The sequence below is a fragment of the Aquarana catesbeiana genome, linkage group LG06 (assembly GCF_042186555.1).
Source record: "Aquarana catesbeiana isolate 2022-GZ linkage group LG06, ASM4218655v1, whole genome shotgun sequence".
Lineage (NCBI taxonomy): Eukaryota > Metazoa > Chordata > Amphibia > Anura > Ranidae > Aquarana > Aquarana catesbeiana.
The window spans coordinates 40,246,794-40,318,882 of record NC_133329.1 but is presented as its reverse complement, the minus strand read 5'-3'; the positions used below and the strand labels follow the sequence as shown (position 1 = coordinate 40,318,882).

The window sequence follows — 72,089 nt, the reverse complement described above, 5'->3', positions numbered from 1 at the left end:
GCAAGGGCTGTAAGATCCCTGTATACTTCACATAACAAACATTCCTCATCACATTTCTATATCCCATCCCTCAGGTCCCTGTATACTTCACATAACAAACATTCCTCATCACATTTCTATATACCATCCCTCAGGTCCCTGTATACTTCACATAACAAACATTCCTCATCACATTTCTATATCCCATCCCTCAGGTCCCTGTATACTTCACACAACAAACATTCCTCATCACATTTCTATATCCCATCCCTCAGGTCCCTGTATACTTCACACAACAAACATTCCTCATCACATTTCTATATACATCCCTAAGATTCCTGTATACTTCACATAACAAACATTCCTCATCACATTTCTATATCCCATCCCTCAGGTCCCTGTATACTTCACATAACAAACATTCCTCATCACATTTCTATATCCCATCCCTCAGGTCCCTGTATACTTCACACAACAAACATTCCTCATCACATTTCTATATACCATCCCTCAGGTCCCTGTATACTTCACACAACAAACATTCCTCATCACATTTCTATATACATCCCTCAGGTCCCTGTATACTTCACATAACAAACATTCCTCATCACATTTCTATATCCCATCCCTCAGGTCCCTGTATACTTCACACAACAAACATTCCTCATCACATTTCTATATACATCCCTCAGGTCCCTGTATACTTCACATATTAAACATTCCTCATCACATTTCTATATACATCCCTCAGGTCCCTGTATACTTCACATAACAAACATTCCTCATCACATTTCTATATCCCATCCCTCAGGTCCCTGTATACTTCACACAACAAACATTCCTCATCACATTTCTATATCCCATCCCTCAGGTCCCTGTATACTTCACACAACAAACATTCCTCATCACATTTCTATATACATCCCTAAGATTCCTGTATACTTCACATAACAAACATTCCTCATCACATTTCTATATCCCATCCCTCAGGTCCCTGTATACTTCACATAACAAACATTCCTCATCACATTTCTATATCCCATCCCTCAGGTCCCTGTATACTTCACACAACAAACATTCCTCATCACATTTCTATATACCATCCCTCAGGTCCCTGTATACTTCACACAACAAACATTCCTCATCACATTTCTATATACATCCCTCAGGTCCCTGTATACTTCACACAACAAACATTCCTCATCACATTTCTATATACATCCCTAAGATTCCTGTATACTTCACATAACAAACATTCCTCATCACATTTCTATATCCCATCCCTCAGGTCCCTGTATACTTCACATAACAAACATTCCTCATCACATTTCTATATCCCATCCCTCAGGTCCCTGTATACTTCACATAACAAACATTCCTCATCACATTTCTATATCCCATCCCTCAGGTCCCTGTATACTTCACACAACAAACATTCCTCATCACATTTCTATATACATCCCTAAGATTCCTGTATACTTCACATAACAAACATTCCTCATCACATTTCTATATCCCATCCCTCAGGTCCCTGTATACTTCACATAACAAACATTCCTCATCACATTTCTATATCCCATCCCTCAGGTCCCTGTATACTTCACACAACAAACATTCCTCATCACATTTCTATATACCATCCCTCAGGTCCCTGTATACTTCACACAACAAACATTCCTCATCACATTTCTATATACATCCCTCAGGTCCCTGTATACTTCACATAACAAACATTCCTCATCACATTTCTATATCCCATCCCTCAGGTCCCTGTATACTTCACATAACAAACATTCCTCATCACATTTCTATATACATCCCTCAGGTCCCTGTATACTTCACATATTAAACATTCCTCATCACATTTCTATATACATCCCTCAGGTCCCTGTATACTTCACATATTAAACATTCCTCATCACATTTCTATATACCATCCCTCAGGTCCCTGTATACTTCACATATTAAACATTCCTCATCACATTTCTATATCCCATCCCTCAGGTCCCTGTATACTTCACATATTAAACATTCCTCATCACATTTCTATATCCCATCCCTCAGGTCCCTGTATACTTCACACAACAAACATTCCTCATCACATTTCTATATACATCCCTCAGGTCCCTGTATACTTCACATAACAAACATTCCTTATCACATTTCTATATCCCATCCCTCAGGTCCCTGTATACTTCACATAACAAACATTCCTCATCACATTTCTATATACATCCCTCAGGTCCCTGTATACTTCACATAACAAACATTCCTCATCACATTTCTATATCCCATCCCTCAGGTCCCTGTATACTTCACATATTAAACATTCCTCATCACATTTCTATATCCCATCCCTCAGGTCCCTGTATACTTCACATAACAAACATTCCTCATCACATTTCTATATACCATCCCTCAGGTCCCTGTATACTTCACAGAACAAACATTCCTCATCACATTTCTATATACCATCCCTCAGGTCCCTGTATACTTCACATATTAAACATTCCTCATCACATTTCTATATACCATCCCTCAGGTCCCTGTATACTTCACATAACAAACATTCCTCATCACATTTCTATATACCATCCCTCAGGTCCCTGTATACTTCACATATTAAACATTCCTCATCACATTTCTATATACCATCCCTCAGGTCCCTGTATACTTCACATAACAAACATTCCTCATCACATTTCTATATACCAACCCTCAGGTCCCTGTATACTTCACATAACAAACATTCCTCATCACATTTCTATATACATCCCTCAGGTCCCTGTATACTTCACATAACAAACATTCCTCATCACATTTTTATATACATCCCTCAGGTCCCTGTATACTTCACATAACAAACATTCCTCATCACATTTCTTTTTTTTTTAAATTGTTTATTTAAGTGGAGAACACGGCCCACATGGGCCCACAGGTACATAGATATATATTCCTCAGATAGCACACATGGTACAATATCGTGATACACATTCTTGCATAACTCTTTATGACAGAGCAACATCTAACCTGTTATTCCAGAACCAAACATTAGTGCTTGTAAGACTGTAGTGTGTTAGACTGCGGGATCTTAGTGACCATGTGTCAACTTTCAGCAATGACTCCCATTGTGCCGGTTCTCTATTTTCTTTATTTATTGAAAATTAGAAGAAGTTAGAGGTTGTTGAAGACTGAATGACAGGAAAGAAAGGAAGGGAAGGAAAGTGCAGGAGGGAGAAGGGGGTTATAATAGGAAGGCTGGGGGGGGGGGTAAGGGGGGGTGGAGGGGGATAAGGGGAGGGGATGTGTCTCGCGAACATGGAGGGCCAAAACAGACCGTGTTCCTAAATTTCTATGACCCTGCTCATAGGATAATGGTGACATGTAAACCCGTATATTCACCGGGCTTCATCTGCTCCTCTCAAAGATTGACCTGCTGCCGAGTATATGAACATTGACCATAATTGCCATGTCTTAGAGAATGCTTCCTCCCTATGTTGTGCCGTGTGGATAAGGTCTTCCATTTTCCTTATGTCTTCCACCTTTCCTAGCCACATGTCAATGGTCGGTGGTGTGGTGGATTTCCAGCATAGAGGTATGCAGGCTTTGGCTGCATCTAATTGATGTCGTATGACTGATCGTTTGTACGCCTTGTCTGGAATATCAGTGGCATGCAGTAAAAAGAGTGCTGGGTCTTTTGTAATTGTCCTATCGGTGAACAGTTGTACCGTCTCGTGTACTACCTTCCAAAAACGTGAGAGTTTGGGGCATGACCAAAGTATGTGTAACAAGGTTCCCTTGTCTCTTTGACATCTCCAACACTCTTCAGATGTAGTAGGAAATATTTTATGTAGTTGTGCTGGGGTTTTGTACCATCTAGAGAGTATTTTATAATTTCTTTCCTGGGTTTTAGCACAAATGGACGACTTGTGTGTGAATGTTGTCTCTGCATGAGGTTGAAACTGCAGCCTAGTTCCTCTTCCCATTTGGTCAAACCCGGGGGTATATAGTCCGAGGGAGGTGTATTCAGAAGACTGTACATCAGTGAAAGTGTATGTGGTAAAATGCCTGTGTTAGTACAGATTTCTTCTAGGGTCGTGAGTCCTTGGTCTACGTCTGCAGGGGGCGGGATGGAATGAAGGAAGTGTCCTAGTTGAAGTGTCCGCATGAAATCTAAATGGAACATCCCTAGCGGGTTAGAGAGCTCCGCATATGTTTTCCATCGTCCTCCCGAGCTAAAATGGGAGGCCATATGTATGCCCGTTTCCGCCAACGTCTGAAAAATTCTATCCTGTAAGCCAGGTGTGAATAGAGGGTGTCCTATAATTGGATAAAGGGGCAAGTTTCGGGATGAAATGTTTGGTTTAGAGATTAGTTTAGCACAGATTCGAGCTGTGTTGCCTATCAGAGGATGTCGTTTAAGTTCCCTTGGTAGGCTTCGGTAACACCATGGAGTACCACCCAGCGGGACTGTGGTGTGGGATTGCTCTAATTGGGTCCATAATTTGGTCTCTCTATGTCTACGCCAATCTATGAGTCTTCCCAGGTGAACCGCTTGGTGGTAAGCGCGTATGTCGGGAAGAGCCAACCCCCCATAAGACTTGGGAAGGACAAGTAATTTGTTTGGTAGACGGGGTCTTTTCTTAGCCCAGACAAATTCAGTAAATATTGTTTGTATTTGCTTAAAGAATCCGGGGGGGATACGTATTGGAATGGCCTGCATTAGGTATAGTATCTTTGGTAATATAGACATTTTCAGGATGTTACAACGTCCCAACCAGGAATAAAGGCCCAATTGCCATGAATTTAGCAGTGTTTTTATCTTTGTAAGTAGTGGCGGGAAATTAATTTCATAAAGTTTCGACATTGTTTGGGGGATATATGTGCCCAGATATTTTAAGGCTTTGTCTGTCCATTTCAGTCTAAAACTGGCTTTAAGGGATGTGAGTAGCGATGAAGGAATTCCTATACTCATAGCTTCTGATTTGGCCAAATTAATTTTCAGGAAGGCCAGGGACCCGTATACGGAAAATTCTTTTAACAAATTTGGGAGGGAGATAGCTGGGTTTGTTAATGAAAACATCAAGTCGTCTGCATATGCTGATATCTTATATTGAGTATTGTCTATGGTAAGTCCGGTAATGTCCAGGTTCAGTCTGATGTGGCAAAGAAATGGTTCCAGTGATAATGCAAAAAGAAGGGGGGAGAGCGGGCAACCTTGCCGTGTGCCATTCGAAATTTGGAAAGCGTCTGACATTACGCCGTTCACCCTTACTCTAGCAGTCGGTGTGGTGTATATTGCTGAGATCCAATTTAGCATAGAGTTCCCTAGACCAATGTGTCTTAGCGTTGTAAGAATAAATGACCAGTTTACCCGGTCAAATGCTTTTTCAGCATCTGTACTAAGCAAGACCATCGGCGTAGCTGTCATTGTGGCGTTATAGAGCAAGTTCAGGACCTTAGTAGTATTGTCCCTCGCCTCTCTGGTAGGGACGAAGCCCACCTGATCTAGGTGGATCAAACTGGTTATGTGTTGTTGTAGTCTAGTGGCCAGGATTTTTGTGAATAGCTTAAGGTCCGTGTTCAGTAGGGATATAGGACGGTAGCTACCGCACTGGGTCAGGTCTTTGTCTTCTTTATGGATTACTGTTATTTGGGCTTGTAACGTGTTCTTGTGTAGCTGTTTCCCTTTACCTAAATCATTGAATAGTTTGGCCAGGTGTTGTCCTAATGATGGGAGTAGTGTTTTGTAATATTGGATTGTAAGTCCGTCTGGTCCGGGAGCTTTCCCTTGCTTGGTATTTTTTATTGCCATTTGTATATCTGTCAATGTTATGGGTTCGTCTAGTACAGTGATTCTCAACCTTCTAGTACCATGACCCCTTGATAAAATTTCCCAAGTTGTGGGGACCCCTAACAGTAAAATTATTTTCGTATTGTGGGTTGTCAGCACCCAAGGCAAGAGAAGTAATTTGCACCCCTAACCCACAGACATTTAGCGCTCCCTGAGTCCCTTCCACCTGTACAGTATTAAAACCCCTTATGGTAGATTTTAGGGTGTACCACCCTTTCTCTTTGTTCTTCTTTCTTTCCCTTTTATCCCTGTCTATCCTAATTTCTTGTCCCCCCCCCACTCGCTCTAGTTGTCTTTTTCTTATTCGTTCTCTCCCTTTTTCTTTTCCTCCCTCTCTTTTCCTCTCCCTTCCATGTATTCTCTATTTTTATTACTTCTCTTACGGCTTGGGGGATGGGGGGAATGAGATGAGTGGCAGTGCTGGTGAGGGGTGGGATGAGTGGCAGTGCTGGGGGGAGTTCTGATCAGCCAACTTAGGTGCTCTTTAACAAGGTCATCTGCTGATCTGAGAACTGTAGTGGGGGCTTTTAACGGCAAATCTAATCACAGGTAGTGTTACTCACTGTGTCTCCGGCTTCACTGTGTCTCCAGCCTGTGGTGTCTCGCAGCAGTGACACCTATGCCGAAGTCAGGAGATAGGGTCTCCTTCAGCCTCCCACTTCACATTCCTCACCAGTCAGCCGACCTCTAGTTTCTGCCCCCCACCCATGCCGTGAACTGAAAGAGCGACTGGGAAGAGGCTGAGGGGACGGCCGCGGGCTCCAGGGACAGCCCTGCTGGGTGGCCGCAAAAAGGCTGGGATAGTGATGCGAGCTTCAGGAACAGCCCAGGATTTGGTGACCCCTGGCAAATCGTCATTTGACCCCCTCGGGGGTCCCGACCCCCAGGTTGAGAACCACTGGTCTAGTAGGTCTCGCGTCTCAGTCGATAGAGATGGCATTTTGGAGTCTGCTATATATTCTGCTATTTTTCCTTGGGAGGGTTGTGTCTTGTTTAAATTGTATAGGTTTTCGTAGTACGATCTAAACTCTTGTGTGATTTGTAGGGGTAAGGCAGCTCTTTGTCCCGTTGAAGAGTTAATGTGTGGGATATATGATGCCATGTTCTGCGATTTTAAAGATTGGGCCAGTAGTTTGCCACACTTATTGCCGGATTCGTAAATCTTTTTTCGGGAAATATGGAGAGCTGCCTTAGCCTTAAACTGGAGTAGGTCTGTTATTTGCATCCGTATTATATCTAATTCGCTACCCAGGGGTCTAGACGGAGTTGTTTTATGGGCAGATTCTAGTTTATGTAGTTTGTCAAATAGTGATGCTAGTTGTGCTGACTTCTGTTTTTTAAGCCTTGCCCCATGCTTGATAAGCACTCCGCGGATCACCACTTTGTGTGATTCCCATACTAGACCACCATCTCCGTCTTCTGATGTGTTGGTCTAGCCTGCCTGTATACCGTCCTAGCCTGCCTGTATATCGTCCTAGCCTGCCTGTATACTGTTCTAGCCTGCCTGTATATCGTCCTAGCCTGGCTGTATATTGTCCTGGCCTGCCTGTATATCGTCCTAGCCTGTCTGTATACCGTCCTGGCCTGCCTGTATACCGTCCTGGCCTGCCTGTATACCGTCCTAGCCTGCCTGTATACCCTCCTAGCCTGCCTGTATACCGTCCTAGCCTGCCTATATACCGTCCTGGCCTGCCTGTATACCGTCCTAGCCTGCCTGTATACCGTCCTAGCCTGCCTGTATACCGTCCTAGCCTGCCTGTATACCGTCCTAGCCTGTCTGTATACCGTCCTAGCCTGTCTGTATACTGTTCTAGCCTGTCTGTATACCGTCCTAGCCTGCCTGTATACCGTCCTAGCCTGCCTGTATACCGTCCTAGCCTGCCTGTGTACCGTCCTAGCCTGCCTGTGTACCGTCCTAGCCTGTCCGTATACTGTTCTAGCCTGCCTGTATACCGTCCTAGCCTGCCTGTATACTGTTCTAGCCTACCTGTATACCGTCCTAGCCTGCCTGTATATTGTCCTAGCCTGCCTGTATACTGTTCTAGCCTGCCTGTATACCGTTCTAGCCTGCCTGTATACCGTTCTAGCCTGCCTGTATACCGTCCTAGCCTGCCTGTATACCGTCCTAGCCTGCCTGTATACCGTCCTAGCCTGTCTGTATACTGTTCTAGCCTGCCTGTATACCGTTCTAGCCTGCCTGTATACCGTCCTAGCCTGCCTGTATACCGTCCTAGCCTGTCTGTATACTGTTCTAGCCTGCCTGTATACTGTTCTAGCCTGCCTGTATACTGTCCTAGCCTGCCTGTATATTGTCCTAGCCTGCCTGTATACTGTTCTAGCCTGCCTGTATATCGTCCTAGCTTGCCTGTATACCGTTCTAGCCTGCCTGTATATTGTCCTAGCCTGCCTGTATACTGTTATAGCCTGCCTGTATATCGTCCTAGCCTGCCTGTATATCGTCCTAGCCTGCCTGTATACTGTTCTAGCCTGCCTGTATACTGTTCTAGCCTGCCTGTATACCGTCCTAGCCTGCCTGTATATCATCCTAGCCTGCCTGTATACCGTCCTAGCCTGCCTGTATACCGTCCTAGCCTGCCTGTATATCGTCCTAGCCTGCCTGTATACCGTCCTAGCCTGCCTGTATACCGTCCTAGCCTGCCTGTATATTGTCCTGGCCTGCCTGTATAACGTCCTAGCCTGCCTGTATATTGTCCTGGCCTGCCTGTATACCATCCTAGCCTGCCTGTATATTGTTCTGGCCTGCCTGTATACCGTCCTAGCCTGCCTGTATACCATCCTAGCCTGCCTGTATACCGTCCTAGCCTGCCTGTATACTGTCCTAGCCTGCCTGTATACCATCCTAGTCTGCCTGTATATTGTCCTGGCCTGCCTGTATACCGTCCTAGCCTGCCTGTATATTGTCCTAGCCTGCTTGTATACCATCCTAGCCTGCCTGTATATTGTTCTGGCCTGCCTGTATACTGTCCTAGCCTGCCTGTATACCGTCCTAGCCTGCCTGTATACCCTCCTAGCCTGCCTGTATACCCTCCTAGCCTGCCTATATACCATCCTAGCCTGCCTATATACCGTCCTGGCCTGCCTGTATACCCTCCTAGCCTGCCTATATACCATCCTAGCCTGCCTATATACCGTCCTAGCCTGCCTGTATACCGTTCTAGCCTGCCTGTATACCGTCCTAGCCTGCCTGTATACCGTTCTAGCCTGCCTGTATACCGTCCTAGCCTGCCTGTATACCGTCCTAGCCTGCCTGTATACTGTCCTAGCCTGTCTGTATACTGTTCTAGCCTGCCTGTATACCATCCTAGCCTGCCTGTATACTGTTCCAGCCTGCCTGTATACCGTCCTAGCCTGCCTGTATACAGTTCTAGCCTGCCTGTATACCGTCCTAGCCTGCCTGTATATTGTCCTAGCCTGCCTGTATACTGTTCTAGCCTGCCTGTATATCGTCCTAGCCTGCCTGTATACTGTTCTAGCCTGCCTGTATATCGTCCTAGCCTGTCTGTATATCGTCCTAGCCTGCCTGTATACTGTTCTAGCCTGTCTGTATATCGTCCTAGCCTGCCTGTATATTGTCCTGGCCTGCCTGTATATCGTCCTATCCTGCCTGTATACCCTCCTAGCCTGCCTATATACCGTCCTAGCCTGCCTATATACCGTCCTGGCCTGCCTGTATACCGTTCTAGCCTGCCTGTATACCGTCCTAGCCTGCCTGTATACCGTCCTAGCCTGTCTGTATACCGTCCTAGCCTGCCTGTATACCGTCCTAGCCTGTCTGTATACTGTTCTAGCCTGTCTGTATACCGTCCTAGCCTGCCTGTATACCGTCCTAGCCTGCCTGTATACCGTTCTAGCCTGCCTGTGTACCGTCCTAGCCTGTCTGTATACTGTTCTAGCCTGCCTGTATACTGTTCTAGCCTGCCTGTATACTGTTCTAGCCTGCCTGTATATTGTCCTAGCCTGCCTGTATACTGTTCTAGCCTGCCTGTATATTGTCCTAGCCTGCCTGTATACCGTTCTAGCCTGCCTGTATACCGTCCTAGCCTGCCTGTATATCGTCCTAGCCTGCCTGTATACCGTCCTAGCCTGCCTGTATACCGTCCTAGCCTGCCTGTATACCGTTCTAGCCTGCCTGTATACCGTCCTAGCCTGCCTGTATACCGTTCTAGCCTGCCTGTATACCGTCCTAGCCTGCCTGTATACCGTCCTAGCCTGCCTGTGTACCGTCCTAGCCTGTCTGTATACCGTTCTAGCCTGCCTGTATACTGTTCTAGCCTGCCTGTATACCGTCCTAGCCTGCCTGTATATTGTCCTAGCCTGCCTGTATACTGTTTAAGCCTGCCTGTATATCGTCCTAGCTTGCCTGTATACCGTTCTAGCCTGCCTGTATATTGTCCTAGCCTGCCTGTATACTGTTCTAGCCTGCCTGTATATCGTCCTAGCCTGCCTGTATATCGTCCTAGCCTGCCTGTATATCGTCCTAGCCTGCCTGTATACTGTTCTAGCCTGCCTGTATACCGTCCTAGCTTGCCTGTATACTGCCCTGGCCTGCCTGTATACTGTTCTAGCCTGCCTGTATACCGTCCTAGCCTGCCTGTATATCGTCCTAGCCTGCCTGTATACTGTTCAAGCCTGCCTGTATACCGTTCTAGCCTGCCTCTATACTGTCCTAGCCTGCCTGTATATTGTCCTAGCCTGCCTGTATACCATCCTAGCCTGCCTGTATACCATCCTAGCCTGCCTCTATACCGTCCTGGCCTGCCGGTATATCGTCCTGGCCTGCCTGTATACTGTTCTAGCCTGCCTGTATACTGTTCTAGCCTGCCTGTATACTGTTCTAGCCTGCCTGTATATTGTCCTAGCCTGCCTGTATACCGTCCTAGCCTGCCTGTATACCGTCCTAGCCTGCCTGTATATCGTCCTAGCCTGCCTGTATACCGTCCTAGCCTGCCTGTATACCGTCCTAGCCTGCCTGTATATTGTCCTGGCCTGCCTGTATACCATCCTAGCCTGCCTGTATATTGTTCTGGCCTGCCTGTATACCGTCCTAGCCTGCCTGTATACCGTCCTAGCCTGTCTGTATACCGTCCTAGCCTGCCTGTATACTGTCCTAGCCTGCCTGTATACCGTCCTAGTCTGCCTGTATATAGTCCTAGCCTGCCTGTATATCGTACTGGCCTGCTGGTATACCGTCCTAGCCTGCCTGTATATTGTCCTGGCCTGCCTGTATACCGTCCTAGCCTGCCTGTATACCGTCCTAGCCTGTCTGTATACTGTTCTAGCCTGCCTGTATACCGTCCTAGCCTGCTTGTATACCGTTCTAGCCTGCCTGTATACCATCCTAGCCTACCTGTATACTGTCCTAGCCTGTCTGTATACTGTTCTAGCCTGCCTGTATACCGTCCTAGCCTGCCTGTATACTGTTCTAGCCTGCCTGTATACCGTCCTAGCCTGCCTGTATATCGTCCTAGCCTGCCTGTATATCGTCCTAGCCTGCCTGTATATCGTCCTAGCCTGCCTGTATACTGTTCTAGCCTGCCTGTATACCGTCCTAGCTTGCCTGTATACTGCCCTGGCCTGCCTGTATACTGTTCTAGCCTGCCTGTATACCGTCCTAGCCTGCCTGTATATCGTCCTAGCCTGCCTGTATACTGTTCTAGCCTGCCTGTATACCGTTCTAGCCTGCCTCTATACTGTCCTAGCCTGCCTGTATATTGTCCTAGCCTGCCTGTATACCGTCCTAGCCTGCCTGTATACCGTCCTAGCCTGCCTCTATACCGTCCTGGCCTGCCGGTATATCGTCCTGGCCTGCCTGTATACTGTTCTAGCCTGCCTGTATACTGTTCTAGCCTGCCTGTATACTGTTCTAGCCTGCCTGTATATTGTCCTAGCCTGCCTGTATACCGTCCTAGCCTGCCTGTATACCGTCCTAGCCTGCCTGTATATCGTCCTAGCCTGCCTGTATACCGTCCTAGCCTGCCTGTATACCGTCCTAGCCTGCCTGTATATTGTCCTGGCCTGCCTGTATACCATCCTAGCCTGCCTGTATATTGTTCTGGCCTGCCTGTATACCGTCCTAGCCTGCCTGTATACCGTCCTAGCCTGTCTGTATACCGTCCTAGCCTGCCTGTATACTGTCCTAGCCTGCCTGTATACCGTCCTAGTCTGCCTGTATATAGTCCTAGCCTGCCTGTATATCGTACTGGCCTGCCGGTATACCGTCCTAGCCTGCCTGTATATTGTCCTGGCCTGCCTGTATACCGTCCTAGCCTGCCTGTATACCGTCCTAGCCTGTCTGTATACTGTTCTAGCCTGCCTGTATACCGTCCTAGCCTGCTTGTATACCGTTCTAGCCTGCCTGTATACCATCCTAGCCTACCTGTATACTGTCCTAGCCTGTCTGTATACTGTTCTAGCCTGCCTGTATACCGTCCTAGCCTGCCTGTATACTGTTCTAGCCTGCCTGTATACCGTCCTAGCCTGCCTGTATACAGTTCTAGCCTGCCTGTATACCGTCCTAGTCTGCCTGTATATTGTCCTGGCCTGCCTGTATACCGTCCTAGCCTGCCTGTATACCGTCCTAGCCTGCCTGTATACTGTCCTAGCCTGTCTGTATACTGTTCTAGCCTGCCTGTATACTGTCCTAGCCTGTCTGTATACTGTTCTAGCCTGCCTGTATACCGTCCTAGCCTGCCTGTATACTGTTCTAGCCTGCCTGTATACCGTCCTAGCCTGCCTGTATATTGTCCTAGCCTGTCTGTATACTGTTCTAGCCTGCCTGTATATCGTCCTAGCCTGCCTGTATACTGTTCTAGCCTGCCTGTATACCGTCCTGGCCTGCCTGTATACCGTCCTGGCCTGCCTGTATATCGTCCTAGCCTGCCTGTATACCGTCCTAGCCTGCCTGTATATCGTCCTAGCCTGCCTGTATACCGTCCTAGCCTGCCTGTATATTGTTCTGGCCTGCCTGTATACCGTCCTAGCCTGCCTGTATACCATCCTAGCCTGCCTGTATACCGTCCTAGCCTGCCTGTATACCGTCCTAGCCAGCCTGTATACCGTCCTAGTCTGCCTGTATATTGTCCTGGCCTGCCTGTATACCGTCCTAGCCTGCCTGTATACCGTCCTAGCCTGCCTGTATACTGTCCTAGCCTGTCTGTATACTGTTCTAGCCTGCCTGTATACCGTCCTAGCCTGCCTGTATACTGTCCTAGCCTGTCTGTATACTGTTCTAGCCTGCCTGTATACCGTCCTAGCCTGCCTGTATACTGTTCTAGCCTGCCTGTATACCGTCCTAGCCTGCCTGTATATTGTCCTAGCCTGCCTGTATACTGTTCTAGCCTGCCTGTATATCGTCCTAGCCTGCCTGTATACTGTTCTAGCCTGCCTGTATACCGTCCTGGCCTGCCTGTATACCGTCCTGGCCTGCCTGTATATCGTCCTAGCCTGCCTGTATACCGTCCTAGCCTGCCTGTATACCCTCCTAGCCTGCCTATATACCGTCCTAGCCTGCCTATATACCGTCCTGGCCTGCCTGTATACCGTTCTAGCCTGCCTGTATACCGTCCTAGCCTGTCTGTATACCGTCCTAGCCTGTCTGTATACCGTTCTAGCCTGTCTGTATACCATCCTAGCCTGTCTGTATACCGTCCTAGCCTGCCTGTATACCGTCCTAGCCTGTCTGTATACCGTTCTAGCCTGTCTGTATACCGTCCTAGCCTGCCTGTATACCGTCCTAGCCTGCCTGTGTACCGTCCTAGCCTGTCTGTATACCGTTCTAGCCTGCCTGTATACCGTCCTAGCCTGCCTGTATACCGTCCTAGCCTGCCTGTGTACCGTCCTAGCCTGCCTGTATACCGTCCTAGCCTGTCTGTATACTGTTCTAGCCTGCCTGTATACCGTCCTAGCCTGTCTGTATACCGTTCTAGCCTGCCTGTATACCGTCCTAGCCTGCCTGTATATTGTCCTAGCCTGCCTGTATACTGTTCTAGCCTGCCTGTATAACGTCCTAGCCTGCCTGTATACCGTCATAGCCTGCCTGTATACCATCCTAGCCTGTCTGTATACTGTTCTAGCCTGCCTGTATACCGTTCTAGCCTGCCTGTATACTGTCCTAGCCTGCCTGTATACCGTCCTAGCCTGCCTGTATACCATCCTAGCCTGCCTCTATACCGTCCTGGCCTGCCGGTATATCGTCCTGGCCTGCCTGTATACTGTTCTAGCCTGCCTGTATACTGTTCTAGCCTGCCTGTATATTGTCCTAGCCTGCCTGTATACCGTCCTAGCCTGCCTGTATACCATCCTAGCCTGCCTGTATACCGTCCTAGCCTGCCTGTATACCGTCCTAGCCTGCCTGTATACCGTCCTAGTCTGCCTGTATATTGTCCTGGCCTGCCTGTATACCGTCCTAGCCTGCCTGTATACCGTCCTAGCCTGCCTGTATACTGTCCTAGCCTGTCTGTATACTGTTCTAGCCTGCCTGTATACCGTCCTAGCCTGCCTGTATACTGTCCTAGCCTGTCTGTATACCGTCCTAGCCTGCCTGTATACTGTTCTAGCCTGCCTGTATACCGTCCTAGCCTGCCTGTATATTGTCCTAGCCTGCCTGTATACTGTTCTATCCTGCCTGTATATCGTCCTAGCCTGCCTGTATACCGTTCTAGCCTGTCTGTATACCGTCCTAGCCTGTCTGTATACCGTCCTAGCCTGTCTGTATACCGTTCTAGCCTGTCTGTATACCGTCCTAGCCTGTCTGTATACCGTCCTAGCCTGTCTGTATACCGTTCTAGCCTGTCTGTATACCGTTCTAGCCTGTCTGTATACCGTCCTAGCCTGTCTGTATACCGTCCTAGCCTGTCTGTATACCGTTCTAGCCTGTCTGTATACCGTCCTAGCCTGTCTGTATACCGTCCTAGCCTGCCTGTATACCATCCTAGCCTGTCTGTATACCGTTCTAGCCTGTCTGTATACCGTCCTAGCCTGCCTGTATACCGTTCTAGCCTGCCTGTATACCGTCCTAGCCTGTCTGTATACTGTTCTAGCCTGCCTGTATACCGTCCTAGCCTGCCTGTGTACCGTCCTAGCCTGCCTGTGTACCGTCCTAGCCTGCCTGTATACCGTCCTAGCCTGTCTGTATACCGTCCTAGCCTGTCTGTATACCGTTCTAGCCTGCCTGTATACCGTCCTTGCCTGCCTGTATACCGTTCTAGCCTGCCTGTATACCGTCCTAGCCTGCCTGTATATTGTCCTAGCCTGCCTGTATACTGTTCTAGCCTGCCTGTATACCGTCCTAGCCTGCCTGTATACCGTCCTAGCCTGCCTGTATACCGTCCTAGCCTGTCTGTATACTGTTCTAGCCTGCCTGTATACCGTCCTAGCCTGCCTGTATATTGTCCTAGCCTGCCTGTGTACCGTCCTAGCCTGCCTGTGTACCGTTCTAGCCTGCCTGTATACCGTCCTAGCCTGCCTGTATATTGTCCTAGCCTGTCTGTATACTGTTCTAGCCTGCCTGTATACCGTCCTAGCCTGCCTGTATACCGTCCTAGCCTGCCTGTATATTGTCCTAGCCTGTCTGTATACCGTCCTAGCCTGCCTGTATACCGTCCTAGCCTGCCTGTATACCGTCCTAGCCTGCCTGTATACTGTTCTAGCCTGCCTGTATTTCGTCCTAGCTTGCCTGTATACTGTTCTAGCCTGCCTGTATTTCGTCCTAGCTTGCCTGTATACCGTCCTAGCCTGCCTGTATATTGTCCTAGCCTGCCTGTATACTGTTCTAGCCTGCCTGTATATTGTCCTAGCCTGCCTGTATACCGTCCTAGCCTGCCTGTATACCGTCCTAGCCTGCCTGTATACCGTCCTAGCCTGTCTGTATACCGTCCTAGCCTGCCTGTATACCGTCCTAGCCTGCCTGTATACCGTCCTAGCCTGCCTGTATACCGTCCTAGTCTGCCTGTATATTGTTCTGGCCTGCCTGTATACCTGTATATAGAGACGATAGAGGGGTGTATATAGGGATGATAGGGGGGAGTATATAGAGATGATAGAGGGGAGTATATAGAGATGATAGAGGGGAGTATATAGAGATGATAGAGGGGAGTATATAGAGATGATAGAGGGGAGTATATAGAGATGATAGAGGGGAGTATATAGAGATGATAGGGGGGGAGTATATAGAGATGATAGAGGGGAGTATATAGAGATGATAGGGGGGGAGTATATAGAGATGATAGAGGGGAGTATATAGTGGAGATATGTTTTTAATTGATCTATTGTAGCAGTCATCGTTAAAGGACGAGAATGATGGTGTGGTGTGTGTGTGTGTGGGGGGGGGGGGGCGGCATTGAAGGACCCGGCCTTGGGGCGGCAAAGGGTGTAAATCCGGGCCTGATTACGGCCAAGACCAAAGAGCTGTCAAAGGACGTCAGGAATAAGATTGTAGACCTGCACAAGGCTGGAATGGGCTACAAAACCATCAGCAAGAAGCTTGGTGACAACTGTTGACATGAGGGTTGTAGTCAGTGTCTGCTGAGTGCTGATGTGTGGGAATGAATTCCTCACACTGGGATCCCGCACTGTCTCCACCAACTCCAGTTGGAATGCCTCCCCCTCCCATCTCTATCTGGGGCTGCAAGGAGAGAGAACCGAGGTGATCACAGTGTTCAGTGTGCTGTGTGTGGGAATGGTATCCCCAGCACACCTTTACATGTGCTCTGGACTGCCCCTGCTAGGAGATGTTTTATGGCATGATAGATTACATAGGATACACAGGCCCTGTCCCTTCCTGCACCTCAGTAGTCCATCTACAGATATGATGTATAATGAGATGTACTAAGAGCTCTTTCACACTGACAGTGCGGGGGCGTTGGCGGTAATGCAACGCTACTTTTAGTGGCACTTTACCGTCGATTTAGAGGTACATTTAACCCCCACTAAAGGGTTCAAAGGCGCAACTGCGGAGGCGCTTTGCAGGCACTGCCCATCGATTTCAATGGGCAAGGGCGCTTTAGGAGCGGTGTATACATCAGTCCCTACCCTCAAGGAGCTTACAATCTAAGGTCCCTAACTCACATTCATACATACTAGGGACAATTTAGACAGGATCCAATTAACCTACCAGCATGTCTTTGGAGTGTGGGAGGAAACCGGAGTACCCGGAGGAAACCCACGCAGACACAGGGAGAACATGCAAACTCCAGGCAGGTAGTGTCGTGGTCGGGATTCGAACCAGCGACCCTTCTTACTGCTAGGCGAAAGTGCTACCTGCTACACCTACTTTACTGGTTAGTTTTTTTTTTTTTTAATTCATTAAAGTAATTTTTTCCAAAAAAATTGCATTTGAAAGACCGCTGCGCAAATACAATGTGATATTGCAACAATATAAATACTGTATAATAATAATAATAATAACCACCATTTTTTTCTCTAGGGTCTCTACTAAAAAAATATATATAATGTTCGGGGATTCTAAGTAATTTTCTAGCAAAAAAAAAAAAAAAAAAGATTTTAACTTGAAATCAACAAATGTCAGAAAAAGGTTTAGTGTTTAACCCTTTCATGACTAAGCCTATTTTTGAAATTTGGTGTTTACAAGTTAAAATCCATATTTTTTGCTAGAAAATTACTTAGAGCCCCCAAACATTATATATATTTTTTTAGCAGAGAATCTAGAGAATAAAATGGCGATTGTTGCAATATTTTTTATCACACGGTATTTGTGCAGCGGTGTTTTAAAAGCAAATTTTTGAAAAAGGGACACTTTCATGAATTTTAAAAAATCCAAACAGTAAAGTTACCCCAATTTTTTTGTATAATGTGAAAGATGATGTTACGCCGAGTAAATAGATACCAAACATGTCACCCTTTATAATTGCACGCACTCGTGGAATGGCGACAAACTATGGTACCTATGAATTTCCATAGGCGACGCTTTAAAATTTTTTTACGGTTACCAGGTTAGAGTTACAGAGAAGGTCTACGGCTAGAATTATTGCTCTCGCTCTGACGATCGCGGCGATACCTCACATGTGTGATTTGAACACCGTTTACATATGCGGGCGCGACTTCCGTATGCGTTTTCTTCGCTGCGCGAGCTCGCGGGGACAGTGGCACTTTAAAAAAAAATTATTTTTTTTTTAATTTATTTTATTTTATTTTTTTACTTTATAAATTGTGTTTTAAAAACTTTTTTTTTTTTTTTTTTACTTTTATTGCTGTCACAAGGAATGTAAACATCCCTTGTGACAGTAATAGGTGGTGACAGGTACTCTTTATGGAGGGATGGGGGGGTCTAAAAGACCCCCCATCCCTCCTTTACACTTCAAAGTATTCAGATCGCCGAAAACGGCGATTCTGAATACTGTGTACTTTTTAAAATTCGGCGCCATTGGCAGCCGAGTAAACGGGAAGTGACGTCATGACGTCGCTTCCGCGTTTACAACAAGAAGGCTGGAACGAAGCCGCTCACAGCTTCGTTCCAGCCCGCCCCCCAGCCTCCGAAAGTACCCGATTGGACACCGGGCCTCCCGTGCGATCGGGAGGCCCGGTAACAGCGGCGGGAGGCGGCGGGAGGGGTGGATGTCCCCTCCCGCTCCGCCGGTATAACAACCGAGCGGCTTTTAGCCGCATCGGTTGTTATACACGGGTAGCCGATCGCCCGCTGTTAACAACGGTACTGGGATGATGCCTGCAGCTGCGGGCATCATCCCGGTATAACCCCGGAAAGCCGAGTACGCATATGTGCGTACGGTCGGCGGGAAGGGGTTAAGTGGTTAAACTTTCTTCTTTTACACACCAAAGTCTATTCCATTGACAAATTGTTACAATGTTTATACTTAAGTTTCACTGATAAAGAATGTTGTGATTCTTGGCAGACTGCCCTTTTTTTTTTCTTCCTTTCTTTTGATGGCTGAGGCTTCAGAAGAGCAGAGAGAATTCTTTGCATAGACAGAATCGTGAAACACTTTAGTCAAGATCGCAACGGGGAAAAAAATCACGATAACGATTCTTGACGATTAATCGTGCACCTCTACTAACTATATGGGCTGGGTGTAACAAGATGTCCGCTACTGAATTCTGACTAGGCTTATGGCCCGTACACACGTTCCGAATATCGCGTGAAAACTGTCGTCCGAGGAAGAATTGTACGATATTCGGATCGTGTGTACACTACTTTCGACAGCCGATCGCGACCCTTCATCCGATATAATTCGATCGGGCATGCACGATTCAAGATCGTACGATTTTCGTTTAGTCAGTATACTTGTTGTCCGAAAATACAATACAAATACATTACAACACATGACATCACTTCTGATTTTTTTTTTTTCAGTCGTACAAGAATTTTCGTGACTTAACCTATTCTATTTCTACTTGCGATTATTAAGCGAAAACGGTCATACGATCTATCGTACGATATTCGGATCGTGTGTACGGGCCATTACTGAGGTCGAGTGCAGGGTGTATAAAGATGGGCTCTTGTAAACTCTACTCTTTATCGATTTAATTTTATCATGCCAGGCTGCCAGCAATTATCAGTGCTGCATTTCAGCGCCACTGCCTGCCAATCAGTTTGACCTATCATTGCCCATAAGTGCCACCTATTAGTGCCCATTGGTGCCAGCCATCAGTGCTGTAAATCAGTGCCCATCAGTCAGTGCCCATCAGTAAGTGCCACATATCAGTGCCCATCAGTGCCAGCCATCATTGCCGCAAATCAGTGCCCATCAGTCAGTGCCACCTGTCATTGCTGCAAATCAGTTCCCTTCAGTCTTCATAATTATAAAAAAAGATATCGTTCGTCTGTATTGTGCTTTGAAAACCGTCACTTGACATTACAAAAAAGTATCAGTATCGGAGAGTACATGGAAAAAAAAGTATCGGTACTTGTGTTCGGTCTTAGAAAAATGGTATGGGTGCAACCCTAGCGGCGGGCGTCAGCGGACATCGCTCTATAGGAGGCTGCAGGGTCTGATCAGGTCCGCCTCAAAACCTGACAGGTGGATCTAATCGGACAGATCGTGTGAAAGTGTCTTTAGAGGAACGGATGAGTCTTCGGATTGTTTGCCAAGATGAAAAGTCATCAGAACCACTCAAGTTTTTGAACACATTAACCACTTAAGCCCCGGACCATTTGGCTGGCCAAAGACCAGAGCACTTTTTGCGATTCGGCACTGCGTCGCTTTAACTAACAATTGCGCGGTCGTGCGACGTGGCTCCCAAACAAAATTGATGTTTTTTTTTCCCCCCCACAAATAGAGCTTTCTTTTGATGGTATTTGATCACCACTGCGGTTTATATTTTTTGCGCTATAAACAAAAACAGAGCGACAATTTTGAAAAAAAAAAACGCATTATTTTTTACTTTTTGCTATAATAAATATCCCCCAAAAAATATATATCAAAACATTTTTTTTCCTTAGTTTAGGCCGATACGTATTCTTCTACATATTTTTGGTCAAAAAAAACGGAAAAAGCGTTTATTGATTGGTTTGCGCAAAAGTTATAGTGTCTACAGAATAGGGGATAGTTTTATGGCATTTTTATTAATATTTTTTTTTATACTAGTAATGGCGGCGATCAGTGATTTCTATTGGGCCTGCGACATTATGGCGGACAGATCGGACACCTTTGGCGCGATTTTGGGACCATTCACATTTATACAGCGATCAGTGCAATTAAAAAGGCATTGAATACTGGGTAAATGTGACTGGCAGTGAAGGGGTTAACACTAGGTGGCGCTGTAGGGGTTAAGTGTGTCCTAGGGAGTGATTCTAACTTGGGGGGGTGTGGCTACGTGTGACACGACACTGATCACCGCTCCTGATTACAGGGATCTGTGATCAGTGACAGTGTCATTAGGCACAACGGGGAGATGCTTGTTTATATTAGCCTTTCCCCGTTCTTCGTCACTGTGAGACGATCGCGGGTATCGAGTCCACGGGACCCGCGATCACGCTCACGAAGCTCCCGGCGGGCGAGCGCGCGCGCCAGCAAGCCGCCTCTTAAAGGGCAACGTACAGGTATGCTAATCTGCCTGTATGTGCCCTTCTGCCGCAGTATATCTGCGTGAGGCGGTCGGGAAGCGGTTAAGGGATGTAAAGTTCTTACTGTTACCTGAGCAGGTATTACCCGAACTACTGGGATTTTCACGCACCACCGTCTCTCGGGTTTATAGAGAATGGTCCGAAAAAGAGAAAATATCCAGTGCGCGGCGGTTGTGTGGACGAAAATGTCTGGTTGATGTCAAAGGTCAGAGGAGAATTGACAAACTGATTCAAGGTGATAGGAAGACAACAGTCACGGAAATAACCACTCGGTACAACCAAGGTAGGCAGAATACCATCTCTGAGCGCACAACACGTCGGGCCTCGAAGCAGATGGGCTACACCAAAAGACCACACCTGGCAGCCAAGAACAGGAAACTGAGTCTGCAGTCCGCACAGGCTGACCAAAACTGGACGGCAGAAAATTGGAAAAACGTGGCCCGGTCTGAGGAGTCTTGATTTTAACCTTTTATTACAGGTTTTTAAAAATAAATTGTATATAAACCACTGTGTGTTTTCTACTTCAGGGGAGAGTTAGATTGATCAAGTGTTGGTCAGGTGAGAAGAGTTCTGCAATCTTGTAGCTGTCCCTCCTAATCTGAGAGAAAAAGAGATACTTATACAGGTTCCCCACTCTGCAACCAAAGATAAGGGAATTTTCCCTGCAAAGCACAAGTTTTGCACTAAGAGGTGTGGGCTGTGTGAAACCAACTGCATAAACCATGGCAATAAAATAACAGCCTTGTGATAATGATTTCTCACATTGACCTCTAATAATTGAGCAATGAAGGTACCAAAAGGTTTGCAGGATTCCTAAATGAGTTATATAGGCCTCATACACACGGACGTTTTAACAGCGGATTTTTTGCTGCTTAAAGCGGTTGTATACCCGCTGTTTTTTTTTTGTTTTTTTTCTACACCTGCAAGGGAAAAGGCATAATGAGCTAGTATGCACCGCATACTAGCTCATTATGAGATACTTACCTTAGAACGAGGCGCCGGCATCTCACCCGGTCCACGCCGAGGGAGCTGACATTTCCCCTCGGCGTGTCTTCCGGGTATCGCGGTTCCGGCGCCGTGAGTGGCCGGAGCCGCGATGTCGTCACTCCCGCGCATGCGCGCGGGAGACTTCTGTCCGGCAAGCTCCGGAGTTTGCCGGGCTGTCTGCCGAGAATCCCCTGTGCGCATGTGCCGCTGCAGTCAGCGGCTCATTGCGAGGGTAATATCTCCTAAACTGTACAGGTTTAGGAGATATTTTTTTTACCTACAGGTAAGCCTTATTATAGGCTTACCTGTAGGTAAAAGTTAAAAAAAAAAGTATACAACCGCTTTAAGAATGCCACTCCGTGTTATTCAGTTGGCTTATACACTCCATGCCGTTTTTTAGCTGTAACAGGCAAGGTCGTTTTTAAGGTCCAAAAAAAACCAAGGACCAGCGCATTCTGAGGCTCCAGCGCTAGAGCTGTTTTGATGCCGAAAAAAGCTCATAAACGCGCATCAGCGCTATACCGACGTTTTTTTAGCGTCAGCTAAATGTTTATGTAAGTAATTTGGGAGTGGAAAATAGCAGAGGGATGTTTTTTTAAAAAAAAAACGCTTACAAACGACGTTGAACACGCATTGACGCCAAATCAAAACGCTAATAAAATCGTGTTTTTAAGGCTGCTTTTTTTCCAGGTGTTGTTACTAGCTTTACAGCACGTTTTTTAAAACGTCCGTGTGTATGAGGCCTAAATGTTTCACTGGCTTCTAATCAATAGACCAGCCTTTTTCAACCAGGGTGCCCTGAGGTTTCTCCAGGGGGTGCCTTGGCAAAATGCCTAAAAATTGCCAAAAAATTGTATACAAGTTGGCGGGTGGATGAAGCCTTCCTTATAGTGTCACAAAGCCACAGGTTCTCATTGTGCACCATTACGACCTTCTACCTGATGACCAATGACATCATCAGCTGATAAGGAGGATGTTGCCTACATAGCATCCTTGTTTGACCCCCCCTTGCCCCTCTCCATCAGCTTTGGGGTCTCGGCTGAGTGATGGAAAAAAAAAAAACTGAGGGAGAAGAGAAACATTGGAATACTAGTCAGTACCAGTTTGCAAAAGTGTATTTGCTTTGGAAGAATAAATCACCTCCAATGTTGGGATGTTGCTGCATTAAGTAAAACTGATAGGCCCCTTTCACACTGAGGTGCTTGTAAACTGCCAGTAAAACACTGAGCACTTTTAAAGAGCTTTTCAGGCGCTTTTGAAGCGCTTTCCATTCATTTCAATGGAGAGGGGCGTTTTTTCACCGCTCTGCCAGTGCACTGCCCCAGTGTGAAAAGCATTCATTGACTTTAATGAAAATAGGTTTTCATGAGCTTTTTTTAGCGTGAAAGCGCCTCAGTGTGAAAGGGGTCTTACATTTTAGAATGAGGTGCCTCAAGACTGTCCATAATTTTGGAGGGTGCCTTGACTGAAATAAGGTTGAGAAACGCTGCAATACACAGTGGAACTGGCTACTAAAACTTCAGAGGTTGCTGGATAAATTGCTACAATCGTCTCTGCCTGTAACATTTCTTCACACTGTTGATAGGCTGTGAATAAATTACTGGTGTCCCTAGAACAACCTTCCAGTATAGAGCGCTCAATAATATTCCTATATAATGACAGCCATCAAAATTTCCCCTCCCCTACTCGCATTTGGCGAGTGGAAATAATGTGAAGGCGAGTGTGAATTGGAGGAGAGGGACGGACGCCTATTCTCTTCCCAGCGATGTGCCAGAAACTGTGGTGTCCCTAGAACAATCTTCCAGTATAGAGAGCTCAATAATATTCCTATATAATGACAGCCATCAGAATTTCCACTCGCCTAGTCGCATTTGGCGAGTGGAAATAATGTGAAGGCGAGTGTGAATTGGAGGAGAGGGACGGACGCCTATTCTCTTCCCAGCGATCGGCCAGAAACTGTGGGGAGAGGAGAGAAAGAGGAGAGCCGGTCGGATCACACAGAGCGGGGATCTTCCACAGTGACCCAGCTTGGATCTGTAAATGCTAGCCGCTGTCAAAGTCCCGCCTCCTGGACCGGCTCCTATGATAGACAGCACACTGGTCCAATGCTGGGAAATTTAAGCAATGTGACATCTTTAATAGAAGGCGGGACTTTGACAGCGGCCAGGGTTTCAGATCCAAGCTGTGTCACAGCGGGAGATCCCCACTCTGTGTGATCCCCATGCACTGATGAGGCTGTACTGATGGGCACCAATAAAGTTTTTCATATTTATTTTTGTAACTTAATTCTGCATAAAACATTTAACTGTCCTTTCATGGGATAATTTACGCGGGCGTGTTTAGGGGCGGAGTAGGGGCTGGGTGGGGCAACTGGTGGCGAGCAATGCTTAAAGGATTAATCCAGAAGGTTTTTTTAATCTTAATGCATTGTATGCATTAAGATAAAAAAAATCTTTTCTTTTTAGCAGCTTCCCCAGAACCCCCTAATTTCTTACCTGATCCCCATCTCTCTCCAGTGTTGTCCACAAATGGACACTTCTCCTGATTGGCTGAGACACAGCAGTGGCACCATTGGCTACCGCGGCTGTCAATCAAAGTCAGCCAATCAGGGGAGAAAGGAGGCAGGGCCAGGTCGGGTCTCTGTGTCTGAATACATACGCGGAGCTCTGCCTCGGCTTGGGTGCCCCCATAGAAAGCTGCTGGCTGAGGGGGCTCTGAATGGGAGGGAGGGGCCAGGAGCAGCAAAGAGGGACCCAAGAAGAGGAGGATCGGGGCTGCTCTGTGCAAAACCAACTGCACAGAGGAGGTAAGTATAACATGTTTGTTATTTAACCACTTCAATACCACAGGCACTTTCCCCCCTACCTGCCCAGGATAATTTTCAGCTTTCAGCGCTGTCACACTTTGACAATTGCGCGGTCATACAACACTGTACCCAAACAAAATTTTTATCATTTTCTTCCTACAATCAGAGCTTTCTTTTGGTGGTACTTGATCACCTCTTGGGGTTTTATTTTTTGCTAAACAAACTAAAAAAGATAAATGTTTGAAATAAAAAAGTTTTTCTTCGTTTTCTGTTATAAAATTTTGTTTTCTCCTTCACCGATGGGCACTAATGAGTTGGCACTGATAAGGGGGCACTGATATGTAGAACTGATGGGCACCGATAGGCTGTACTGATGGGCACTGACAGAGGCTCCTTACCATGATCAAAGATGCAATGTGTCAGACTGACACACAGCACCAGCGAATGCTTCGCTGTGCGCCCCCGCGGGCGCGCACCAGAATGTTATTCTGCTGGACGTCATATGATGCCCAATCAGGATAACAGAACCACTTACCGGCCGTCAATTTGCTATAGGCCGGGTGGGAAGTGGTTAAAAAAAAAAGACTTTACAATCACTTTAAGGTCTGGCTAGTAGTTCAGGACTTGAAATTTGAGCACTGATAATGGTCTCCAAATCTACCTGCCTATACACTCTCCATCCAATAGGCTAGTTCAAGTTACCGATTTGCTCTGAAGTAACTAAATTGGTAAGTCTTGCTACCTCAAAGGCTTGCTAATTGCAAGCTACTAGAACTGACCATCAACTACCAAAACATAGATCAAACTTCCCTCCCCATTAAACCATGTGTGAGAAACCCCAAAAATAAACAAAGGTGCCGCACAAAAAGAAGCCTAAAGGCCCATGCACACGATAGGACTTTGTACAAACTTTCCCGTGGATTTTTGTACAAAAGGCGTTAGCCTTAAACTAATTAAGCATACACACGGCAGGACTTTTTCATCCAACTTTCACCGAATCACGTGGTTTTTCAGCTCTTTACTGCCACCCTTTGGTCAACTTCTGTATTGGCCAGATTTGACACCTGCGAGCCCCGTCACAGGAGCCAGCGCCGAGCTGGCTCGCTCATCGGGAAAGGAAAATGTGTTTTTTCCTTTCGCGATGAGCAATAAGCATTGCCGACAGGTGTTTGGTATGAATCATGAGGGGGAACTCCACGCCAAATTTTAAATAAAAAAACGGCATGGGTTTCCCTCCAGGAGCATACCAGGCCCTTAGGTCTGGTATGGATTTTAAGGGGAACCCCTACACCGAAAAATATGGCGTGGGGGTCCCCCCCAAGATCCATACCAGACCCTTATCCGAGCACGCAGCCCGACCGGTCAGGAAAGGGGGGTAGGGACCAGCGAGCGCCCCCCCCCCCCGAACCGTACCAGGCCGCATGCCCTCAACATGGGGGGGTGGATGTTTTTTCGGCGTAGGGGGTTCCCTTAAAATCCATACCAGACCTAAGGGCCTGGTATTCTCCCAGAGGGGAATTCCCTCTCGCGCTGGCTGCATGTTTCCAGCGCGATCCCATCGCGTTGGTTTTTCCTATTGCAGCCAGCGCGAGATGTACAGTACCCTGTCGCCGAGAACCAACGCGATGGGATCGCGCTGGAAACATTCTCGCGGGCGGGTACTGTAGTTTGTACAAAAGTCCGATGGCTTTGTGTACACACGATTGGACTTTGCTCCATCGGACTTTTGTTGCCGGAAAGTTTGTCCGTTCGCACAGCCAACAAAAGTCCGATGAAAACCAAAAAAGTTTGTCCGATGGAGCGTACACACGGTCGGATGTTGCCCCAGAACAGCTAATTTGCATGTTTGTTGTCAAAAAGTCTGATCGTGTGTACAGGCCTTTAGACATCAGTGGTTCTCAGGACCCACTAACAGGCCAGGTTTGCAAGAAAACTGAAATACATCACAGGTGATATCATTTGCTGCTCAGTGATTGCAGTATTCTAGTCTGCATCTCCCCAAGGTAATACATAAAACCTGGCCTGTTAGTGGGCCCTGAGGACAGGAGTTGAGAACCACTGCCATGTTTCACGCAATTAAGAGCTTCATCATGGGTGTTAAAAAAAAAATATAAGGACTACCAACATAAAGTGCAAAAGAAAAATAAAGGGGGGGGGGGGGATAAACTATTCCCACATGGTAAAAATGGCTCCCCCGCACCCCGCTGGCTCTTTATTTATAATATTTTTCTAAGATGGTCACCACTTTGGCAACACATACTTCTGTATTATCGCCACCTTGTGGAGGGAAGATAGAAGGCAGGTTCTTCAGGTGGGAAAAAAGGTGAATGTATGGGAGTGTTTATAAACAGGAGTTATACTTGTTATCTTAAAATGCTTCCAGTGACCCATAGAAGTCCTCCTTTAGTCTGCCAATCTTTATATTCCCATGTTAACTGCCCCTTACGCCACATCACCATCTCTGCCTGCTGTTATTTAGACAACAAGTATATACCAATAATAATATAACATTTGAGGCATCTAGGCGCACACTACAAAATACAGACTACAGAACTACTGTACTCATGCACAAATGGCAGATACTGTATGTAAAGGCGTCATTCAGCCCATGTGGAGCGTGTGAGTTGAGATGAAATATCTATCTCAACTCTTATCGAAGTCTCCTTTTCTTGGCCCAAGTTGAAGTTGTTCAATGACCCAAAATTTCAAACAATCTAGTTTTCCTCCAAAAGAATTGTATGCGATTTGAACAGGAATGTTGTGCAATTTTCCCCACTGCTCCTGTGTGTGTGTATATGGAAAAGGATTAAAGCGCCATCTAGTGGGCAGTTTAAAAAAATGTTACAACTCACAGTACGTATCTGGCTACATGCAAAATAATCTACATAGGTGTCCCGGCTCTGCCGATGATAGAAAATCACGGCCGCTGGAGGTGCTCACAGGGCTGGAGAAGATGTAAAGGCGGTCTGCCTTCCAAGCTGACATCACTTCCGCCCTATACCCATGGGGTCCCAGAATTTACCCTCCGGCCCTGTGAGCACCTCCAGCGGCCCTGATTTGCTATCGTCGGCAGACCGGGACACCTATGCAAATTATTTTGGATATGTACTGTGAGTTCTAACATTTTTTTAAACTACCCACTAGATGGCGCTTTTCCCTTCTATATTCACTCACACAGGAGCAGTGGGGGAAATCACATGCGATTCAGACAGGAATCACACCACATTCCTGTTCAAATCGCATGTGATTCTTTGCAGTGCGATTTACGCCAAATTCTTTTGTATTGATGCAAATCGCACCGCAAAATATCGGTACTTGTAAAAAAAAAAGGGTATCGGTGCAACCCTACAGTTCATGATAACATGCACAGTACCTTGTCGTGACACTTCGCCACGCCCCCCCAGTTAAGCCGGGTACTAGTTTTGGAATAGGCCACCCACAAAATCAGAGATGAGTCCAGTTTATTTTTAATGCCTTACTTGCAGTAACATCAGGGCATGCATGTTCTTACAAATTCTGATGGTGGCATCCTCTGTCCTCTCCCCATTACTAGTCCTTTCTAGGGCACCAGAATCCACCGGCCAGATTTCTAGGGCACCAGAATTCCCCAGCCTGATGAAAAGCAATATCAAATATGGCCCTACAAGGGGGATATAACTTGAAACAGTGCAAAAGGAGCAAGGCCAGTATACACCCCTCAGAGGTAAAGGGACGAGGGGTGATTAGTAATCAATCTCAAGGCAATGTTAATGCAAATAAAGTCCATATGATATAATGAATCCGATAGAGGGAAGGAACTGTTATGCCTCGTACACACGATCGGATTTTCCGCCAACAAAACCGTAGAATTTTGTCCGAAGGGCGTTGGCCCAAACTTGTCTTGCATACACACGGTCACAAAAATGTTGGCCAACAATTACGAACGTAGTGACGTACTACGTGGGTTTTCAGCTCTTTAACGCCACCCTTTGGGCTCTTTCTGCTAATTTCATGTTAGTAGAAGTTTGGTGAGTGTTGATTCGCACTTTTCATTTCGCGTTTTTCAGTTTGTTTCTGAACAGCAGTTCGTCAACCAGACATGTTGCGGAATCGGAGGAGATAACGTGTTATTTATTGTTGGTCTTGGAGTTATTGCTTTGACGTTATTTTTTTGGTTGAATAATAATGATTTGATTTGGCATATTTTCTATATTTTTGGATACATAGAATGCACTTTTTGGTTAATTTCTATTGGCAGATAGCATGTCTAATTTTATTTGTTTTCTTTTTTTTAATGCACAATAAAAAAAATTGTGGAGAATAATACTCGGCTATGTGTTTTACTTCAATGACAGTTTGGGAGTCCGCAGTTACATTTTATAAAATACAATGTAAAATTGACAAGAGACACCAACATAGTTGTAACTTTGCTCTTAAAAACTACGGGATAATGGTGTTGTGGTAACTTGCCCAAATAAAAAAAAAAAGCATAATAATATTATTCTTGATATCACTAGAAAAAAAAAAAGCCTTTGAAAATTAGTTTGCAATAATTCCATCAGTATCACCAGCAAAGCAGCTTCATTATTATCCCATTAATGAAGAAGAGAATTGTGCGCTGCATTTCCAGATTTCATAATTTGCCGCGTCACAAATGTTAATTCTCCATTACGATCGCTAGTTTACAAGACCGACCGCTTCTGGCTCGTCCTTGCTTCTGACCATGCGTGTTTGTACTTTGGACTTTTGTCCGACGGACTTGTGTACACGCGATCGCAAAATCCAACAACAGACATTTGTCCGCGCAAAATTTGAAAACCTGCCATCCAACATTTGTCCACGGAAAGTCCGACAAAAATTGTCCGATGGATCGTACACACGGTCGGATTGTCCGCCAACAGCCTGTCATCAGACATTTCCCATCGGAAAGTTCGATCGTGTGTACGGGGCTTTACAGTGTCAGCAGTCTCTCCTTCAAGCGAGTTCTGGAGTTTTCCCGGCAATGGTCATGTGAAAAAAAAAAAAAAAACGGAGGGGGAGAGAGCGCCACCGTCTAAGTGTAGTAGTGATATGAAAAACAATACAAAAAAACTGGATGATAAGTATTGCACTCACATACACATGAGTAAAACACAGCATATCAGTATGTTCAGTGGAGACATCAATAGATGGCAGCTTGTACTCCGAAGGATATAAAACAATAATAAAGAGGAGAGCGGGGATGCTCACCACTGTAGTACTGTAATACTATACAGTATAGTATTAATAAAAGGCAATCTATTAAAAAATAATCAAAGAGGAGCTACAGTCTCATAAGTAAAATTATAATAATAACATCATTGAGATGGTTGTAAATCACATCGTTCACATTGGATATTGCTGCACATGTCCACACTCAATTTACTTACAAAATCAGTTGTTTATTTTTCCCATGGTTTCTGGCTGCGGCCAGGGAAGATGTGGGCAGCTGAAGCCGGCCTGCATTCATTTCCGGGTTTTCATGCAGCTGGCTACCCATCATGCACCTCCTGGTCTCTGTCCTGCGCAGTAATGACACTGCGACTTTGTTGTCGCCCGAAGACCCCCTGGGATCGAGGACACAGATATCCCAGGAGTCCACGGGGCAGGCTGATGACGTAGCTGCACCCGCAACTGGAGAGTCCAGGGTAAGCCTATGAAAAAAAGAAAGGTACTTTCTGACAATATCGCATTTTCCAAAGATAGCAGCACTATAGGTGGGCATTACAATAAGTCTAAGTGTAAAAAAAAGGAGTGAAACTCCACTTTAAGAGTCAAACTTTGTTTGTATGAATGGTTTGTGATAGTTACATAGTTTGACTGGTTGGAAAAAAAAGACCATCCAATTCAACCAATAAGAGGGGGGAAAAAAAGTATGAGATACAGTACAAAAAAAGGGTAGTAAGAAAAATGAATGTCTCTTAGAAAAGTCCAACATTGGTGGTAATAGCAGAGATTGGAGGATGCTTGAGGTGCCTTGTCTTTGTTTATGTTTTTTGGGAAAAAAGTATGAACCAATTTGCTACAGCAGGGGAAAAAATTCCTTCCTGATCCCCCTAGAGGCAATCATTCTCTGGATCAACTTTATCTATAAATGTCAGTACTAGTCAGTTATATTATGTACATTTAGGAAAGAATCCAGGCCTTTCTTAAAGCAATCTACTGACCTGGCCAGAACCACCTCTGGATGGAGTCTATTCCACATTTTCACAGCTCTTACTGTGAAGAAACCTTTCCGTATTTGGAGATGAAATCTTTCCCTCTAGGCATAGAGTGCCTCCTTGTCCTCTGTGATGGCCTTAAAGTGAATAACTCAACACCAATTTCACTATATGGACCACTTATGTATTTATACATGATGATCATATCCCCTTTATGTATTTATACATGGAGATCATATCCCCCTTATGTATTTATACATGGAGATCATATCCCCCTTATGTATTTATACATGGAGATCATATCCCTCTTATGTATTATTAATACATGGTGATCATATCCCCCTTATGTATTTATACATGGAGATCATATCCCCCCCTTATGTATTTATACATGGTGATTATATCCACCCTTATGTATTTATACATGGAGATCATATCCCCCTTATATATTTATACATGGAGATTATATCCCCCTTATGTATTTATACATGGAGATCATATCCCCCTTATGTATTTATACACAGTGATTATATCCCCCTTATGTATTTATACATGGAGATCATATCCCCCCCTTATGTATTTATACATGGAGATCATATCCCCCTTATGTATTTATACATGGAGATCATATCCCCCCCTTATGTATTTATACATGGAGATCATATCCCCCTTATGTATTTATACATGGAGATCATATCCCCCCCTTATGTATTTATACATGGTGATCATATCCCCCTTATGTATTATTAATACATGGTGATCATATCCCCCTTATGTATTTATACATGGAGATCATATCCCCCTTATGTATTATTAATACATGGTGATCATATCCCCCTTATGTATTTATACATGGAGATCATATCCCCCCCTTATGTATTTATACATGGTGATTATATCCCCCTTATGTATTTATACATGGAGATCATATCCCCCTTATGTATTTATACACAGTGATTATATCCCCCTTATGTATTTATACATGGAGATCATATCCCCCCCTTATGTATTTATACATGGAGATCATATCCCCCTTATGTATTTATACATGGAGATTATATCCCCCTTATGTATTTATATATGGAAATCATACCCCCCTTATGTACTGTATTTATTGGCGTATAACACTCACTTTTTCACCATGAAAATCGGGTGCAAATAGCGTGTGCATGTTATACGCCAATACTTAAATTTCAGCTGCCTCGGAGGCAATGGGGGGGTAACGAGTGCCGTCAGATTACATACAGTGAGAATCTCCTGTTTACTTGGCGGCCTCTGTAATAGGAAGTCAATAGATGTCAATGGCGAGGCTGCTGCATTTATGGCAATGGTGAGGCTGCATTGGTGTGGACTAATAAGGCTGCATTGATGGCACTTGTGAGGCTGCAGATGGGCACTGACCCTTATTTTGCTTCAAAGTTCCTTATTTAAAATTTACTGTATATACTCGAGTATAAGTCGAGTTTTTCAGCACATTTTTTTATGCTGAAAATGCCCCCCTCCACTTATATCCCCCTTATGTATTTATACATGGAGATCATATCCCCCTTATGTATTTATACATGGAGATCATATCCCCCTTATGTATTTATACATGGAGATCATATCCCCCTTATGTATTTATACATGGAGATCATATCCCCCCTTATGTATTTATACATGGAGATCATATCCCCCTTATGTATTTATACATAAGGGGGATATTATACTCGAGTCAAGCACTTTTCTGCAGCAAAAAAATTCATTTTCCGAACCAACTTTGGGGCCCCGTATCTCAGGGCCACTTAGTGCTAGGAACCCCAAATTTGGTGTGAAAACCCAGTAGCACTGATACCACAACATATCCAAAGCTGGATTAGCTCCATTGTGTTAGCACACCAAATTTGGAGTTCCTAGCACCAAGTGGCCCGAAGATACGGGGCCCCAAAGTAGGTTCGGAAAATGTCATTCTCTGTTGCAGAAAAGTGATTGACATTTTCTGAACTGATTTTTGGGGCCCTGTATCTGGGCCAATTAGTGCTAGAAACTCCAGCTTTGGATATTTTATGGTGCCCATTTCACTGGGTTTGCACACCAAATTTGGGGTTCCTAGCATTAAGTGGCCCCGAGATACGGGGCCCCAAGTCGGTTAACTGTGTCCATGTGCAGCAATGTCATTTCGGGACCCTTTGGGTTCAGAGACTCCAAATTTTGGCTGCAGCTAGGGGGCATCTAGGAACCCTTAACTACTGAGTTTGAAGTTCAGGGGACCTATGGCTGCAAATGGGCACAGTGATGCTGCAAATGGGCATTGTTGACCCTCTTTTCCACTTACAGTAGCTGTGCATTTCTCACCCTCGTCTTATACTCGGGTCAATAAGTTTTTCCCATTTTTTTGTGGTAAATTAGGGCCTCGACTTATACTCGGAACGGCTTATACTGGAGTATATACGGTAAGTTTTTTTCCTGAAACTTCCCTCTTAAAATTAATGTGCATGTTATATGCCGATAAATACGGTATTTATACACAGTGATCATATCCCCCCTTATGTATTTATACATGGAGATTATATCCCCCCCTTATATATTTATACATGGAGATCATATCCCCCCTTATGTATTTATACATGGAGATCATATCCCCCCTTATGTATTTATACATGGAGATCATATCCCCCCCTTATGTATTTATACATGGAGATCATATCCCCCTTATGTATTTATACATGGAGATCATATCCCCCCCTTATGTATTTATACATGGTGATCATATCCCCCTTATGTATTATTAATACATGGTGATCATATCCCCCTTATGTATTTATACATGGAGATCATATCCCCCTTATGTATTATTAATACATGGTGATCATATCCCCCTTATGTATTTATACATGGAGATCATATCCCCCCCTTATGTATTTATACATGGTGATTATATCCCCCTTATGTATTTATACATGGAGATCATATCCCCCTTATGTATTTATACACAGTGATTATATCCCCCTTATGTATTTATACATGGAGATCATATCCCCCCCTTATGTATTTATACATGGAGATCATATCCCCCTTATGTATTTATACATGGAGATTATATCCCCCTTATGTATTTATATATGGAAATCATACCCCCCTTATGTACTGTATTTATTGGCGTATAACACTCACTTTTTCACCATGAAAATCGGGTGCAAATAGCGTGTGCATGTTATACGCCAATACTTAAATTTCAGCTGCCTCGGAGGCAATGGGGGGGTAACGAGTGCCGTCAGATTACATACAGTGAGAATCTCCTGTTTACTTGGCGGCCTCTGTAATAGGAAGTCAATAGATGTCAATGGCGAGGCTGCTGCATTTATGGCAATGGTGAGGCTGCATTGGTGTGGACTAATAAGGCTGCATTGATGGCACTTGTGAGGCTGCAGATGGGCACTGACCCTTATTTTGCTTCAAAGTTCCTTATTTAAAATTTACTGTATATACTCGAGTATAAGTCGAGTTTTTCAGCACATTTTTTTATGCTGAAAATGCCCCCCTCCACTTATATCCCCCTTATGTATTTATACATGGAGATCATATCCCCCTTATGTATTTATACATGGAGATCATATCCCCCTTATGTATTTATACATGGAGATCATATCCCCCTTATGTATTTATACATGGAGATCATATCCCCCCTTATGTATTTATACATGGAGATCATATCCCCCTTATGTATTTATACATAAGGGGGATATTATACTCGAGTCAAGCACTTTTCTGCAGCAAAAAAATTCATTTTCCGAACCAACTTTGGGGCCCCGTATCTCAGGGCCACTTAGTGCTAGGAACCCCAAATTTGGTGTGAAAACCCAGTAGCACTGATACCACAACATATCCAAAGCTGGATTAGCTCCATTGTGTTAGCACACCAAATTTGGAGTTCCTAGCACCAAGTGGCCCGAAGATACGGGGCCCCAAAGTAGGTTCGGAAAATGTCATTCTCTGTTGCAGAAAAGTGATTGACATTTTCTGAACTGATTTTTGGGGCCCTGTATCTGGGCCAATTAGTGCTAGAAACTCCAGCTTTGGATATTTTATGGTGCCCATTTCACTGGGTTTGCACACCAAATTTGGGGTTCCTAGCATTAAGTGGCCCCGAGATACGGGGCCCCAAGTCGGTTAACTGTGTCCATGTGCAGCAATGTCATTTCGGGACCCTTTGGGTTCAGAGACTCCAAATTTTGGCTGCAGCTAGGGGGCATCTAGGAACCCTTAACTACTGAGTTTGAAGTTCAGGGGACCTATGGCTGCAAATGGGCACAGTGATGCTGCAAATGGGCATTGTTGACCCTCTTTTCCACTTACAGTAGCTGTGCATTTCTCACCCTCGTCTTATACTCGGGTCAATAAGTTTTTCCCATTTTTTTGTGGTAAATTAGGGCCTCGACTTATACTCGGAACGGCTTATACTGGAGTATATACGGTAAGTTTTTTTCCTGAAACTTCCCTCTTAAAATTAATGTGCATGTTATATGCCGATAAATACGGTATTTATACACAGTGATCATATCCCCCCTTATGTATTTATACATGGAGATTATATCCCCCCCTTATATATTTATACATGGAGATCATATCCCCCCTTATGTATTTATACATGGAGATCATATCCCCCCTTATGTATTTATACATGGAGATCATATCCCCCCCTTATGTATTTATACATGGTGATCATATCCCCACTTATGTAATTATACATGGAGATCATATCCCCCTTATGTATTCATACATGGAGATCATATCCCCCTTATGTATTTATACATGGAGATCATATCCCCCCTTATGTATTTATACATGGAGATCATATCCCCCCCTTATGTATTTATACATGGAGATCATATCCCCCCTTATGTATTCATACATGGAGATCATATCCCCCTTATGTATTTATACATGGAGATCATATCCCCCTTATGTATTTATACATGGAGATCATATCCCCCCTTATGTATTTATACATGGAGATCATATCCCCCCTTATGTATTTATACATGGAGATCATATCCCCCCTTATGTATTTATACATGGAGATCATATCCCCCCTTATGTATTTATACATGGAGATCATATCCCCCCTTATGTATTTATACATGGAGATCATATCCCCCCTTATGTATTTATACATGGAGATCATATCCCCCCCCCTTATGTATTTATACATGGAGATTATATCCCCCTTATGTATTTATACATGGAGATCATATCCCCCCTTATGTATTTATACATGGAGATCATATCCCCCCTTATGTATTTATACATGGAGATCATATCCCCCTTATGTATTTATACATGGAGATCATATCCCCCTTATGTATTTATACATGTAGATCATATCATCAATCTCCTCTTCTCCAGAGAGAATACATTCAGTTCCTCTAATCTTTCCTCATAGCTGATCTCCTCCATGCCTCTTATCAGTTTGGTTGCCCTTCTCTGCACTTTCTCCAGTTCCCGATAGTGATTGGTTAACATCATCTAACATACACTCCCAGGCCACTTTATTAGGTACACCTGTCCAATTGCTTGGTAACACAAACTGCTGATCAGCCAATCACATGGCAAAAACTCAATGCATTTAGGCAGCTAGACGTGGTGAGGACGACTTGCTGAAGTTCAAACAGAGCATTAGAATGGGGAAGAAAGGGGATTTAACTGACTTTGAATGTGGAATGATTGTTGGTGCCAGATGGGCTGGTCTGAGTATTTCAAACACTGCTGATCTACTGGGATTTTCACACACAACCATATCTCAGGTTTACAGAGAATGGTCAGAAAAAGAGAAAATATCCAGTGAGCGGCAGTTGTGTAGAGGAAAATGCCTTGTTGAGGTCAGAGGAGAACAGGCAGAATGGATTTGAGATGATAGAAAGGCAACAATAACTCAAATAAGCACTCGTTACATCCAAGGTATGGAGAATACCATCTCTGAATGCACAACACACCAAACCTTGGAGCAGATGGGCTACAGCAGCAGAAGACCACACCGGGTGCCACACCTGTCAGCTAAGAACAGGAAACCTGAGGCTACAATTGGCACAGGATCATCAGAATTGGACAATAGAAGATTGGAAAAACGTTGCCTGGTCTGACGAGTCTGGATTTCAGCTGGCGACATTCAGATGGTGGGGTCAGAATTTGGTGTAAATATGAAAGCATGGAAGTTCATACAGAAATACAGGATTCCAAAAAGTGACAATGAAGACTGAAAATGGGTGCCAGAGGTGTGACCTCCACCATAAAGACACTCTTTGCCGCTCACCTCAATGATAGGACCCCCAAGTCAACAAAGGGTCAAAAAGGCTTTTCCTTACAGGCAAAATCCTGGAGAGTAGAGTGCAAAGCCCATGGATCACCACATCAGATCATATACAGGGGATCGCAGCATAAGATCATCAGTGTCCCAATATCCCAAATATATGCAAATAATGATGATTTTTACATGTAGGAGAGAAATGTCAGAATTGTCCTGGGTGGCAAGGGGTTAAAAACGTTTTTTTTTTAACTTAGCCGACCGCCGCATGTACATACACGTCGGCAGAATGGCGCGGCTGGGCAAATGGGCGTACAGGTACGTCCCTTTGAATTTGCCGCCGTGTGGTCACGTGTGTGCCGCCGCCGGAGCTCCGTGAGTGGGATCGCGGGTCCCGCGGACTTAATCGCTGTGTGGATACCCGCGATCGTCTTACGGAGCTTAAAGTGGAGTTCCACCCACTTTTACAACTCTTCAGCATCCCTCACTAAACTGTGCACTGTAAACAAATTGGATATTTTTTAATTTTTTTTCTCAGCACCTACTGTATATCTGCTGTATTCATTTTTTACTTCCTCCTCCCTGGCTGCGGCCCATCGCATCATTTCCTGTTTGCAATGCCTTCTGGGAAGGGGCGGCAACTTCCTCTAAAACTGCCGTTGCTATGGAAACCTGACCTGAAACCTATTACACTGCTTGTGCTGCACTGAGCATGTGCGAGATCTGCAAGGATGAGATCCAGGAAGAAATACAGTCTGGCTTCAGATGCCCACACTTAAGATGGCCACGGCCTGCTGTAAATTTATAAAATAACAAACTACTGCTATAAACTAACAAAACAGACCTTAGTTTGCAGACTAACTTTATTAGAATACATTTAGCTTGTGTATTATAGGGGTATTTTATTTAAAAAGTATAATTTTGGCCGGAACACCACTTTAAGAACGGAAGATGCTAATGTAAACAAGCATCTCCTCGTTATGCCTACTGACACTGTCACTGATCTCTGCTCCCTGTGATCGGGAGCTACGATCTGTGACATGTTAAACGTAGCCACGCCCCCTAACAGTTGGAATCACTCCCCAGGACACACTTAAACCCTCCCCGCCCCCTAGTGGTTAACCCCTTCACTGCCAGTGTCATTTTTACAGTAATCAGTGCAATTTTTTTAGCACTGATCGCTGTAAAAATGACAATGGTCCCAAAAATGTGTGACAAAATTGTCCGATGTGTCCGCCATAATGTCGCAGTCACGATAAAAATCGCTGATCGCCGCCATTACTAGTAAAAATAAAAATGCCATAAAACTATCCCCTATTTTGTAGACGCTATAACGTTTGCGCAAACCAATCAATAAACGCTTATTGTGATTTTTTTTTAACAAAAATATGTAGAAGAATATGTATCGGCCTAAACTCAGGAAAAAAAATGTTTTTTTTATATATTTTTGGGGGATATTTATTATAGCAAAATGTAAAAAATAATGCGTTTTTTTCAAAATTGTCGCTCTTTTTTTGTTTATAGGGCAAAAAATAAAAACCGCAGAGGTGATCAAATACCACCAAAAGAAATCTCTATTTGTGGGGAAAAAAAGGACGTCAAATTTTGTTTGGGAGCCACGTCGCACGACCGCGCAATTGTCAGTTAAAGCGACTCAGTGTAGAATCGCAAAAACGTGCTCTGGTCTTTTGCCAGCCAAATGGTCCGGGGCTGAAGTGGTTAAAGTGATTGTAAAGCTTCGTGTTTAAAAAAAAAAACAAAAAAACCAAACGTCATACTTACCTTCACTGTGCACGTCTTGCACAATTTTGCCCCGAACCTCTTCTTCTGGGGTTCCCCGCCGGCGCTGGTAGCTCCTCCCCGCATCGTACAACCCCCTAGGAGAAGCGCTCTCCCGGGGGGGGGGGGGGGGGTTACCTTGCGGGCGCACTCCCGAGTCCAGCATTTGCATCTATAGACGCAGAATGCAGGACTCGGTACCCCCGCCGCTCGCGCCATTGTATTTGATTAACAGCAGCCGGAGCCAATGGCTGCGCTGATATCAATCTATCCAATCAAGAGCTGAGAATCCTGGGCAAAGGAACAGTGCGTCTCCGCCATGCGAATTACGGGGTTCAGGTGTGTAAAACGGGGGGGGGGGCTGGGGGGCGGTCACTAGAAAAAGTTTTTTCACCTTAATGCATAGTATGCATTAAGGTGAAAAAACACAAAGGTTTACAACCCCTTTAACTTAAAGTGGTTGTTAATCCACCAATGCATGTTTTAATAATTCTCTCTGTTTTTTTTTGTAATGGCCCCCTGTGACTGTACATTGTAAAAAATAATGCTGTATATACCTTATTTAGAGAGCGCTGATCTGCGCTGATTGACACACTGCCTCTCTCTCCGCCCACATGGAGTTTGCTCCATGTGGGATGATGAGAAATAAGATTCTCTGGTCTGATGAGACCAAGATAGAACTTTTTGGCCTTAATTCTAAGCGGTATGTGTGGAGAAAACCAGGCACTGCTCATCACCTGTCCAATACAGTCCCAACAGTGAAGCATGGTGGTGGCAGCATCATGTTGTGGGGTGTTTTTCAGCTGCAGGGACAGGACAACTGGTTGCAATTGAGGGAAAGATGAATGCGGCCAAGTACAGGGATATCCTGGAAGAAAACCTTCTCCAGAGTGCTCAGGACCTCAGACTGGGCCGAATGTTTACCTTCTAATAAGACAATGACCCTAATCACACAGCTAAAATAACGAAGGAGTGGCTTCACAACAACTCCGTGACTGTTCTTGAATGGCCCAGCCAGAGCCCTGACTTAAACCCAATTGAGCATCTCTGGAGAGACCTAAAAATGGCTGTCCACCAATGTTTACCATCCAACCTGACAGAACTGGAGAGGATCTGCAAGGAGGAATGGCAGAGGATCCCCAAATCCAGGTGTGAAAAACTTGTTGCATCTTTCCCAAAAAGACTCATGGCTGTATTAGATCAAAAGGGGCTTCTACTAAATACTGAGCAAAGGGTCTGAATACTTAGGACCATGTGATATTTCAGTTTTTCTTTTTTAATAAATCTGCAAAAATGTCAACAATTCTGTGTTTTTTCTGTCAATATGGGGTGCTGTGTGTACATTAATGAGGAAAAAAATGAACTTAAATGATTTTATCAAATGGCTGCAATATAACAAAGAGTGAAAAATTTAAGGGGGTCTGAATACTTTCCGTCCCCACCGTATGTACAGTATTATTTTTATAAAGCACAGTCACAGGGGGCCATTACAAACAGAGGATTATATGAAAAATAAACAAAAATTTGAGCAGCGGGATGGGAGGGGGTGGGGCGGATACAGAGAGCTGACAGTCAGAGAGGGGAGGGGGGAGAGGAGAGCTGCAGATGATGGACACACGTACTGACTCCGGTGTCTGGGCTCAGCAGCCCTGATATATGGGAGTCAGCACAGAGAGGGGAGGGGGAAGAGGACACAGGAGACACAGAGGAGAGCTGCGGATGATGGAGACACGTACTGACTCCGGTGTCGGGGCTCAGCAGCCCTGATATATGGGAGTCAGCATACAGAGGGGAGGATCAGCCAGGTACTACAGGTGATACAGGGGGCCAAATGAAACAGCACAAGCACTGTGCTGTATAACATGCTTTAAAGGAGCAGGATCTTTATTTTAATTTGTTTTTGGGTTAACAAACGCTTTAAATTTACGTTATGATTTTTTGGTGACAGATTCTCTTTAACTCTCTTTGATTCCGCTGTTGCACATCTGCAGGTCCCTGTCTGAGCTCTTCCAGCCAACGTGGTTTATATGCCACTGTTTTTATGTTTTCTCCATGTTATTCCTATGAAATCTATATGTAAGTACCGTTTGACTCAAAATATCGTATACATTTATTACATGATACTATTGCTCTTACATGTCACTGCACACATATTATGTATCATATTTATGTGGCAGATAAAGATAAAGTCACCCAAAGTCAATTTTCCCCCTGATGAAGGAAAATATGTACCAATAAAAATTTCCGAAACATGTCGAGATGTATGCTACAAATCTCCATGGACTGACCTCAGCTAGACCTTGGCAGTGCCTTGAGTATTAGCCTTGGGTTTGATATATATGTATATCTATGTATTATGAATTCTATCGGTGTACTTTGTACAACGTTTAAACGATTGTTGTCTGTTGGCAATATCTACCGTTTTGTATTTCAATAAAAGTGGCACATGGCTGCCTTTTATATACCTTTAGGGCCAGTTCACACCATAGAAACGCAGTCCGGATGCCTTCCATTTGCTTTTCCGCATGCGCGTTTTTGATGTGTTCCAGTGCGTTTTTGATGCTTTTTGGTGCGTTTTTGATGCAGTCCAGTGCTTCCCCCCCCTTTTTTTTAAATAAGGACAAGTATGTTGCAGTGCGTTTTTGGTGCATTTATGTGCGTTCCGGTGCGTTTTTGATGCGTTTTACAGCATTCCAGTACAGTCCAGTGCAGAAAACATGCAGCATGTTCTACTTTTTTTCTGGAACTGGAACACACTGGAACTGCAAGCACTGGTGTGAACTATGCCATTGGAAACCATATAACCTACTTTCCTTGCGTTTTTGATGTAGAAAAAAAAACGCACTGGACTGCATGTGGTGTGAACTGGCCCTTATACTTTTTTTCTGCCTATAAAGTCCGAGGGGGCGGCTCCTAGTGCACCAGTTGCATGTTCTCTATTCTCTTTCTCATCCAGGGTCTAAGAGGCACAGACCTAGCAGGGAAAGTGCTAAGTAGTCTTTAGATTTAAAATTATTTTTTTTTAAACATGTGTGCAAAAAAAAAAAACACGGAAAAACGGTTCTGGCAGCGAAAAGGTTAACCGGTTCCCGACTGGCGCACGGCGATGTACGTCGGCAGAACGGCACGGACAGGCAAACGGGCGTACCCGTACGTCCCTTTAAATTTGCCCCGCGCGCCGGCCGGAATCTCCGTGAGTCGGGTCGCGGGTCCCGCGGACTCGATCGCCACTGGGATACCTGCAATCCTCTCACTGAGAGGACGGACGGGGAGATGCTGATGTAAACAAGCATCTCCCCATTCTGCCTAGTGACAGTGTCACTGATCTCTGCTCCCTGTGATCGGGAGCGGTGATCAGTGATGTGTCACATCTAGCCCCTCCCCCCCTACAGTTAGAATCACTCCCCAGGACACACTTAACCCCTACAGCGCCACCTAGTGTTAACCCCTTCACTGCCAGTCACATTTACACAGTAATCAATGCAATTTTAATTGCACTGATCGCTGTATAAATGTGAATGGTCCCAAAATCGTGCCAAAATTGTCCGATGTGTCCGCCATAATGTCGCAGTCACGATAAAAATCTCAGATCGCCGCCATTACTAATAAAAAAAATAATAATAAAGATGCCATAAAACTATCCCCAATTTTGTAAACGCTATAACTTTTGCGCAAGCCAATCAATAAATGCTTATTGCGATTTTTTTTTACCAAAAATATGTAGAAGAATACGTATCGTCCTAAACTGAGGAAAAAAAAATTTTTTTTATATATTTTTGGGGGATATTTATTATAGCAAAAAGCAAAAAATAATGCATTTTTTTCAAAATTGGCGCTCTTTTTTTTTGTTTATAGTGCAAAAAAATAAAAACCGCAGGGGTGATCAAATACCACCTTTATACCAAGCTCTATTTGTGGGAAAAAAAAGACGCCAATTTTGTTTGGGAGTCGCGTTGCACGACCGCGCAATTGTCAGTTAAAACGACGCAGTGCCGAATTGTAAAAAGTGCTCTGGTCTTTGGCCAGCCAAATGGTCCGGGGCTGAAGCGGTTAAACGTGAAACTTTCTGCTCGAGTTGATGGTTAACAGATATACAAGACACTTTAGCGCTGTAATTAGCGCGAACCTCTTCCCATTTGTTACGTCTGTGATACTTTTATGAAACACAATAATGCCCCGTACACACGGTCGGATTTTCCGACGGAAAAAGTGCGATCGGATTGTGTTGTCGGAAATTCCGACCGTGTGTGGGCTCCATCGGACTTTTTCTGTCTGGAATTTCCGACACACAAAGTTTGAGAGCAGGCTATAAAATTTTCCGACAACAAAATCCGATCGGTTAAATTCCGACCGCGTGTAGGCAAACCCGACACACAAAGTGCCACACATGCTCAGAATAAATAAAGAGACGAAAGCTATTGGCTACTTGCCCCGTTTATAGTCCCGACATACGTGTTTTTACGTCACCACGTTCAGAACGATCGGATTTTCCGACAACTTTGTGCGACCGTGTGTATGCAAGACAAGTTTGAGCCAACATCCGTCGGAAAAAAATCCTAGTATTTTGTTGTCGGAATGTCCGATCAATGTCCGACCGTGTGTACGGGGCATTAGGGTTATCAAGGAGTGCAGCGATTCCTGGGAATGATTCGCTTGTGGAAGACACTTTTACATTCAGAAGGTAGAAACTCCACCACCAGAGGGCGCAGCGCTCAGCAGAACAGAAAGTGAAAGTAATATTCTTCGCTCCTCTTGTGCTTTCACTTTTCCTTCTGATCACTTTTTCACTTGAAAAAAATCAGCGACGACGGAGCTGCCTGATCTCCTCATGTCCTGAACTTCTGCATTCTTAGACTCTGCAATCGGAGGCCGTCAGCCTGATAGACACGTCTTATACATCGCCCAGCATCCGGTAAGTAGAATAAATCACTCATCAATTCACTTTGTATCTGTTGATTGAACACAATTTCCAATTTAAGTTGTCAGCCAATCACAAAAATGTGATATTTCCTGGATGATCAGATCTGATACTTTGTTTCAGGTTGTATGTGATACTTTGTTTCTATAGTTTGCACATCTTCGGCGGTCTTTGCGTTGTGTCTTTATTATGAGGCGCTCCTACGTGCTGCAGTTGGGTGTGCCTCCAACAGGAAATGTTCGCTCTGGACGGACGACGTTATCACTAAAGGCCCCATTCACACCTCAACGTTTTGTAGATTCAAGAAGCCTGAAGCTACAAAACGCCAGAGGGGAAAAAAATCAGTTATTCTCTATGGAGATGGTTGACATCTAAGATCCCTAACTCATATTTATACATACACATATTGGGGCCAATTTAGACAGGAGCCAATTAACTTACCAGCATGACTTTGGAGGGTGGGAGGAAACTGGAAGAAACCCACACAGGGAGAACGAACAAACTCCAGGCAGGTAGTGCCGTGCTGGAGATTTGAACCAATGAGATAAATGCTGATAGACGGAAGTGCTAACCACTTAGCCACTGTGCTGCCACATGATAAAATCTGCATTTTTCACGAGACATGACTGTAAAGCCTGTTTTTCTCTTGAAAATATGCGTTTGATAATAAGCTGCACACATGTCATGCAGAATAAAAGAAAATTGCAGCTACCACCATTTTAATCTCCATGGTCTCTTGATATATATTTTCTAAACGCAGAGACCCTGGAGAATGAAATGGTGGTAGCTGCAATTTTCTTTTATGTTGCATGACATGTGTGCAGCTTATTATCAAACGCATATTTTCAAGAGAAGAACAGGAAAAGGAATTTTAGTGCACAATATACCCAATTTTTGGGGTAAAATATAACAGATTTGCTTGCGTCGAGTAAATAGATACTAAACATGGCAAAACTGCGCACGCTCGTGGAATTGCAAAAAAACGACACCAAAAACATTCTCCATAGGTGACATTGTAAAGGGGTTATAAACCCTCGTGTTTTTTCACCTTAATACATCTTATGCATTAAGGTGAAAAAACACCTGGCAGTGACCGGTCCCCCAGCCCTCCCATTTTACCTACCTGAGCCCTGGAACTTCACCCGGCGGGGGTGCGCTGTCTCTCTTCCCTGGGTTCTCGACTCTTAATTAGATAGATTGATAGCAGTGCAGCCATTGGCTCCCGCTGCTGTCAATCAAATCCAATGACCAGGAGGACGGGGCCGAGTCATACATTCAGCGGCTATGGAATGGAGGAGGAGAGGAGGACCAGAGGAGGACACGGAGGGAGAACGGAGGAGGGGGGGGGACCGGAGGAGGACACGGAGGGAGAACGGAGGAGGGGGGGGGACCGGAGGAGGACACGGAGGGAGAACGGAGGAGGAGGGGAGGACTAGAGGAGGACACAGAGGGAGAACGGAGGAGGAGGGGAGGACCAGAGGAGGACACAGAGGGAGAACGGAGGAGGAGGGGAGGACCAGAGGAGGACACGAAGGGAGAACGGAGAAGGGGGGGAACGGAGGAGGACACGGAGGGAGGACGAAGGATGAGGGGGAGACCGGAGGAGGACACAGAGGAGACCGGAGGAGGACATGGAGGGAGAACGGAGGAGGAGGGGAGGACTAGAGGAGGACACAGAGGGAGAACGGAGGAGGAGGGGAGGACCAGAGGAGGACACAGAGGGAGAACGGAGGAGGAGGGGAGGACCAGAGGAGGACACGAAGGGAGAACGGAGAAGGGGGGACCGGAGGAGGACACGGAGGGAGAACGAAGGATGAGGGGGAGACCGGAGGAGGACACAGAGGAGACCGGAGGAGGACACGGAGGGAGAACGGAGGAGGGGGGGACCGGAGGAGAACACGAAGGGAGAACGGAGGAGGAGGAGGGGGGGACCGGAGGAGGACACGGAGGGAGAACGGAGGAGGAGGGGAGGACCAGAGGAGGACACGAAGGGAGAACGGAGAAGGGGGGGACCGGAGCAGGACACGGAGGGAGGACGAAGGATGAGGGGGAGACCGGAGGAGGACACAGAGGAGACCGGAGGAGGACACGGAGGGAGAACGGAGGAGGAGGGGAGGACTAGAGGAGGACACAGAGGGAGAACGGAGGAGGAGGGGAGGACCAGCGGAGGACACAGAGGGAGAACAGAGAAGGGGGGGACCGGAGGAGGACATGGAGGGAGGACGAAGGATGAGGGGGAGACCGGAGGAGGACACAGAGGAGACCGGAGGAGGACACGGAGGGAGAACGGAGGAGGAGGGGAGGACTAGAGGAGGACACAGAGGGAGAACGGAGGAGGAGGGGAGGACCAGCGGAGGACACAGAGGGAGAACAGAGAAGGGGGGGACCGGAGGAGGACACGGAGGGAGGACGAAGGATGAGGGGGAGACCGGAGGAGGACACAGAGGAGACCGGAGGAGGACACGGAGGGAGAACAGAGGAGGAGGGGGGGACCGGAGGAGAACACGAAGGGAGAACGGAGGAGGAGGAGGGGGGGACCGGAGGAGGACACGGAGGGAGAACGGGGGAGGAGGGGGGGACCGGAGGAGGACACGGAGGGGGAACGGAGGAGGAGGGGAGGACATGGAGGGAGAACAGAAGAGGAGGGGGAGACCGGAGGAGGACACGGAGGGAGAATGAAGGAGGAGGGGGGGGACCAGAGGAGGACACGCAGGGAGAACGGAGGATGAGGGGGGGACCGGAGGAGGACACGGAGGGAGAACAGAGTAGGAGAGGGGGGCCGGAGGAGGACACGGAGGGAGAACGGGGGAGGGGGGGGGATCGGTAAAGGACACGGAGGGAGAACGGAGGAGACGGGGGGGGACCAGAGGAGGACACGGAGGGAGAACGGAGGAGGAGGGGGGGACCGGAGGAGGACACGGAGGGAGAACGGGGGAGGGGGGGGACCGGAGGAGGACACGGAGGGAGAACGGGGGAGGAGGGGGGGACCGGAGGAGGACACAGAGGGAGAACGGAGGAGGAGGGGGGGACCGGAGGAGGACACGGAGGGAGAACGGAGGAGGGGAGGGGGACCGGAGGAGGACACGGAGGGAGAACAGGGGAGGAGGACACGGTGGGAGAACGGAGGAGGAGGGGAGGACACGGAGGGAGAGCGGAGGAGGAGGGGGGACCGGAGGAGGACATGGAGGGAGAACGGAGGAGGAGGGGGGACCAGAGGAGGACACGGAGGGAGAACGGGGAGGAGGGGGGGACCAGAGGAGAACACGAAGGGAGAACAAAGGAGTAGGAGGGGGGACTGGAGGAGGACACAGGGGGAACGGGGGAGGAGGGGGGGACCAGAGGAGGAGGGGGAGACCGAAAGAGGACACTGAGGGAGAACAGAGGAGGAGGACACGGAGGGAGAACGGAGGAGGAGGGTGGGGACCAGAGGAGGACACGGAGGGAGAACGGGGGAGGAGGGGGGGACCAGAGGAGGAGGGGGAGACCGAAAGAGGACACTGAGGAAGAACGGAGGAGGAGGACACGGAGGGAGAATGGAGGAGGAGGGTGGGGACCAGAGGAGGACACGGAGGGAGAACGGAGGAGGAGGGTGGGGACCAGAGGAGGACACAGAGGGAGAACGGAGGAGGAGGGGGGGACCAGAGGAGGACATGGAGGGGGAAAGGAGGAGGGGGGGACCGGAGGAGGACACGGAGGGAGAACGGAGGCGGAGGGGGGGACCGGAGGAGAACATGAAGGGAGATCGGAGGAGGAGGGGGGGGACCGGAGGAGGACATGGAGGGAGAACGGGGGAGGAGGGGGGGACCGGAGGGGAAACGGAGGAGGAGGGGAGGACATGGAGGGAGAACAGAGGAGGAGGGGGAGACCGGAGGAGGACACGGAGGGAGAACGGAGGAGGAGGACATGGAGGGAGAACGGAGGAGGAGGGGGGGACCAGAGGAGGACACAGAGGGAGAACGGAGGAGGGGGGGGACCGGAGGAGGACACAGAGGGAGAACGAAGGAGGAGGGGGGGACCAGAGGAGGACACGGAGGGAGAACGGAGGAGGGGGGGACCGGAGGAGGACACGGAGGGAGAACGGAGGAGGAGGGGAGGACCGGAGGAAGACACGCAGGGAGAACGGAGGATGAGGGGGGGACCGGAGGAGGACACAGAGAATGAACGGAGTAGGAGAGAGGGACCGGAGGAGGACACGGAGGGAGAACGGGGGAGGAGGGGGGACCGGTGGAGGACATGGAGGGAGAACGGAGGAGGAGGGGGGGACCGGAGGAGGACACAGAGGGAGAACAGAGGAGGAGGGGAGGACACGGAGGGAGAACGGAGGAGGAGGGGGGACCGGAGGAGGACATGGAGGGAGAACAGAGGAGGAGGGGGGACCGGAGGAGGACACGGAGGGAGAATGGGGGAGGGGGGGACCGAAGGAGGACATGGAGGGAGAACGGAGGAGGAGGGGAAGACACAGAGGGAGAATGGAGGAGGAGGGGGGGACTGGAGGAGGACACGGAGGGAGAACGGAGGAGGAGGGGGGACGGAAGGAGGACACGGAGGGAGAACGGAGGAGGGGGGGGACCAGAGGAGGACACGGAGGGAGAACGGAGGAGGAGGGGACCGGGGGAGGACACGGAGGGAGGACGGAGGAGGAGGGGGGACCGAAGGAGGACACGGCGGGAGAACGGGGGAGACCAGAGGAGGACACGGAGGGAGAACGGAGGAGGAGGGGAGGATATGGAGGGAGAACGGAGGAGGAGGGGGAGACCAGAGGAGGACACGGAGGGAGAACGGAGGAGGAGGGGAGGATATGGAGGGAGAACGGAGGAGGAGGGGGGGACCGGAGGGAGAACGGGGAGGAGGGGGGGACCAGAGGAGGACACGGAGGAAGAGCGGAAGGGGGGGGGACACGGAGGGAGAACAGAGGAGGAGGGGAGGACATGGAGGGAGAACGGAGGAGAAGGGTGGGGGACACGGAGGGAGAATGGAGGGGGGGGGCACGGAGGGAAAACGAAGGAGGAGGACACGGTGGGAGAACAGAGGAGGAGGGTAGGACCCGGAGGGAGAACGGAGGAGGAGGAGGGGACCGGAGGAGGAGGGGGGGATCCGGGGGAGGACACAGAGGGAGAACGGAGGAGATGGGGGGACCGGAGGGGGGACCGGAGGAGGAGGACACGGAGGGAGAACGGAGGAGGAGGGGAGGATGCGGAGGGGGAACGGAGGAGGGGGGGAACGGAGGTGGAGGGGATGACACGGAGGGAGAACGGAGGAGAAGGGGGGGACCGGAGGAGGAGGAGGAGGGGGGGACCGGAGGAGGACACAGAGGAAGAATGGAGGAGGAGGGGGGAACTGGAGGAGGACACAGAGGGAGAACGGAGGAGGAGGGGGGACCCGAGGAGGACACAAAGGAGGAACGGAGGGGGGGGCGGAGGAGGACACTGAGGGAAGACGGAGGAGGAGGAGGACACAGAGGGAGAACGGAGGAGGAGGGGGTGACCCAAGGAGGACACAAAGGCGGAACGGAGGAGGGGGGGAGACCGGAGGAGGACGCAGAGGGAGAACAGAGGTGGAGGAGGAGGGGGGGACCGGAGGAGGACACGGAGGGAGAATGGAGGAGGAGAGGGGGGACCGGAGGAGGACACAGAGGGAGAACAGAGGTGGAGGAGGAGGGGGGGGGACCGGAGGAGGACACGGAGGGAGAATGGAGGAGGAGGGGGGGGACCGGAGGAGGACACAGAGGGAGAACAGAGATGGAGGAAGAGGGGGGGGACCGGAGGAGGACACGGAGGGAGAATGGAGGAGGAGGGGGGGGACCAGAGGAGGACACAGAGGGAGAACAGAGGTGGAGGAGGAGGGGGGGACCGGAGGAGGACATGGAGGGAGAATGGAGGAGGAGGGGGGTGACCGGAGGAGGACACAGAGGGAGAACAGAGGTGGAGAAGGAGGGGGGGACCAGAGGAGGACACGGAGGGAGAATGGAGGAGGAGGGGGGGGACCGGAGGAGGACACGGAGGGAGAATGGAGGAGGAGGGGGGGGACCGGAGGAGGACACGGAGGGAGAATGGAGGAGGGGGGGGGACCAGAGGAGGACACAGAGGGAGTACAGAGGTGGAGAAGGAGGGGGGGGACCAGAGGAGGACACGGAGGGAGAATGGAGGAGGAGGGGGGGGGGCGGAGGAGGACACAGAGGGAGAACAGAGGTGGAGAAGGAGGGGGGGGACCGGAGGAGGACACGGAGGGAGAATGGAGGAGGAGGGGGGGGACCAGAGGAGGACACAGAGGGAGAACAGAGGTGGAGAAGGAGGGGGGGGACCAGAGGAGGACACGGAGGGAGAATAGAGGAGGAGGGGGGGGGACCGGAGGAGGACACGGAGGGAGAATGGAGGAGGGGGGGGGGACCGGAGGAGGACACAGAGGGAGAATAGAGGTGGAGGAGGAGGGGGGGACCGGAGGAGGAGGAGGAGGGGGGGACCGGAGGAGGACACAGAGGAAGAATGGAGGAGGAGGGGGGAACTGGAGGAGGACACAGAGGGAGAACGGAGGAGGAGGGGGGGGACCGGAGGAGGACACAGAGGGAGAATAGAGGTGGAGGAGGAGGGGGGGAGCGGAGGAGGACACGGAGGGAGAACAGAGGTGGAGAAGGAGGGGGGGGACCGGAGGAGGACACGGAGGGAGAATGGAGGAGGAGGGGGGGGACCAGAGGAGGACACAGAGGGAGAACAGAGGTGGAGAAGGAGGGGGGGGACCAGAGGAGGACACGGAGGGAGAACGGAGGAGAAGGGGGGGACCGGAGGAGGACACGGAGGGAGAACAGAGGTGGAGAAGGAGGGGGGGGACCGGAGGAGGACACAGAGGGAGAACAGAGGTGGAGGAGGAGGGGAGGAACGGAGGAGGACCTGAAAGAAGAACGGAGGAGGAGGGGGGGACCGGAGGAGGACACGGAGGGAGAACGGAGGAAGAGGGGGGGGACCAGAGGAGGACACAGAGGGAGAACAGAGGTGGAGAAGGAGGGGGGGACCAGAGGAGGACACGGAGGGAGAATGGAGGAGGAGGGGGGGGACCGGAGGAGGACACGGAGGGAGAATGGAGGAGGAGGGGGGGGACCGGAGGAGGACACGGAGGGAGAATGGAGGAGGGGGGGGGGACCAGAGGAGGACACAGAGGGAGTACAGAGGTGGAGAAGGAGGGGGGGGACCAGAGGAGGACACGGAGGGAGAATGGAGGAGGAGGGGGGGGGGCGGAGGAGGACACAGAGGGAGAACAGAGGTGGAGAAGGAGGGGGGGGACCGGAGGAGGACACGGAGGGAGAATGGAGGAGGAGGGGGGGGACCAGAGGAGGACACAGAGGGAGAACAGAGGTGGAGAAGGAGGGGGGGGACCAGAGGAGGACACGGAGGGAGAATAGAGGAGGAGGGGGGGGGACCGGAGGAGGACACGGAGGGAGAATGGAGGAGGGGGGGGGGACCGGAGGAGGACACAGAGGGAGAATAGAGGTGGAGGAGGAGGGGGGGACCGGAGGAGGAGGAGGAGGGGGGGACCGGAGGAGGACACAGAGGAAGAATGGAGGAGGAGGGGGGAACTGGAGGAGGACACAGAGGGAGAACGGAGGAGGAGGGGGGGGGACCGGAGGAGGACACAGAGGGAGAATAGAGGTGGAGGAGGAGGGGGGGAGCGGAGGAGGACACGGAGGGAGAACAGAGGTGGAGAAGGAGGGGGGGGACCGGAGGAGGACACGGAGGGAGAATGGAGGAGGAGGGGGGGGACCAGAGGAGGACACAGAGGGAGAACAGAGGTGGAGAAGGAGGGGGGGGACCAGAGGAGGACACGGAGGGAGAACGGAGGAGAAGGGGGGGACCGGAGGAGGACACGGAGGGAGAACAGAGGTGGAGAAGGAGGGGGGGGACCGGAGGAGGACACAGAGGGAGAACAGAGGTGGAGGAGGAGGGGAGGAACGGAGGAGGACCTGAAAGAAGAACGGAGGAGGAGGGGGGGACCGGAGGAGGACACGGAGGGAGAACGGAGGAAGAGGGGGGGGACCAGAGGAGGACACAGAGGGAGAACAGAGGTGGAGAAGGAGGGGGGGGGGACCAGAGGAGGACACGGAGTGAGAACGGAGGAGGAGGGGGGGACCGGAGGAGGACACGGAGGGAGAACGGAGGAGGAGGGGGGGGGGACCGGAGAAGGACACAGAGGGAGAACAGAGGTGGAGGAGGAGGGGAGGAACGGAGGAGGACCTGAAGGAAGAACGGAGGAGGAGGGGGGGACCGGAGGAGGACACGGAGGGAGAACGGAGGAGGAGGGGGGGACCGGAGGAGGACACGGAGAACAGAGGAGGATGGGGGGGGAACCCGAGGAGGACATGAAGGAGGAACGGAGGAGGGGGGGACCGGAGGAGGACAGGGAGGAGCACAGAGGAGGACACACAGGGGAGCCGGAGGAGGTTACAGGGGACACTCAAGGATGATTGGTGCAGCGGTGGGGAAAGTTATAATCACTGATCCCCCTGTGTGGCTTTCAATAAAGCAGCTGAAGCCACAGAGGGGAGAGGAGAAGAAGCGGCTGTCAGTTGCTTAATAGAAAGCCACCGCAGTGATCATCCCTGAGTCCCGGTTTCAGAAGCATCGACATTGGGAGCATTTGCAGGAGTACAAGTACTCCTGCAAATGCTCGGTATCGACACAGATACCGATACCGGTGTCGGGACAACCCTACTCCAAATTGATAACCTGTAAAGGTTTTAAAGGGTAACTCCACTTTCCTTGGAAAAAAATTAGCAAATAAAAAAATAATAATATAGCAGTTACCGTTGCAACACAAGTCATATTGTAATTGAATGATATTAAAAATGACCTTTCCTTTTCAATCTGTAGCTCTGTAATTTTCTGTAAAATGCAATATGGCTACCTGGAAGCATGCTATGCACAGATGGTATACAGAACACCCCCCCAGAAATATCATTTCCTGCTTGTGTGTGTCATTTTTGGTGAGATATTCACAATGGGAAATCACATCTCAATGGATGCAGACCCTACAAGTTTCCTCATTAGAGCCCTGCAGGTACAGCAGCTGATTGATAATTATAAAACCACTCCCATACAGACAGGGCCAGTGCTAGACTATTTTGCTATTTTGGTCCCAATGGCCGACCACAGAGAGGCGGGGTGAGCGGGGTGGGCCGGCGGCTCCGGACAAATGCCCAGTCCGGGCCTGGGTGGATCCATCCCGGCTGTATCCACCCACGAAGCTGCCCGCACTGCTCCTCCAATAACTGCACATCACCTAGGGAGGAAGGTGAGCAGAGAGCTAACAGGGCTGCTGCCTGGACACCAGCACCACTCCGATCCCTGGGATTGATTAGGAGGCTGATTGAGTGACTGCAAACCTCCCCCTCCTCCTCGGTGTGTGATCACGGCTGCAGAGCCCTGGCTGCGCCCTAGGCGGCTGCCTAGTTTGCCTAGTGGTAGTGCCGGCCCTGCATACAGATTCACATGGACACAGACAAACAAACAGCTATTCCTTCAGAATAACAAAAGGTAGGAATCACCAACAAAGTTGGTTAAAATCCTTGTGATGTACATAGATCACCCAGAGGGGGAATATTTTTTCTCTACAAAAGTGGAGTTACTCTCTACTCTTACGCTCATGATCATACCTCCGGCGTTGCGCTTTTTAATTTTAGGTGGGTACAAGGGTTTAATTATTTAAATTTTTTTTATACTATACTTTTTTTTTTTTTTTAACTTTGTTGATATTACAAAGGGGCTAATAAGCCCCCTATGTGATAGCATGGGCAGGTGACAGGTCCTCTTTGCGGAAACATTGGGGGTCACGCACAGCCTAGGATGGCAAATCACTGCCATACTTCTCCCTTCCTTCTCTAAGCTAAGAAAATGACTCTAGACTGCACTGTCACTGTTAACTCTTTAATGTGTAGACCGGAACTTTAGGGAGGCAGCACTGAAAGAGCAGGACCCAGCACTACTGAAAGTTTAAAGTTTTATGTGAGACCACTGCGCAAATGCGGTGTAAGATACAGTATTGCAATGACCGCCATTTTATTCTCTAGGGTGCCTGAAAAAACATATAATGTTTGGGGGTTCTAAGTTATTTTCTAGCAAAAAAAAAAAAAAATGATTTTAACTTGTAAACACCAAATCTCAAAAGGAGGCTCTGTCATTAAGTGGTTAAACATCTCCTGTACTTTTCCTTATGTGTTTTTCTTTTTGAATTTGGGGTGCTTTGTGTATTTCTTCCTGATCTGTGATCCAGTGTGAGACTTTCCCTCTGTGCAGGAGCTTCCTGTAATAAAGACTGCTCACTGCTGCTCTCTCTCCTCTTGCAGGGTGACTGGTGTTGTCTCCACCCCCTCCTGGTGTTTTCTGCAGGCAGCCTGCAGTGGGTGGAGCCTGTAGGGCCCCTCCAATAGCAGTGCTCTCTCTTCTTGTGCAGAGTGAATAGTCTGGTCTCCACCCCCAGGCAGCCTGTAGTGGGTGAAGCCTGTGGAGCCCCTCCTACAGCTTTGCGCTCTCTCCTTGTGCAGGGTGACTGGTCTTGTCTCCGCCCCCTCCTGTAGATTTCTGCAGGCAGCCTGTAGTGGGTGGAGCCTGTGGGGCCCCTCCTACAGATGTGCTCCCTCTCCTTGTGCAGGGTGACTGGTCTTGTCTCCGCCCCCTCCTGTAGATTTCTGCAGGCAGCCTGTAGTGGGTGGAGCCTGTGGGGCCCCTCCTACAGATATGCTCTCTCTCCTTGTGCAGGGTGACTGGTCTTGTCTCCGCCCCCTCCTGTAGTTTTCTGCAGGCAGCCTGTAGTGGGTGGAGTTTGCTGGGTCCCCTCCCACAGCTCTTTTCTCCTTGTGCAGGGTGAGTGGTCTTGTCTCCACCCCCTCCTATAGTTTTCTGCAGGCAGCCTGTGGTGGGTGGAGCCTGTGGGGCCCCTCCTACAGATGTGCCACCCAGAGCAACCTACTGCTGCCCATGCACCCGGAGCAACCTACTGCAACCTACTGCTGCCCAGGCCCCGGAGCAACCTACTGCTGCCCAGGCCCCCAGAGCAACCTACTGCTGCCCAGGCACCCGGAGCAACCTACTGCTGCCCAGGCACCCGGAGCAACCTACTGCTGTCTAGGCACCCAGAGCAACCTACTGCTGCCCATGCACCCAGGGCAACCTACTGCTGCCCATGCACCCGGAGCAACCTACTGCAACCTACTGCTGCCCAGCTACCTGGAACAGCATGCTGTTAGACAGGTTATTTGGTTGTCTGCGGGCTGGTGGTAAGTTAAGCTTGTTTTTTTCCTTAGATTTATCCTTTGCCTTGTTTGTACTTGTTGTTAGCCTTCCAATGCTTCTTACTGAGATAGCCAGCTATAGATGGGAGCAAGTGGCGTCTTTTTTTATTACCCGAAGCAACCTACTGCTTCCCAGGCACCCGGAGCAACCTACTGCTGTCCAGGCACCCGGAGCAACCTACTGCTGCCCAGGCAACCAGAGCAACCTACTGCTGCCCAGGCACCCAGCGCAACCTACTGCTGCCCAGGCACCCGGAGCAACCTACTGCTGCCCAGGCACCCGGAGCAACCTACTGCTGCCCAGGCACCCGGAGCAACCTACTGCTGCTCAGGCACCCGGAGCAACCTACTGCTGCTCAGGCACCCGGAGCAACCTACTGCTGCCCAGGCCCCCGGAGCAACCTACTGCTGCCCAGGCACCCAGAGCAGCCTACTGCTGCCCAGGCACCCAGAGCAACCTACTGTTGCCCAGGCACCCAGAGCAACCTATTGCTGCCCAGGCACCCAGAGCAACCTACTGCTGCCCAGATACCTGTAACAACATGCTGTTAGACAGGTTATTTGGTTGTATGCGGGCTGGTGGTAAGTTAAGCTTGTTTTTTTCCTTAGATTTATCCTTTGCCTTGTTTGTACTTGTTGTTAGCCTTCCAATGCTTCTTACTGAGATAGCCAGCTATAGATGGGAGCAAGTGGCGTCTTTTTTGTTTCACCCGGAGCAACCTACTACTTCTCAGGCACCCGGAGCAACCTACTGCTGCCCAGGCACCAAGAGCAACCTACTGCTGCCCAGGCACCAAGAGCAACCTACTGCAGCCCAGGCACCTAGAGCAACCTACTGCTGCCCAGGCTCCCCAGAGCAACCTACTGCTGCCCAGATACCTGGAACAACATACTGTTAAACAGGTTATTTGGTTGTCTGCGGGCTGGTGGTAAGTTAAGCTTGTTTTTTCCTTAGATTTATCCTTTGCCTTGTTTGTACTTGTTGTTAGCCTTCCAATGCTTCTTACTGAGATAGCCAGCTATAGATGGGAGCAAGTGGCGTCTTTTTTTATTACCCGAAGCAACCTACTGCTTCCCAGGCACCCGGAGCAACCTACTGCTTCCAAGGCACCCGGAGCAACCTACTGCTGTCCAGGCACCCGGAGCAACCTACTGCTGTCCAGGCACCCGGAGCAACCTACTGCTGCCCAGGCCCCCGGAGCAACCTACTGCTGCCCAGGCCCCCGGAGCAACCTACTGCTGCCCAGGCACCCGGCGCAACCTACTGCTGCCCAGGCACCCGGAGCAACCTACTGCTGCCCAGGCCCCCGGAGCAACCTACTGCTGCCCAGGCACCCGGAGCAACCTACTGCTGCTCAGGCACCCGGAGCAACCTACTGCTGCTCAGGCACCCGAGCAACCTACTGCTGCCCAGGCCCCCGGAGCAACCTACTGCTGCCCAGGCACCCAGAGCAACCTATTGCTGCCCAGGCACCCAGAGCAACCTACTGCTGCCCAGGCACCTAGAGCAACCTACTGCTGCTCAGGCACCCTGAGCAACCTACTGCTGCCCAGGCACCCAGAGCAACCTATTGCTGCCCAGGCACCCAGAGCAACCTACTGCTGCCCAGATACCTGTAACAACATGCTGTTAGACAGGTTATTTGGTTGTCTGCGGGCTGGTGGTAAGTTAAGCTTGTTTTTTTCCTTAGATGTATCCTTTGCCTTGTTTGTACTTGTTGTTAGCCTTCCAATGCTTCTTACTGAGATAGCCAGCTATAGATGGGAGCAAGTGGCGTCTTTTTTGTTTCACCCGGAGCAACCTACTGCTTCTCAGGCACCCGGAGCAACCTACTGCTGCTCAGGCACCCGGAGCAACCTACTGCTGCCCAGGCCCCCGGAGCAACCTACTGCTGCCCAGGCACCCAGAGCAACCTACTGCTGCCCAGGCACTGGGAGCAACCTACTGCAGCCCAGGCACCTAGAGCAACCTACTGCTGCCCAGGCACCCGGAGCAATCTACTGCTGCCCAGATACCTGGAACAACATACTGTTAGACAGGTTATTTGGTTGTCTGCGGGCTGGTGGTAAGTTAAGCTTGTTTTTTTCCTTAGATTTATCCTTTGCCTTGTTTGTACTTGTTGTTAGCCTTCCAATGCTTCTTACTGAGATAGCCAGCTATAGATGGAAGCAAGTGGCTTCTTTTTTTATCACCCGGAGCAACCTACTGCTTCCCAGGCACCCGGAGCAACCTACTGCTGTCCAGGCACCCGGAGCAACCTACTGCTGCCCAGGCAACCGGAGCAACCTACTGCTGCCCAGGCACCCGGCGCAACCTACTGCTGCCCAGGCACCCGGAGCAACCTACTGCTTCCAAGGCACCCGGAGCAACCTACTGCTGCCCAGGCACCCGGAGCAACCTACTGCTGTCCAGGCACCCGGAGCAACCTACTGCTGCCCAGGCAACCAAAGCAACCTACTGCTTCCCAGGCACCCGGAGCAACCTACTGCTGCCCAGGCACCCGGAGCAACCTACTGCTGTCCAGGCACCGGGAGCAACCTACTGCTGCCCAGGCAACCAGAGCAACCTACTGCTGCCCAGGCACCCGGCGCAACCTACTACTGCCCAGGCACCCGGAGCAACCTACTGCTGCCCAGGCCCCTGGAGCAACCTACTGCTGCCCAGGCACCCGGAGCAACCTACTGCTGCTCAGGCACCCGGAGCAACCTACTGCTGCTCAGGCACCCGGAGCAACCTACTGCTGCCCAGGCCCCCGGAGCAACCTACTGCTGCCCAGGCACCTAGAGCAACCTACTGCTGCTCAGGCACCCAGAGCAACCTACTGCTGCCCAGGCACCCAGAGCAACCTACTGCTGCCCAGGCACCCAGAGCAACCTACTGCTGCCCAGGCACCCAGAGCAACCTACTGCTGCCCAGGCACCTAGAGCAACCTACTGCTGCTCAGGCACCCAGAGCAACCTACTGCTGCCCAGGCACCCAGAGCAACCTATTGCTGCCCAGGCACCCAGAGCAACCTACTGCTGCCCAGATACCTGTAACAACATGCTGTTAGACAGGTTATTTGGTTGTCTGCGGGCTGGTGGTAAGTTAAGCTTGTTTTTTTCCTTAGATTTATCCTTTGCCTTGTTTGTACTTGTTGTTAGCCTTCCAATGCTTCTTACTGAGATAGCCAGCTATAGATGGGAGCAAGTGGAGTCTTTTTTGTTTCACCCCGAGCAACCTACTGCTTCTCAGGCACCCGGAGCAACCTACTGCTGCTCAGGCACCCGGAGCAACCTACTGCTGCCCAGGCCCCCGGAGCAACCTACTGCAGCCCAGGCACCCGGAGCAACCTACTGCTGCCCAGGCACCCAGAGCAACCTATTGCTTCCCAGGCACCCAGAGCAACCTACTGCTGCTCAGGCACCCAGAGCAACCTACTGCTGCCCAGGCACCCAGAGCAACCTATTGCTGCCCAGGCACCCAGAGCAACCTACTGCTGCCCAGATACCTGTAACAACATGCTGTTAGACAGGTTATTTGGTTGTCTGCGGGCTGGTGGTAAGTTAAGCTTGTTTTTTTCCTTAGATTTATCCTTTGCCTTGTTTGTACTTGTTGTTAGCCTTCCAATGCTTCTTACTGAGATAGCCAGCTATAGATGGGAGCAAGTGGCGTCTTTTTTGTTTCACCCGGAGCAACCTACTGCTTCCCAGGCACCCGGAGCAACCTACTGCTGCCCAGGCAACCGGAGCAACCTACTGCTGCCCAGGCACCCGGCGCAACCTACTGCTGCCCAGGCACCCGGAGCAACCTACTGCTGCCCAGGCCCCCGGAGCAACCTACTGCTGCCCAGGCACCCGGAGCAACCTACTGCTGCCCAGGCACCCGGAGCAACCTACTGCTGCTCAGGCACCCGGAGCAACCTACTGCTGCCAAGGCCCCCGGAGCAACCTACTGCTGCCCAGGCACCCAGAGCAACCTACTGCTGCCCAGGCACCCAGAGCAACCTACTGCTGCCCAGGCACCCAGAGCAACCTATTGCTGCCCAGGCACCCAGAGCAACCTACTGCTGCCCAGGCACCTAGAGCAACCTACTGCTGCTCAGGCACCCGGAGCAACTTACTGCTGCCCAGGCACCCAGAGCAACCTATTGCTGCCCAGGTACCCGGAGCAATCTACTGCTGCCCAGGCACCCAGAGCAACCTACTGCTGCCCAGGCCCCCCAGAGCAACCTACTGCTGCCCAGATACCTGTAACAGCATGCTGTTAGACAGGTTATTTGGTTGTCTGCAGGCTGGTGGTAAGTTAAGCTTGTTTTTTTCCTTAGATTTATCCTTTGCCTTGTTTGTACCTGTTGTTAGCCTTCCAATGCTTCTTACTGAGATAGCCAGCTATAGATGGGAGCAAGTGGCGTCTTTTTTGTATTACCCGGAGCAACCTACTGCTTCCCAGGCACCCGGAGCAACCTACTGCTTCCCAGGCACCCGGAGCAACCTACTGTTGCCCAGGCACCCGGAGCAACCTACTGCTGCCCAGGCACCCGGCGCAACCTACTGCTGCCCAGGCACCCGGAGCAACCTACTCCTGCCCAGGCACCCGGAGCAACCTACTGCTGCCCAGGCACCCGGAGCAACCTACTGCTGCTCAGGCACCCGGAGCAACCTACTGCTGCCCAGGCCCCCGGAGCAACCTACTGCTGCCCAGGCCCCCGGAGCAACCTACTGCTGCCCAGGCCCCCGGAGCAACCTACTGCTGCTCAGGCACCCGAAGCAACCTACTGCTGCCCAGTCACCCGGAGCAACCTACTGCTGCTCAGGCACCCGGAGCAACCTACTGCTGCTCAGGCACCCGGAGCAACCTACTGCTGCCCAGGCCCCCGGAGCAACCTACTGCTACCCAGGCACCCAGAGAAAACCTACTGCTGCCCAGGCACCCAGAGCAACCTACTGCTGCCCAGGCACCTAGAGCAACCTACTGCTGCTCAGGCACCTGGAGCAACCTACTGCTGCCCAGGCACCCAGAGCAACCTATTGCTGCCCAGGCACCCGGAGCAATCAACTGCTGCCCAGACACCCAGAGCAACCTACTGCTGCCCAGGCCCCCAGAGCAACCTACTGCTGCCCAGATACCTGGAACAACATGCTGTTAGACAGGTTATTTGGTTGTCTGCGGGCTGGTGGTAAGTTAAGCTTGTTTTTTTCCTTAGATTTATCCTTGGCCTTGTTTGTACCTGTTGTTAGCCTTCCAATGCTTCTTACTGAGATAGCCAGCTATAAATGGGAGCAAGTGGCATCCATCACCAGGAGCAACCTACTGCTTCCCAGGCACCCGGAGCAACCTACTGCTGCCCAGGCACCTAGAGTAACCAACTGTTGCCCCGGCACCCGGAGCAACCTACTGCTGCCCAGGCACCTAGAGCAACCTACTGTTGCCCAGGCACCCAAAGCAACCTACTGCTGCCCAGGCACCTAGAGCAACCTACTGTTGCTCAGGCACTCGGAACAACCTACTGCTGCTCAGGCACCCGGAGCAATAGCCTGGGAGTTTTATAGAGCCATCCTGTTACAGGTGAGCTTGTTAACCCCTCAGTGAGCCGAACAGGCTCACTACACTGCAGAAAAAGGAAAACAGTTTGTATACAGCATGAATTTGGGCCAAATATAGCTCCCATCCTGGACACAACCCATATTGTTTTCTGGCTTCCTGTCTCAGTGCCTAGGAATTTGGTCACATAACTGGCTGCCGTGGGAGCCACTTTTTTCTGCGGTGAAATAATTCATGTCTTCTGATACTGTTTATGTTTTTATGGGATAGGCATGGGCAGAAAAACAAGGACCATGTAACACATATATGCAGGGACAGGAATAGTGGGCTTCAATGCCCAGCTGACGCATATTTTATTATTATTATTATTATTATTAATAAAATGATTCCCCTTTTATTAATTTAGCGCCAACAGTTTGCACAGCGCTTTACAATATAAAGGGGGACAGTACGATTACAACACAGTTTAATACAGAAGGAATAGAACCACCCTGCTCATGGAGCGGGGAGGTGTTACAAAAGTTAATAGCTGCAGGGTATGATCTGATGGAGATAAACCAGGCCAAGGATAAAACCAAGGAAAAATTCCAAGCTTACTTACAGCCCTCCAATGCTGCTTACCGTAATGGACAGTCATATGTAGGGTTAGTGGATCCCTTTTTTGCATGTATGATCTGATGGAGGTGGCCGAACTACAGTTTTTAGGTGGGGTTGGGGGTAGGCTTTCCTGAATAAATAGAAACAAAACAAAACTGCGCTTGGACTGGATTAAATGTCAGTGAAGAAGCAAAAAATGTGAATAGGAATAGAGTGACACCTTAATATAAGTAACATAAAATTCAATGAGCTGCGGTTATAAGTGGGGCCCACCAACAGAATAGATAAAACAAGTAAACCGCGCTAAATATAAGTCCAATTGGTATTCAGTGAAATTAAATTCAATTAAGTCCAAAATGATGCAGCAAATTCTTCTAAGTGATGAAGTGAAGAAAAAACAACTGTGTGGTGAACTGCTTACCAGAACGTAAGCCAAGTCAGACAGATGGCTTCCTGAATAAATGGGTTTTCAAGGATCGCCTAAAGGCAGACAGGGTAGGAGCTAACTGGACATACTGGGGTAGGGAGTCCCAGAGGAGGGAAGAGCTTCTGAAGACGTCCTGGAGGCAAGCATGGGAGGAGGTAACAAAAGAATCAGAGAGCAAAATATCTTGGGAGGAGCGGAAAAGATGATTTGGCTGATATCTGCAGATAAGGTTGGTGATGTAGCTGGGGGCAGTGTTGTGGATTGCTTTGTAAGTTGTGGTTGGTATTTTTGAATTTTATACGTTGGACTAGTGGAAGCCAATGAAGGGGTTGGCAGAAGGGGCAGCAGAACAGATTGATTAGTAAGGTGTATAAGTCTAGTAGCAGCATTTGTGATGGACTGAAGGGGGGGATGGTCTGTCTATGGGGGCCTGGGGTTGTGTGCTGAGCTCACTTACCGAGCTGTCACCGACAGCTCTTTGTCACAGCTTATGTGGGATGGGTTCCTGATCATGTGACCACTGTGCAAGTCAACCACAGCAGTCACATGATAGAGAAGCCATGCTGTCTCCGACAGCCCTTTAAGTGAGCGTTAAGTGAGGAAGTGGTGTGGCTTCTCTGTTACGTGACCATTGTGATTGGCTTTCACAGTGGTCACATGATCAGGAGCTCGCCCCCCTGGCTCCTGATCATAAGCCATGACCAAAAGCTGTTGGTGACATGCTCAGTCATTGTGCAGGTAGCATGCAATAAGCGCGCTCTCAGCACACAACCCCAAGCCACTGTGGACACCTGTTTGTATGGTAACTGGGCATTAAAGTGATACTAAAGGCTTTATTAATTAATTAACTAAAGGCTTTGTTATTTTAGAAAAATAACGAACATGTTATACTTACCTGCTCTGTGCAAGAGTTATCTGTACAAGAGATCCTCTTCTTCTCAGGTCGCCTGCCAGCGCTCCTGGTTCCTCCCCCGTCAAGTGCCCCATAGCAAGCCTCTTGCTATGGGGGCACTCGTGCGTGCTAGCTCCCGAGCCCCACTCTGTGTGTCCATATGACACACAAAATGGAGCTTGGCCCCGCTCCCTCCTCACTGGCTGCTGTCTCTGAACCAATTAAGAGGCAGAGAGCCAGGACAGCAGCCGCTCTCGTGCATCGCTGGCTCGAGATTGGACATGGGTAAGTATCAAGTGGGGGCTGCGGGCGGTGTTGCCAACCTACCACATTGAAATTTACTGACATGACACCCAAAATTTACTGGCACAGCCCAGTTTTTACTGGCATTTCCAACAGTTACAAAATGACAGCTTTAAGTGCAAATTTCAGTATTTAGGCTACAAACATGTACAATATGCAATTAGCAACGTGATTTAAGGATTTATGTGATATTTAGGCAAAAAACATATTTCTTATTTTTATTTCGTTATAGTAAGTAAGTAAGTAGTTCAGGGACAAGACTCAGGAGGGCAAGAAATTAGAATGGGAGGAACACACATGAAATTGACTCTCACAGTGACACTGACAGCAGTGAGCAGCAGCACAGATGATGACACCTCATGACATGTCCCCTCCTGAGTCACAGCGACGGTCTCTCTCCATGCCAGGTGATCTCTTCAGTCCACAACAGTCCAAACAGCACTGACAGTCCCGCTCCTGGCTTTCTTTGCTCCCGTCCCGCACACAAGGCTCTCCTCGGATCCCTTGCACTATGACATCACACGACACGCTCAGGCACCGCATCCACCAGACCTACCCCCCCCGCCAGCATTGCCCGAACACACTGTAGCAGCCACTTGGATGGTCTCGGCTGAATGTCACAGCCATATTTTTTACTGGCAACCTTTTCCTGTGACTGGCATTTAGTGGCAGGGGAAAAGCACCCATTTTGTATTGGCTACCAGTAAAAATACTGATGTTGGCAACACTGGCTGTGGGGGGGGGCTGCATACTGAAAGGTAAAAAAACCTTCAGGCTTTACAACTACTTTAAATAGAAATATGCTTTGTATGTTTTGCAAAAGGTTAAATGCTATCATTAAAGCATATCCCTTTGTTCTTCAGCCCATGCCTACCCTGCCATAAGATGGCATGAAAGGTTTAAAATAAACTGTTAGGTGTTATCTATGCCACTAATTGGTTTATCTTTTTATTTCCTTTTTAAAACAGACAAAATGGATGAGCTTCTAGAAAATCTTCATCTGAAAAAGTATGAGAACTCCAAGCTGACCCTGAAAGAAGTGTTGTGTATAAGCAACAAGGATGAAGACAGTTCTTCATTGAAGACAATACCATCATGGAGCTTCCTAAGGAAACTCATTGCATTGGATGGAACAGCTCGAAACACAAGGCTGGACGAGTTTGAGGAAGAGGCCACTGCTGGTTTCACTGAAGGAAATTTATTTGAGGCGTTCGAAGCATCATCTAGAGCTTTAAACTATTCTGTCCATCCCCTGGATGTCCTGTGTGCTGTAATGAATTGTTCAGACAGTTTTCTACAGCAAGAAATTGTAACCAAAATGTCTACATGCCAGTTTGCAGTCCCCCTACTGATCCCGGCTAGTGATAGTTCAGATTGCACCTTCATGCTGTGGGCCATGAGAAACATCATAAAGAGATGGAGACCACCTTTGTTATTAAGATCAAAAGGCTTTAAAGAAGAAAATATAACTAACATATCGATGCCTATCTTCTCCTTTGTGAGACTGGGCAACTGCAGCCTATCAAAGTCTAAAGTTCTCAATAAGATTCTGAGCCCCACACACACTCATTATGACTTCTTTGTACATCAGGACATGGAGTGCGGTTATCGTCCTAGAACCATCTCAGAAGGTCTTCTCGAAATTTCCTGGTACTTTCCGGGTGGGAGTGAAAACTCAAATGTATTTCAAGAGCCTGTGGCTGTCACAAATCTACGTGGAGATCTTATATCCCACCAGAAGCAGTTCAGCTTTCTAACAAACATGTCCACTGCTGTGTTCTTTTTCTCTGAAGACATCCAGGAAAAATACTGCAAATTCTTAGAAAGCTTTACACAAGGCAACCCTAACTATTTCTTTGTTATTTGTCCACAAAAAGGCCAATTTGTTAGGGAGAAAATGAAAGAGACCGAAAAAAAACTATCTGCATTCCTAAACTCGAAGAAGAACAACATTTTAGTGAAAGATTCATCAATGAATGAGGCTGAGATTGTAAAGCAAATACAAAGCATTATGATGAACTTAACAAAGAGTTCTTCTAACAAGAGACATCTGGAAGATCTTGAAAAAGATTCAAAGAAATTTGGGATTTTGGTAGATGAGAGTTCCAGGGAATGTCAAAAAGCGAAAGACCTTGCTATGAAAATTTGTAAAAAAATTGTGGATGTGCCACGGTATAAAAAAGAAACACTGATTCTGCAGAGGGATCTCTGGAAAAACATTGCAAAAAATGAGAAAGAAATATGTCGGATGAAAAAAACGAATGACATGGATGTGGAAGAATATAAGTCAATGCTGGGCACACAATGCGTAGCGCTACGTAACCAACAGAGAAAGCAGGAACTTCAAGGAGACATTAAGACATTCCTAGAAGCTCTTATTGAACGTTCTTCAACAGAAAAGCTTTATTTCTTGAAGTGGATGAAGCTCTTCCTTGACAATATTGCTCGATCAAATTTGTCAGAGTTGCAGGCTGAATATATAAAATACTCCAGCAACATAGCAGAACTCAAGCGCATTGACCGCCAAATCACGGACAGCTCTCTTGGAATTGAAAACTTTTTGCGTGAACTGGGACAGATGCACGAGGCACAGTATTTTGATAAAAGTCATTCCAAATTGAATGAAAAATTTGGCAACCTTCCAGGGATAGCGGCTGATCTTCTCCTGGAAGGGTTTCCAATGGAACTGATTGATGGAGACACCTCCAGCATTCCAGTACAGTGGATATCAGATGTTTTGAATCAGTTAGACACCAAAACAGGAAAGAGATGCACAATGAGAATAATTACAGTGCTGGGAGTGCAAAGTACAGGGAAATCCACTCTTCTCAACACCATGTTTGGTTTGCAGTTTCCAGTGGCCAGTGGACGATGTACACGAGGAGCCTTCATGACTCTTCTAAATGTTAAAGAGAACTTCAAACAAGAGCTGGGTTGTGACTTAATTCTGGTAATTGACACCGAGGGGTTGAAAGCTCCTGAGCTAGCCTCTCTGGAGGACAGTTATGACCATGACAATGAGTTGGCAACATTGGTAGTTGGATTAAGTGATATCACCATAGTCAATTTAGCTATGGAAAACACAACAGAAATGAAGGATATTTTACAGATTGTGGTCCATGCTTTTCTTCGGATGAAAGAAATTGGAAAGAAACCCAACTGCCAGTTCATACATCAGAATGTGAGTGATGTTTCCGCCCATGTCATGAATATTAGACATAGGAAGACACTCTTGGAGCATCTGAATGAAATGACAAAAGCCGCAGCAAAAATGGAGAAACTAGAGGGAATCACATCATTCAATGACGTCTTGGATTACGATCTCAATGAACACACTTGGTACATTCCTGGTCTGTGGCATGGGGTTCCACCTATGGCTCCAGTAAATACTGGATATAGTGAAGGAATTCTTTCACTAAAAAAATACTTACTTCAGTTCATGAAGATGAAGGTTCAGAAACCACAGAATATCCCAACGTTTCTTAAGTGGCTACAAAGTTTATGGACAGCAGTGAAACATGAAAAATTTATCTTCAGCTTCAGAAACAGTTTGGTAGCAGATGCATATGATCAACTGTCTGTAAGATATTCAGAACTGGAATGGAGCTTTCGCAAAGAGATGTACAGCAGGATGACGGAGTTTTTGAATTCCATCAGAAATCAGCAGAAAAATGAAATGTTGGAAGACCTGATGATCACATTCAACAAGTCCATGCTTGAAATGCTCAACGATTTGGAAAGAAAAATGCAGGATTCACTGAATTCATATTATGAAAGTGAACTGGAAAATGCACATCTGGTGGAAAAGCACAGAGACGATTTCTTTAACAGTATAAACGTTCTTAGAAGGGCACTTTCTGAAGAGTGGAATGCCAAATTCTGGGAAGCTGTTCATATACAGAGGATGAAATGTAAGATACAGGATCTGAAGGATGACTGTAGTGCAAAAATCGAAGCAGAAGTTAGTTTACTCTTGAACTTGTGCAAGGAAAAAGAACAAAAGATTAGTGAGAAGGCATTAGAACAGAGGTTTAAGGATATATGGGAGGAAACGGTAAAAGGATTTCAAACCCCTCCTAAGAAGAAAAAAGATGTCGACAAACAAATGCTCCAACAGTTGCAGAAGGAGATGAAGCACAAGAGCGGGGTCATAAATCAACAATTGCTAAATATTGGAAAGCTTCCTACAGATACTAATGTTTCATTTGTAGAGAAAGATGAACACATTGACCTTCAGTGGTACAAAAAGAGCGAACAACAAGCATGTAACAAGGGAGCAGGTTATAACAATTTCTACAAAGTTGACTGCTACTATAAAATAAAAAAGATAGCCGATGATCTAACAAACCAATGCTTTGACTACATAAAACAAAAAGCTAGTACAGGCAATGATTATGATGATACATTTTGTACAGAATTGCTAAGCATGGTTAATCATAGACTAAGACAGAAGGATGTAGAGAAGCTTCACACTACAGACCAATTTGAACTTGACCTCAAACTCCTTGTACTTGGCAGAGCAGCTAAAAAGTTCCAGGAGATGCATGATAAGTTTGTTGAAGAGAATGACCCATTCTTGTGTCTTCAAACTGCCAGATCCCATTATCTTTCTATATTCAAAAATGTATTCCAAAAGAAGGATGAGTGCAAGAACAGGGCAAAACAATTCTACCAGCAATGTCTCAAACCAGCCATGATGAAATATGTGAGCAATCACCTTGGGAAAGAGATTGTGAATGACCTACTTCACGGCAAAGACAACAAGAAATACATGAGTCGGACATTTTTCCAGCACTGTGTCCTCAACAAACTGATCCAATATGGTGAATTTAAACAGTATGTGGAGTATATTAACAATTATGAGCAATTTGTCAAGAACACTATTTTGGAGTTTATCAAAGAAAGCTATGAAGAACCTGAATGCTTGGGAAATTTACTGTCCAACATTACCCTTTCCATTGTTAAGAAGGTGAGAGACACTTTGCAGGATGCCCAAATTCTAGAAAGTAATAACGTGTCCGATTTTCTATCCCAGATCCGTAAAAAGTTAGAAAAGGATTTGGTAATATCGCCGGACAACATTAAGCTGGTTATTTTTCAGAATTCTGCATCTGTCAGGCAGTTCTCTGCTGATATCAATTTCTACCTTTCTAAAACAGAAGATGATATTCTAACAGAAATTGGATCCCTCAGCATTGAGTCTCTCCTGGCACAACTGACCCTCAAACCTGAAGATGAATTGTTTAAAAAGGTTATTGGCTGCGGGAAGCAGTGTCCATTCTGTAAAGTCCCCTGTGAGGCGGGATGTGCTGAGCACACAGAGCACTTTGCCACTGTCCATCGACCTCAAGGTCTAGGACGTTACAGATTTGTTAATTCCCAAGTGTTGTGCTCAGCGCTTTGCTCTACTGATGTGGTCAGCGAAAGGTCCTTCAAAAATTCAGACACAGAGTGGAAACTTCATCCGTACAAAGAGTACCGAACATTTTACCCAGAATGGAATATTCAGCCAGATCCAAGCATCTCTGCCTCTGATTACTGGAAATACATTTTCAAAGAGTTTAATAACGAGTTTGCAAAGGAATACAAAGCTAAACCTGCACACCTTCCCAAAGAATGGTATGCCATAAACAAAGAGCAAGCCGTTGAGAGCCTAAAGGAGTCCTATTGTATGAAAGAACCTGGAAACTCATGATGAACTGTTATCATTTTTTGAATCAAAATCAGGGGTCTCCAAACTTTTCAGTATGAGGACCACATCGTATGTTTTACACATTTTCATGGGCTAAAAAAGATCAGTTTTAAATATGAACAAATCAAATTTATGTGAATGAATATGTTTTACCTTTTTACAAAACAGACAAAAAATCAGCAGGATGTGATTTAAAGCAACAGAGAAAAAACTTCAAATAGAAGTATAGGCAAAACTTTTCATTTTTGTTAGAGTAAGGAAAAAATATAGCCCCTGCCATAATTTTTGTTTTGCCATCTTTGTCCCATTAGGGAGATTTCCCTTCACTTCCTTTCCCATAGCCAAAACAGGAAGTGAGAGGAAATCTCTGCAAATGTAGGTGATTCTTTGGGATTTACTTTCACTTCCAATGATAATGGTAAACAGGACAAATAGAGAGAATGAATATCCCTAACGGGGTAGAGGTAACAATAAAAGCCTGATGGGTGTTGTCATCTCTCTCCACTCTATCCCAGACTAAAAAAAAAATGTTGCTCCTTTAATTATACTTTTAGTAAATAGAGCAAAGACATTCTAAATAAACTTGAGTCCATCACTTAAGTCCCCAATCACAGCCCCCTTATATCAGAGTCCCCATCAAAGTCTACCCTTACATCAGTCTTCCCATCAGAGTCCCCACTTACATCAAAGTCTTCATCAGATCCTACTTATTTTGGGGTCCCAAAGAAAGTCTACACTTACATTAGCATCCCCCTTACATCAGAGTCCCCCTTGCATTAGGGTCCCCATCAGATTCCCCCTTACATTGGGGTCCCCATCAGAGTCCACCCTTACATCTAAGTTGTCTTGGGAGTTCCCCCTTGCTTGAGAGTCCCCATTACATGACTTCCCCCTTTCAATGAGATTCTCCATCAGAGTCCCCTCTTACATCAGAGAAACTGACAAAATCTTGCAACGGGCAGGATTTAGCCCACTGGCTGTAGTTTGGAGACCCCCGATCTAAAGCATTGTATAATACTCTTTTTTTTTTATACATCTGTCCCCGGGCATGCACCAAAATGTGCCTAGTTTACAAGTTGCATTGGAACCAGTCATCCAAGAGGTTGGGCTGTCACTTGGACAGCCAGTTCCCCCGTCTGTGTATCTGGAGCTCTGATAGAAGCACCTGATACAGAGAGCAGGACCTGGCTGTCAAAGTGACAGCTGTGCCCAGCAGATTATTTAGGGAGAATGGCCCTGGCAGCAGTTCCTATATTCAAAGCTGGACAAGCTCTCCCAATGTGATCTGCAGGTATACTATTCCACATTGACAGCCGGGTCACGCTCTGTGAATAAGAAGAACTGACAGCAACTCCTGCATGAAGGATGCCTAAAACTGTGAGCACGTTTTTTCTTTTTAAGTTGTTCTTAGTTTATCTTTTATTTACCCTTAGTTAATCGTAACTATTTCATATTTTATGTAGCCATTTAACTATTTCGCATTTATTTTTTTACATGTATTTTATGCCCCAATCCATTAAGTTGATCCGAACAGCCAGTTGTTGCTCTTTAGAATCTTCATGTTTATTGAAAAACAACAGTTTACAAATGCAGATAAAACCAGTTGATGCATTTCAGCCTACAAGGCCTTAGTCATAACTGTAGTTATGACTAAGGCCTTGTAGGCTGAAATGCGTCAACTGGTTTTATCTGCGTTTGTACACTGTAATTTTTCAATAAACATGAAGATTCTTAAGAGCAACAACTGGCTGTGTGGATCATCTTAATAGGTTGCTGTTTACAGACAAATGACTGTGGATCAAGCACCTGTGAGCTCTGCTGTTATTCCTGTGTATGGATAGTAGCACTATATACTTTTCTTGTGTATTTTATGCCCAAAGTTTGGTGATGGGGGAGGTTGGCGTGCTGGACAAGGTATAACTTATTTTCTCTTAGAAATGTTGGAGATTATGAGAGTACATTTCTAACCTGACCAACGGGTCAGTTTTGATCGTTGTAAATACCAGTACTCTAAAATGAGTGCCATTGAATAAAAACAACTGCAAATATATCAGCACTGATACCAGTCCGGTTTGGTCATACCTCCCAACTTTCTGAGATGATGTATTGTAAAGAGGCTCCTTTTCAGCATAAAGTATAAGGACAATTGACTCACACCTGCCACATTCACAGATATGCTAAACATGAAGAATTATGTGCCAAAAATGATTAAACAAACAAATATTTTTTTTTCCCATTATACTGAATTTAAAAATGAAAAAAACAAATGCAACAATTTTAGGTTGGTTGGTCGCTAGTTTTGGGTTTTGTATAAAGGCGATATAATCCACAGCCTACAGTGGCAGGTGATTATGGGTTGAGGTGCTTCTTCCTTAATTATCATTGAACATTATACTCCTTTGTAAGAATGAAAACATGAAATAAAAGCTTTTTATTACCAATAAATGTATTATATGCCTAATTCTTTACAAGGTTCTGGCTTATAGCTGAGACACTGCAGTCCTTTGAGTTGTTCTCTAAGCATGTTCTCCTAGCAATGGCTCCACAGCTCAGCTCCCCATTTTCCCTCTCCCAGCAGTGATTCAGCAGCCCAGTTCCCCCTCTCAGCAGTGATTCAGCAGCCCAGTTCCCCCCCTCAGCAGGGATTCAGCAGCTCAATTTCCCATTTTTCCCCTCCCAGCAGGGATTCAGCAGCTCAATTTCCCATTTTTCCCCGCCCAGCAGGGATTTAGCAGCTCAATTCCCTATTCTCCCCCTCCCAGCAGTGATTTAGCAACTCAGTTCCCCCTCCCAGCAGGGATTTAGCAGCTCAATTCCCTATTCTCCCCGTCCCAGCAGTGATTTAGCAACTCAGTTCCCTCTCCCAGCAGTGTTTAACCAGCTCAGTATCCCCCTCCCAGCAGTGATTCAGCAGCCTAGTTCCCCATTCTCCCCTTCCAGCAGTGATTTAGCAGCTCAGTTCTGCCTTCCAGCAGTGATTTAGCAGCCCAGGTTTCCCCTCCCCAGCAGTGATGCAGCAGTTCAGTGCACCCAGCACTTCCCAACCCCCTGCAGTGACTGAGCAACCTCTAATGTAAGCACCGAGCAGGAGCTCTGGAAGGGGGGAAAAATGGAGAAACCAACTAGAACCAACATCAGTGCTTCTGCTGTGGACTTTAAAGGGTTAATTCACCTTTCCACAAAACCTGAAAAGGCGAACTAACTCATTACACCATCCCCAAACCCCTGGTCCCCTGTCCACTTACCACCTTGGATGATTGCCTTTCACTGCCCGCGCTAGCTGATGTAGCAGTCCGGGCATTTGAAAGCTGTGTTTTTCTGTACTGCACTGTTCTTTCTTCAGGGACACCGGGTTGGCTCAGAATGATTCTTATTGGTCAGTGTGGTCAAGTGTCTTTCATTTCAAAGCTTAAATGAACAAGCTGAAGATGAAAGCTGATTGGTTGCCTTGCACAACTCTTCCAGATTCTGTCCACTACTGTTTTGATATCTCCCCCCATGTGTTTTCCAGAGAGTATATCAGAAGCTGTTTTTCTTCAGGTGCTCTCTCTCTCTCAATG

General features: G+C 47.7%; 1 protein-coding gene across 1 annotated transcript; it reads left to right on the top strand.

Annotated features, from left to right (window-relative positions):
• The first annotated feature begins 43,669 nt into the window (after nt 1-43,669).
• On the top strand, nt 43,670-70,118 carry LOC141148339 (up-regulator of cell proliferation-like). Its single transcript, XM_073635721.1, has 2 exons — nt 43,670-43,813; nt 63,806-70,118. Exon 2 carries the CDS (start codon nt 63,811-63,813, stop codon nt 68,530-68,532), a length of 4,722 nt encoding a protein of 1,573 aa, XP_073491822.1. The 5' UTR covers nt 43,670-43,813; nt 63,806-63,810; the 3' UTR covers nt 68,533-70,118.
• The last annotated feature ends 1,971 nt before the right edge of the window (nt 70,119-72,089 follow it).

Coding starts and splice junctions, on each gene's coding strand:
- LOC141148339 (XM_073635721.1), top strand. CDS start 63,811: ATGGATGAGCTTCTAGAAAATCTTCATCTGAAAAAGTATGAGAACTCC.